This window comes from Dendropsophus ebraccatus, chromosome 10 (assembly GCF_027789765.1).
Source record: "Dendropsophus ebraccatus isolate aDenEbr1 chromosome 10, aDenEbr1.pat, whole genome shotgun sequence".
Lineage (NCBI taxonomy): Eukaryota > Metazoa > Chordata > Amphibia > Anura > Hylidae > Dendropsophus > Dendropsophus ebraccatus.
The window spans coordinates 85,562,169-85,634,257 of record NC_091463.1 but is presented as its reverse complement, the minus strand read 5'-3'; the positions used below and the strand labels follow the sequence as shown (position 1 = coordinate 85,634,257).

The 72,089-nt window shown below is 45.1% G+C and overlaps 3 protein-coding genes across 3 annotated transcripts; all 3 read right to left on the bottom strand.

The window, feature by feature from the left end:
• Window positions 1–11,415: 11,415 nt before the first annotated feature.
• TIMM50 (translocase of inner mitochondrial membrane 50) lies at window positions 11,416–23,839 on the bottom strand. The gene is made up of 11 exons (XM_069943709.1): window positions 23,651–23,839; window positions 22,343–22,487; window positions 22,219–22,250; window positions 17,027–17,048; window positions 15,535–15,593; window positions 15,328–15,447; window positions 15,029–15,133; window positions 14,550–14,648; window positions 13,252–13,408; window positions 12,929–13,035; window positions 11,416–11,672 (listed from the first exon to the last, which is right to left on the bottom strand). Exons 1-11 carry the CDS (start codon window positions 23,801–23,803, stop codon window positions 11,568–11,570), a joined length of 1,104 nt encoding a protein of 367 aa, XP_069799810.1. The 5' UTR covers window positions 23,804–23,839; the 3' UTR covers window positions 11,416–11,567.
• A 13,178-nt stretch (window positions 23,840–37,017) lies between these two features.
• On the bottom strand, window positions 37,018–48,879 carry LOC138765676 (ADP-ribosylation factor 6-like). The gene is made up of 2 exons (XM_069942644.1): window positions 48,750–48,879; window positions 37,018–39,022 (listed from the first exon to the last, which is right to left on the bottom strand). The coding sequence occupies exon 2, from the start codon at window positions 38,991–38,993 to the stop codon at window positions 38,466–38,468; it is 528 nt and encodes a 175-aa protein (XP_069798745.1). The 5' UTR covers window positions 38,994–39,022; window positions 48,750–48,879; the 3' UTR covers window positions 37,018–38,465.
• A 2,661-nt stretch (window positions 48,880–51,540) lies between these two features.
• Window positions 51,541–57,284, bottom strand: LOC138765675 (involucrin-like). Its single transcript, XM_069942643.1, has 3 exons — window positions 57,196–57,284; window positions 56,214–56,299; window positions 51,541–53,913 (listed from the first exon to the last, which is right to left on the bottom strand). Exon 3 carries the CDS (start codon window positions 53,882–53,884, stop codon window positions 52,094–52,096), a length of 1,791 nt encoding a protein of 596 aa, XP_069798744.1. The 5' UTR covers window positions 53,885–53,913; window positions 56,214–56,299; window positions 57,196–57,284; the 3' UTR covers window positions 51,541–52,093.
• Window positions 57,285–72,089: the final 14,805 nt, after the last annotated feature.

Below are 72,089 nucleotides of genomic sequence, written 5' to 3'. Positions count from 1 at the left end.
ATACACGTGTAATAACCGAGGGGGAGTGTTATATACATATAAAATATCCATCCATACACGTGTAATAACCGAGGGGAGGCTTATATACATGTATAATACCCATCCATACACGTGTAATAACCGAGGGGGAGTGTTATATACATGTATAATACCCATCCATACACGTGTAATAACCGAGGGGAGGGTTATATACATATATAATAACCATACATGTGTAATAACCGAGGGGGAGTGTTATATACATATATAATACCTATCCATACACGTGTAATAACCGAGGGGAGGGTTATATACATATATAATACCTATCCATACACGTGTAATAACCGAGGGGAGGGTTATATACATATATAATACCCATCCATACACGTGTAATAACCTAGGGGAGGGTTATATACATATATAATACCCATACACGTGTAATAACCGAGGGGGAGTGTTATATACATATAAAATATCCATCCATACACGTGTAATAACCGAGGGGAGGGTTATATACATATATAATAACCATCCATACATGTGTAATAACCGAGGGGAGGGTTATATACATATATAATACCTATCCATACACGTGTAATAACAGAGGGGAGGGTTATATACATATATAATACCCATCCATACACGTGTAATAACCGAGGGGAGGGTTATATACATATATAATACCCATCCATACACGTGTAATAACCGAGGGGGAGTGTTATATACATATATAATAACCATCCATACATGTGTAATAACCGAGGGGTAGGGTTATATACATACATATATAATACCTATCCATACACGTGTAATAACCGAGGGGAGGGTTATATACATATATAATACCCATCCATACACGTGTAATAACCGAGGGGAGGCTTATATACATGTATAATACCCATCCATACACGTGTAATAACCGAGGGGAGGGTTATATACATATATAATAACCATACACGTGTAATAACTGAGGGGAGGGTTATATACATATATAATAACCATCCATACACGTGTAATAACCTGAGGAGGGTTATATACATATATAATACCCATACACGTGTAATAACCGAGGGGGAGTGTTATATACATATATAATAACCATCCGTACACGTGTAATAACCGAGGGGAGGGTTATATACATATATAATACCCATCCATACACGTGTAATAACCGAGGGGAGGGTTATATACATATATAATACCCATCCATACACTTATAATAACGAGGGGAGGGTTATATACATATATAATAACCATCCATACACGTGTAATAACCTGAGGAGGGTTATATACATATATAATACCCATCCATACACTTATAATAACCGAGGGGAGGGTTATATACATATATAATACCCATCCATACACGTGTAATAACCGAGGGGGAGTGTTTTATATATATATATATATATATATATATATATATATATATATATATATATATATAATACCCATCCATACACTTATAATAACCGAGGGGAGGGTTATATACATATATAATACCCATCCATACATGTGTAATAACCAAGGGGAAGTGTTATATACATATATAATACCCATACACGTGTAATAACCGAGGGGAAGTGTTATATACATATAATAACCATCAATACACGTGTAATAACCGAGGGAGAGGGTTATATACATATAATAACCATCAATACACGTGTAATAACCGAGGGAGAGGGTTATATACATATAATAACCATCTATACACGTGTAATAGCCGAGGGAGAGGGTTATATACATATAATAACCCACGAACTGGAGAGAATGGAACGGCTGCACATCCCATCCATGGCTGATACTAATGCCGCTAGGCCTATATTAAAAATCAACACCAGAGTGTCTGTATATGAATTGATCAAGCCATATTGCCCCGTGTACCACTGCGCAGGTCCTCTGGTCCACACGGGTCCCTACGCTAACTCCACACCGTGTTGGTCAGCGACCGCCAACCCCGCAAAGCGTGCACGTGCAGGGAAGGGAGGCCATGGAACGGCCCTGCAACCTCAATGTCACAGGACCAGACCCAAAAAGCCCCACCAAAACCAGCCAGCACCACCGGCGGGGAAGGCTGCCCCCAAACGACACAAGTATGGATATGGTATTACACTTACCATTGCTGCTCTCACAGAATGGGGAAGACACAGGGTCCAGACATGTGAGCACAGGCACGTCCCATAGCCCCCGTTCCCCGGCTGTGCGTGCCTGCGGGGTTGGTGGCCACTGACTGGTACGGTGTGGACTTAGTGTAGGGACCCATGTGTATCAGATACCGGCACGAGGTACATGGGGCAGTATGGCTTGATCAATTCATACACAAAATTCTGATGTGTTTTTTATTTAGCCTAGCGGCACTAGTATCAGCCATAGGTGTGAGGTGCAGCGCTCTGTTTCTTCCCTGAACCGCATTTTGTTTCTCTCTTTTCTCCGTGTTTTGCACTCCTCCTGGTGAGACCCACATGACCGCAATTAGCAGGAGACACCTGAGTGCACATGGTTTTAATCCCTCCTGTTTTTTTCCCATTCTGTTTGCTGCAGCTATGGTGAGTGTAATTCCTTATCCAGACTTGTGCTGCTTGGGGGCGACCTTCTCCGCCGGCGGTGCTGGCCGGGTTCTGGTGTGGTGTTTGTGGGTCTGGTCCTGTGGCATGGGGGTCGCAGGGCCGTCCCATGGCCCCCGTTCCCCGGCTGTGCACGCCTGCGGGGTTGGTGGCCACTGACTGGCACGGTGTGGACTTAGTGTAGAGACCCATGTGTATCAGATACCTGCACGAGGTACATGGGGCAGTATGGCTTGATCAATTCATACACAAAATTCTGATGTGTTTTTTATTTAGCCTAGCGGCACTAGTATCAGCCATAGGTGTGAGGTGCAGCGCTCTGTTTCTTCCCTGAACCACATATAATAACCATCCATACATGTGTAATAACCAAGGGGGAGGTTTATAAACATATATATAATAACCATACACGTGTAATAACTGAGGGGGGAGTGTTATATGCATATATAATAACCATCCATACATGTGTAATAACCGAGGGGGAGGGTTATATACATATATATAATAACCGTACACATGTAATAACCGAGGGGAGTATTATATACACTTATAATAACCATCTATACACGTGTAATATCTATCATCTATCGATCTCCTATCTATCTATCTATCTATCTATCTATCTATCTATCTATCTCCTATCTATCTATCTATCTCCTATCTATCTATCTATCTATCTATCTATCTCCTATCTATCTATCTCCTATCTATCTCCTATCTATCTATCTATCTATCTATCTATCTATCTATCTATCTATCTATCTATCTCCTATCTATCATCTATCGATCTCCTATCTATCTATCTATCTATCTATCTATCTATCTATCTATCTATCTATCTATCTCCTATCTATCTATCTATCTATCTATCTATCTATCTATCTATCTATCTATCTATCTATCTCCTATCTATCTCCTATCTATCTATCTATCTCCTATCTATCTATCTATCTATCTATCTATCTATCTATTTCCTATCTATCTATCTATCTATCTATCTATCTATCTATCTATCTATCTATCTATCTCCTATCTATATCTATCTATCTATCTATCTACCTATCTATCTATTTATCTATCTATCTCCTATCTATCTATCTATCTATCTATCTATCTATCTATCTATCTATCTATCTATCTCCTATCTATCTATCTATCTATCTCTATCTATCTATCTATCTATCTATCTATCTATCTATCTCCTATCTATCTATCTCCTATCTATCTATCTATCTCCTATCTATCTATCTCCTATCTATCTATCTATCTATCTATCTATCTATCTATCTATCTATCTATCTATCTCCTATCTATCTATCTATCTATCTATCTATCTATCTATCTATCTCCTATCTATCTATCTCCTATCTATCTATCTATCTATCTCCTATCTATCTATCTATCTATCTATCTATCTCCTATCTATCTATCTATCTCCTATCTATCTATCTATCTATCTATCTATCTATCTATCTATCTATCTATCTCCTATCTATCTATCTCCTATCTATCTATCTATCTACCTATCTCCTATCTATCTATCTATCTATCTCCTATCTATCTATCTCCTATCTATCTATCTCCTATCTATCTATCTATCTATCTATCTATCTATCTATCTATCTATCTACCTATCTCCTATCTATCTATCTCCTATCTATCTATCTCTTATCTATCTATCTATCTCCTATCTATCTATCTATCTCCTATCTATCTATCTATCTATCTATCCGTATTCTCCATCTCCGCTCACGTCCCCATTTGCCGCTCCTGCTGGGGGTGACACTGCACATCCTGGGGGTGTGGGTTGTGGTGAGGTGTTGGATGTGACACTCTCCCTTACTGCTGAGTGCACACTTCACACCGGTGCACACACTTCACACCCGGACACACTGTTTCCCACCATGACACACTGCAGACTGCAAATGAATGGGGGACATTAGCCGTCACCCTCCTAACATTTTGTCTCACTGACAACATACTGACTGGGTTATGGGGGGGCTGCTGATGGGCGCTGAGGGGCTGTAGATTTGATTGTAAGGACATGGGCATTTTTGGTAAAAAAAAAAAAGGAATATTTTTTTGATGGAGAAGCTCCTAAATGAAGAAAAAGAGAATAAAGAGAGTAAGGGCCCTATTACACGGGACGATTAGAATAAAAAATCCTTAGATCATTCAGATTTGAATGATAATAATTTAATGTAGCAGACAACGATTAAACGACCAACAAGAAATCGTTGGTCGTTTGATAGAATTTGGACCTAATTTTTATCGTTGATCGTTCGCAAGTCGTTCCATTGTAATAGGACGTCGTTCGCAGTAGCGACTGTCGACAAGACGACCGCAAGAACGATCATAATTAATGATCATCGTTCTGTGTAATTGGGGGACAATTTCAGGTCGTTCGTCATAGCGGTCGTTTGAGATCGTTGAAAAATCGTTTTGTGTAATAGTACCCTAACAAGAAGAATATAAAAGGAGGGAAGTAGAAAACAAGGGGAAAAAGTGGTGATAAGGAAGAGAAAATCATACTGCGTCTTGTGGTTATCCAAGACTTGTGATAGATTTGATGTGCTGTGCATTTATCCTTATGTACACTGCTCACAAAATAAAGGGAACACCCAAATAACACATCTTAGATCTGAATGAATGAATGAAATTCTCTCATCGAATACTTTATTCTGTACAAAGTTGAATGCGCTGACAACAAAATCACACAAAAATAATCAATGGAAATCACATGTATTACCCAATGGAGGGCTGGATCTGGAGTCACACACAAAATTAAAGTGGAAAAACACACTCCAGGCTGATCCAACTTTGATGTAATGTCCTTATTAGAGTTGATCGAACCACGGGAAATCCTAAGGTTCGATCGAACTCGAACATTCCCGAAACTTCAGCGTTTAATTGCTGATGCCTGCCTGGTCTGTGGGGAAGGAGGAGAGTGCCCGGGTACCTCCTGAAATTCTGGGATTCAGCCTATTACCTAGACTATTACCTAGGCTGAATCACAGAATTCCAGGTGGTACCCGGGCACTCCCCTCCCTCTCCACAGACCAGGCAGGCATCAGCAATTAAACGCTGAAGGTTCGGGAATGTTCGAGTTTGATCGAACCTAGGATCTCCCGAGGTTTGATCGACTCTAGTCCTTATACCAAGCCACAATGAGGCTGAGTATTGTGTTGGCCTCCACATGCCAGTATGACCTCCCTACAACGCCAGGGCATGCTCCTGAAGAGGTGGCCGATGGTCTCCTGAGGGATCTCCTCCCAGACCTGGACTAAAGCATCCGCCCACTTCTGGACAGTCTGTGGTGCAACATGACGTTGGTGGATGGAGCGAGACATGATGTCCCAGATGTGCTCAATGTGATTTAGGTCTGGGGAACGGGCGGCCAGTCCATAGCTTCCATGCCTTCATCTTACAGGAACTGCTGACACACTCCAGCCACAGCATTGTCCTGCATTAGGAGGAACCCAGGGCCAACCACACCAGCATATGGTCTTACAAGGAGTCTGAGGATCTCGTCTTGGTACCTAATGGCAGTCAGGCTATCACTGGCGAGCACATGGAGGGCTGTGCGACCCTCCAAAGAAAAGCCACCCCACAACATTACTGACCCACTGCCAAACCTGTCATGCAAAAGGATGGCGCAGGCAGTAGATCGCTCTCTGCGGCATCTCCAGACTCTGTCACATGTGCTCAGTGCTTTCATCTGTGAAGAGCACAGGGCGCCAGTGGCAAATTTGCCAATCCTGGTCTTCTCTGGCAAATGCCAAGTGTCCTGGTCGGTTTTGGGATGTGAGCACAACCCCCATCTGTGGACGTTGTGCCCTTGTACCATCCTCATGGAGTCGGTTTCGAATGGTTTGTGCAGACACATGCACAGTTGTGGCCTGCTGGAGGTTATTTTGCAGGTCTCTGGCAGTGCTCCTCCTGTTCCTCCTTGCACAAAGGTGGAGGTATCGGTCCTGCTGCTGGGTTGTTGCCCTCCTACGGTCTCCTCCACATCTCCTGGTGTACTGGCCGGTCTCCGGGTAGCGCCTCCAGCCTCTGGTCACTACGCTGACAGACACAGCAAACCTTCTTGCCACAGCTCGCATTGATGTGCCATCCTGGATAACTTGCACTACCTGAGCCACTTGTGTGGGTTGTAGAGTCCGTCTCATGCTACCACGAGTGTGAAAGCACCACCAACATTTAAAAGTGACCAAAACATCAGCCAGAAAGCATAGGTACTGAGAAGTGGTCTGTGGTCCCCACCTGGAGAACCACTCCTTTATTGATTGTATCTTGCTAATTGCCAATAACTTCCACCTGTTGTCTATTCTATTTGCACAACAGCATGTGACATCGATTGTCAATCAGTGCTTCTTCCTATGCGGACAGTTTGATTTTGCAGAAGTTTGATTTACGAGGAGTTATATTGTGTCATTTAATGCTGCGTTTACACTAAACGATAATTGGCCCGATCGTATGATTAATGATGTCGGAGTAACGTTTTTTTTTCATAACGATCAGCGTTTAGACGGAACGATACATCGTACAGAAAATTCGTTTTGCGATCCCTTAAGCCTATCTCACACATTGGTTAAATCGGCGAACGACTGTTTACACGGAACGATCTGCGATTTTTTTGCGAATGACGATTTGAGAACATGTTGTAAGATCAAAATGAACGATTTCGTTTTATCGTTCGCTGCGTTTACACGTATGATTATCGTTCGAATTCGATCGTTATCGCGCAAATTCGCATGATAACCATTACTTGTAAACGTACCATAAGTGTTCCCTTTATTTTTTGAGCAGTGTAGATAGATTAAGGGTGGTATTACACGGGCCGAGCAGGGCCCGATAATACCTGTATACGAGCAGCGATCTGCTAGATCGTTGCTCGTTTACTGGGCCTATTACACGGCCCGATAATCGTTTGACAAGAGCTGCAAGGACATTGTTACCGATGTCCTTGCAGCCCTTGCTAAACTGGCATACATTACCCATCCACGTTCCAGGGCTGCTCCTGCAGTCCGCTTCTCCCGGGGTCCCGTGCGCGCTCTAGCTTCACAGCGGCCTCTCAGCTGGTAGGCCGCTCAACCAATCACAGGCCGGGACCGCCGCGGCCTGTGATTGGCTGAGCGGCCTATCAGCTGACAGGCCTCTGTGAAGCTAGAGCGCGCACGGGACCCCGGGAGAAGCGGACGGCAGGAGCAGCCCTGGAACGTGGATGGGTAATGTATATCGTTAGTCGCCGGCCACGCACCGCTATTACACGCAGTGGTGCGCGGTTGGCGCCCGACGAAAATAGGGTCTAACCTATATCAACGATCAGCCGATGATCGTTGTCATCGGCTGATCGTTGCATTTATTACACAAAGCGATAATCGGCCGAATCGGGCCAATTCGGCCGATTATCATTCCGTGTAATAGTACCCTAACAGTGTCTTCTCCTGAATGAAGCCTTTGGGGGCACAGGACAGGCAGGTTATGAGGGCTCCTAGAGGCGTTTCTTCCTGATAATTGAAAATGGCGTAAGGTACGCCGAAACGTGGTGCTTTTTTTCACTTGTTTGCTCTGGTCGTTTATTGGATGAATTGAATTTACCACACGTTTTTTGACTTATCTGGAGTGCTGAAGTACTTTTCCTATTTGCTAACTTGGTCCGTGGTCTGGGACCAGTCTGCAGGCACCCTCTTCGGCTATTATTTGGTGCTGCCTACATTGCTGAATATAGATAGATAGGAGATAGATAAAGCTGAAGAGGATGTAAGAATTGTAATAAAGTAATCATATATACACAGTTCCTATAGTGGCAGTGACTGACCCTCACGCCCCCATACATAACTGCCCTGCACACATCAGCCTCCTCCTGGGACCTGGCCTCTCTCTATGTCACGCCTGATACAGAGGGAGTTAGGTCCAGCTGTCAGCACTGACCCTCAGCCCCACATCAATAGAGGGACAGCTGTTACCACTGACTCCCAAATTTATTCTGACCACAGAGACCTATAAACCTGCCGGCTTCTCAGCGCTCACAGGCCACCACCGCTGCCGCTTCTTTTTCTTTTCTTTTACCTTTTTTTTTTTTTTTTTTTTCAACTAGTTCAATAAATGAAAGCGGAGCAGCTGGATACAGGAGGAGCCGCATAGGAGAAAGGGGGGAAAACAAGTACAGAGGAGGAAAATACAGGGTTACCCACATTTATCCTCAAGTCTTAGAGATTTTCTAAAATAAATTTGAGATTATGCATCACATCTGGGTTTTTATTATATTTGTTAATATACAATGGTCACTGTAAAGCCAGGATCACAATTGTTTCTGGGACTTTACCCCTAAGTTGTCTATGTTCTATCTCCTATCTATCTATAATCTATCTATCATCTATCTATGTTCTATTTTCTATCTATGTTCTATCTATCTATGTTCTATCTATCTATCTATCTCCTATCTATCTATGTTCTATTATCTATCTATCTATCTATCTATCTATCTATCTATCTATCTATCTATCTATCTATCTATCTATCTATCTATCTATCTATCTATCATAAAGCCAGAGGAATACATATTGGCCATAACACCAAAGGACTTTTAAAATTATTTTTTAATTGCTAGAAATTGGTGGATTCTGAGATTAATTCCATAGCTTTTCCATTTCCTGTGAATTCTGACTATTCTCCAGGCCAGGTGGGAATATGGCTGCTGGTCAGGCTCGCTCGTGCCCCATATAGATCACTTTATAGTCATATTTTAAGTATTCTGCTCAATCCCCAAGACACTGCGGAGAACAAAGCCACTTACTGCCCCGACCCAGCTATTAATCTTCACTGTCACCTCTGCCCCCCCAAACTACTTTTTCTTGTATTCTACATCCTAAAATTTCCTTTCATAAACTTCAGATTATTATGTGATAATAAAGCAGCAAAAGTATCAGTGAAGTATCAGAGGATGGAAGGTCCAGTTATCGGATGGGATTATGGCCGCTTAACGTCATTATGCAGACAGCACAGATGGTTTATAACCCGGAGCTATCAATCAATATATTTACATATGATAGGACCGTGCCGGGCCCGTCACCTACAGCACATGCTCTACCAACTTTTGTTGTTCCCAAAACAGGAAAATATTTGCCATGCTCGTTTTATATACACAGGTCAGAAATAAAGATATATACTACATACTGTGTGAGTGTAATATATATATATATATATATATATATATATATACTCACACACACACTTATTTTCATTTCCCATCATTGATCAATATTAAAACTTTTAAAAATATTCTAATAATTTTTTTGTGTGTTTGTTTCACTTACATAATACAGTGTACTGGTAGGCTCATGGACGTGACATTATATATATATATATATACACACATACACACACACACACACATTTGGGGTGTTGATTGGCTGATGGAGAGGAAATCTTCTCCCTCCCCTCTAAATAACTAGGTGCCATGATTGCAGTAGCTGGTAGATAAATGGAGGGATCAGAGCTTTCTCTAGCAGCGGCCTGGCTGTATAGTATAGGTGGAATTCACTGCAGATGGAAAAGTTACTGAGCGCTCTGCTCATCATCCAAACACATAATCCTCTGCGGATTTCACGCATTGCCACCCACTGGCTTCAGTGTGTACACAATCTGCACATCCTCCACTATAGCAGATTTGTAAGTCACTGGGTAGAAAAGCCACTGGAGCACTAACTGGTTTCTACTGGTATCTGGAGACATAAGCTGGAAACACACACAGCAGTTTTATTTTTAGAAAACGTACACTATAGTTTTTGTGCCAAAACTTGTTTTTTTCTGTTGGATCCACTTCTGGTTTTGGCACAAACAGCAGTGGCAGTTGTCGCAAAAAAAATTGTCTCCAGCCTAACACCATGGTCACATGGCGCAAGAGACCGGCCGTTCCGTGACCCGGCCAGGTCACCGAATGGCCGGTCTCTGAAAAGATCATCCCAGCCGCTACTGCAGTACCAGGCGGATGATCTTTCGGCCTGCAGAGTTTTGACGCGGGCGCATCTGTGCGCGCCCGCATCAGAGCTCCCCACAGCACACAATAGAGCAAGCGGCCGGAGTTGCTCACTCTATTGTGTGTCATGTCAGTTTTCTACGGCGCTGCATGGGATCCTGGCCGGAGTGTATACAAAGTGTATACACTCCGGCCGAGATTCCCTCAGACTGCAGCACCACGGAAGTGCCTTTGTTACAACGGCCGTGATTTCCGAGGCACTTACGTAGTGTGAACATAGTCAAAAGCAGTACTCCATTGAATTGTTTTTTCCCAGTACTTATCAGCTGCTGTATGTCCTGCAGGAAGTGTGTATTCTTTCCAGTCTGATGCACTGCTCTTTGCTGCCACCTCTGTCCATGTCAGGAACTGTCCAGAGCAGGACAGGTTTTCTATGGGGATTTGCTGCTGCTCTGGAAAGTTCCTGACATGGACAGAGGTGTCAGCGCTAACACAGGGGTCAGACTGGAAAGAATACACCACTTCCTGCAGGACATACAGCAGCTGATGAGTACTGGAAGACTGGAGATTTTCAAATAGAAGTGATTTACAAATCTGTATAACTTTCTTACTCCAGTTGATCTAAAATAATTATTTTCTCTGGAGTACCCCTTAAAATCCACTAGGTTGTGAGGTGTGGATTGGACAAGTTTGTCCTTTCTTGGACCATGTTTAGTAGGTACTGACCTTTACGTATAGGGTGAACCCCACTAGACAAAGCTGTAGTGCCAAATGCCAATAGCACCACAGGGGAGATACAGCCATGTGACTTCAGACAGCACATGCAGGCAACATTAGTGCTATGTACAATACAGATGGAAAGGAATAATGAACGTGACAGAGTAAGTCTACAAAAAAAGTTTATTCATATATTCACATGATGCAAACACACGTCCAATGGAAAGACATCTATGTCCCTTCTATATATACACAGGGATGGCGGGGCCGGCTCATACTTGTCAGTAGGGAAAGGGGGGGGGGGTCAGCTGGTGAGGTCATTGCTGTTTCGAACGAGGCCAGAACCGTCCGGCAATAGAACCTAATGACATTGATTGTCTTTTGCTGAGCTGGGAGAGTTCTGCTAATCTCTGCTGCTCCTCCTGTGGGGAAAAGAAAGAAGAGCTAAGGATGAGAAACCAAAAGATATCACGTAAGCGTACATTGATGTGCCACTGCACCAAAGGCCCCCACCATTCTGTAGGGGGCAGACATAATATATAGCTGGCAGTAACTTTCCTCAGCCATAATAGCTGATCAGTGAGGATTTAGAAGACTTTCATCTTCCAACAATCTAAATCCTTGCTGATCAGCTGTAAGAGACAACCATATATGAAGATATAATATGGCAGACATTAAAGACTACTGTCAGCATAAAGAACAGAGGAAAACAGCAAGCAGCCAACACCGGAAGTCGGCACTGCCCTGGATACGTCCCATGTCTGGCAGGTTCTGGGCACCAGCTCTAATACTTAGAATACAGCTTGTGGATGGAAATGGGCCGGCATGTGACCAAGAGTAGGGTGGGGGAGCAAGGTAAAGGTCCTACTACACGAGCCGATCTGGAGGAGCAAGTGCTGCCACTCCTATTACATGGAGTGACGGCCGGCAGACAGTCATTATTGTTGAAAGACAAGGATTACACGACATTGTGCATGTTAGCTGATCGTTGCCCCTTTTAACACTAGCTATTACAACAATCGATTATCGGCCATTTAAGCTGATAATTGGCCGGTAATCGCTTGGTGTAATGGTGCCTTAAAGTGGTACTCAGGGCTATGTGTATTTTCTGTGTACGGCCAGGGAGGGGTTGTATATAGACGCTGCGGTCATTTACCTCTCTGATTCCAGTGCCGGGCCCCGGATCACCCCTGCCTGTTCTCCCTTCCGGCTGCCGCTTCCTGGTCTGAGCTGCAGCTTGAGACGTGATGTCTCAAGGGAGCTCAGCCATTCAGCGGTCGTAGCGGGGTCCCGCCTCGGCCGCTGAATAGCTGAGCTGCCTTGAGACGTCACATCTCAAGCCGCAGCTCAGACCAGGCAGTGGGATGGAAGGACAGGGCACCGTGATCCGGGACCCAGGGCTGGAACCGGGGAGGTAAGTGACCAGCGGCCTCTATATCTACCCCCTCCCTGGCTGTACGCTGGAAATGCACCTAGCCCGGAGTACCTCTTTAAGTCATTAGTCCCTTGTCAGTGCTGGATTTTCTTCCTTTCAGCCAATTCAACAAAACTGCTGCAGCATCATGGAGTCAATACTGCACGTCATGGTTAAGTAACAGAAGTCCAGATGAGGACCCAACTATATTATCATAGGTTCCATTGTATTGGGTCAGTCCTTGTGATGACCCCCATCACGCACCTGCTCAAGCTGGGTTTGACGACGCTTGAATGCTTCTAAGGGATCTTCTTCCAGGGAGTAATTCTCCAGGACTGTGCGGACATCGCTTACACCACTGGTTGCAATGGCTGCAGGAGATTGTAAGAATCAATTCGATTGTAGCCAATCCCACTAACATGTACATGCAGGCGGCTGTAGGGTCCTTGCTAGAGAATAGCAACACCGATCCACAACAGCTGGACCCAGAACGAGACTACGGAGTGACAGTGATCTGTGATGTATATGATGGGGCCCTCCCTCACTGTCATCACTGTACAGAGGGATAAAGCTGCTGCGACACTTACTCTTTAGGAAGGCAGTGAGGTCATAGAGCGCCCGGTCCTCCGAATTTCCATCCCATGCCTTTAGGGCGAGGCCGTTGTACGGCTGTAGTTTGAACGCTTCTCTGTTACAGTCTACTATTACTACACGTGAGGGGTCCCTGTTCAGACACGAGATGTCCTGTGTACAGAAACAATACAGAACAGGTTAGCAACCACACAACTCTGCTCTACCAATGGGAAACTCTTCGTTCTAGCAGCACTTTGTGGGTAAAAGGGGTTGCCAGGATGCAGGCACGCTGTGTGCTATAGTGTCACACATCGCCCAGTAAGTATTGTACATGGCTCCCATTGTAACTGATGAGATTCATGCACAATACAGACCTCCTGATGTTCGCATACACATAGATGTTTAGAAAAAGGGTTTAAGCCACTGCCAGACAGCTCTGGCAATGGCTTATTTCTCCAAGAACAAAAATTGTTGATATCATATCCTTCTCTCCCCTGACATCATCTGTCAGGAGGTGTGTGTGTGTGTGTGTATGTGTATGTATATATAATATATATATTATTATATATATATATATATATATATTATTATATATATATATATATATATATATATATATATATATATATATATACATATACACACAAAATTTTTTATTATTTTTTTTTGCAGAAATCAATAGTCCAGGCTATTTTCAGAAACATAGTAATTGGGTTTATTAGGCAAATATGCCATTATCTGCATTCAAAAAGACTTTTCCCAGCCCCCTCCCTCCTCTCTCTCATCCACTGCTCATTATCAGGAAATCTCGACTCTTTTACATCTGTTGAGCCCTGTGTAACCTATGGAGAGGGGAGGAGGGAGATTAGTCGCCAGCAGAGAGCAGAGAACAATGGATTACACAGTGGGACCTGTGTGAAAGCTGCTATTCAGAGGTCAGCGCTGACTCCAGGGGAGAGAGCCGGTGATGTAGCTGTAAATTAACTCTTTGTTGTCCTGTTTTGGTGCCTCATCGCCCTCAACCGCTCCCCTCTCAATAAGAGAACCATGAAGACAGGGGGGAGAGCATCAAACTGCTTTTTCATGATAAAAATGCATTTTTCAGCAATAATAAACCCAATTACAAAATTTCTTAAAAATCACCTGTACTATTGATGTCTGCAAAAAAAATAAAAAAATTGAAACAACAGTGAGACTTTAAGGTTGGCAGTATACCTAGCCCTGGGTAGACTACAGGCCAAGGTGGAAGTAACTGGTGGACTGTGGCTGACTGCTGAAAAGTAATGTAATAACAATGGCTGGTTAGTTTTACCTTAACATGGTGTCCATCTGAATACCGCGTGGCGTCTCGGAAAAGTCTGTACGATACAAAGCCGTGAGGGTCTAAGCTGTCGATGAGGGGGAATGCCGTCTGGAGGGGAAAACACAAGGTTATAAGCAGGTTTTTGTGGAGACAGGTCAGAAGACAGTATGGGGGGCTAGGAAGAAGGGGTCACAGTGCTCATTCACATGGATGTGAGCATCATACAATGGCTCGGATACGTGAAAACTTGGATATTAGGGCATAAATAACGTCTTTATGTGTACAAAACCCCCAAGCCCTTTCCATCTACTGGGCGATACGGACATTATAGGCTCACACACTGCAGCCCCCTGTATACATAAGAGGAGATCTGTTATGTAAGAGCGAAGAGCGCCTCCTGCTCTGTCTGACCCGAACAGCCACCATGTAAACTGCAAGAAGCAGCCAATAGAAAGCGGACAGACAAACAGACGTCAGTGCACACCTACCATGCCGGTCTCAGAGGTAAATATAACAATCTCATACAGAGGTGCCAGCTGCTGGAACAGGTTGTCGATGCCGGCCCGCTTCTTGAATCTCCATCCTGTTTCTAACTGAGATCAGAAAACTTCATCAGAGCAGAGAAAGATGACAGACACATAATGCTTTTATAATGCACACCCAGATGATGATAGCGCCACCACTGTCTGTGGGCTGTGTCTGGTATTGCATCATATGACTCCTAGCTGTAATCCCATACAACTCCTGCTAAGGTCAATGGCTGCCGACCATGGAGGTGCAGACTTACCGACCACTCCGGATGCAGCAGGACGTTCTTCAGCTCCAGGACCAGTGTGTAGGGAGGCTGGTAATACGGCTCTTTTAGGGGATCTGGCAGCAGTTTGGGACTTGTGGGCTCTATGATCATCTATGAAACGGAAGGAAGAAAATTGATACAGTGGAAGAAGGGACACACAAGGGTCGGGGGGAGGGGGATACAGAAGAGGTGACTCACCTGACGATAGTCCTTAAAGTATTTGTAAGTCCTTCTAATCTGCTGTAATACTGGAGGATCTACGACACAGGCAAAAAATGGTTGTAAGGAATTAGAAAAACATGGCTGCTTTTCATCAAAAACAGTGCCACTCTTGCTATTGGTTGTATGTGGTATTACAACTCTGCTTCACTTGAAAACATATATGTCAGCAAAGTATATTATAAACCATTCTGGATAATGTTTGTGTGTTACAGCTAATTACAAGAGGCCTACCTGAGGGGAACCCCACCCCCTAAACCTGGAGCAGACATGACAATAAAGTGACTCTGTACCCACAATCTGATCCCCCCCCCCCAAAACCCCTTGTACCTTCGGATAGCTGCTTTTATTTTAAGATCTGTCCTGGGGTCCGTTCAGCAGGTGATGCAGTTATTGTCCTAAAAAACAACTTTTAAACTTGCAGCCCCGTGCCCAACTGGCGCGGCCTAGAGTATCTGTGCCCTAACTTTGCACCACCCCTCCGTCCCTCCTCCCCACACTCTTCATTATTAGGAATGCCCCTGGAACATTTTCTCCTGTCTGAACATTGCACAGGTGCCTTAACGATCCAGCCCATGTGCCGTGCTCACACAGGTGATGAATAGGAGACAATCTGCCTGGAAAATTCCTAATGATGAAGAGGACGGGGAGGAAGGACAGAGAGGTTGTGCCAGCCTAATGCATACACAATCTAGGCCACGGCAGTTTGACACAGGGCTGCAGGTATCAAAAGTAGTTTTTTAGGACAATAACTGCCGAACGGACCCCAGGACAGATCTTGGATTAAAAGCAGCTATCCGAAGGTACAAGTGGTTTTGGGGGGGGGGGGGGACACAGATTGTGGGTACAGAGTCGCTTTAATGGTGCATGATGAAGTCAATGCCCATTGCGGGTCCTGCACAGCAACCACCATTCAGCAGCATCTATTACTTCCATATGTAGGGTATATGGGGAAATTATCACATGACCGCACATGGACAGCATACCATCAGTATCCATCTTTGGTGAGAGCCCTGCTCATAGATACTAAAAAAGGTGCAGGGGCAGATAGAAGCACCATGTTACTGCTGCACAAACCACTACTGACTTCAGATAGCAGAATGATCATTTGTCTGACAGCCATCTCTCCCGATCCCAATACACATACACTCCCCGGGGCATTTATTCTAACAGGAGAGAGGTTGGGGGGGGGGGGGGGGGGGGGGAGAAAGATCAGGCAAGATGAAAGATGATGAAGGATCAGGCAAGTCCAACATGCCTGATCCTTCTCTCCCCTTCCATCCGTCATTGGGAGGCTTCTGCCCTTACACCTTATATTAATGTCAACCATACCCACACCCCTCTGCTGGGTGTGGCCGTTTCTCTAACATGGATCCACTGCGGATTTTGACTTCTCAATATCTGCAGTAAAAGTGGACGTGTGAACAAACCCTTTAAGTAAACCATGCAGATAAAGAAACCTGGCACTCACCATTGTCAAATTCATCAGGAATCTAAAAAAAGATGAGAGGCACATTAAAGAACAACCAGAAACAATGGATATATAATACCATCAGCCTATAGTAGACTATACAATCACATTTATGTGGCTGACTAGTGGTACAAGTAGGGTCCAGGGAACCCCCATTATGTATACTACTCCCAGGGATGGGATCACACCAGTGTCTATAAGCAGCTTGTGTTCTATGGACTCTCATCCCCCACAATATTGATTATCTACAGATTTGCACTTTACAGCTACAGCCTGGTATTTGTAGGCTAGTGCACATATGGCCCCTATACTCCAGCTGGACAGTGTGAACAGCTCTCTATTATGCAGATGATGTGTGAGAGCAGGAACAATGGAGAAGTGTGCTGATAAATACACAGTAAACATCAAAGCCGGGAGCCTGGTACACCTAGGAGTGTGCCCGAGCGGGTGACAAGTGTGGCAGTCACAGCAAGGTGATACTCCGTGCACATCAAAGGCCGGGAGAGGAAGCCGAGGTGTTAACAGGAAGCCGGAGATTAAAGCCGTACCTGCAGTATATGTCAAGGGCACAGGACTACTGTTCCCACACTCAGGGAGCCCACCATTCAGCCAAGTGGTCACCACTCCATCCAGCTGCTTCTATAGAATTATCTGAGAAAGCTGGGTGACAGCCAATCCCATAGACCACCATCAGAGTGGCCATACAGCCCTCTCTCTCTCCGTCAAGGCGCCTAATATAGCCGTCACTCAGCTATATCTTAGCTGCCAATACGACCAAAAAACAACATTTTTACCGACTTGACAGAAAGAAGCGTCTCACCGACGTGTCAGAAGATTGTATGAGTTTTCATGTGGGATAGGGGGATCCACCATCATGGCTACACCAGTGTTATCCCTTCCCTATAATACCTCTGTAAGGAGCAATCTTCAAAGCGTGGGAAAGATGCTCAGGGCTTCCTCTTCACATCTCCCTCCTAATAACAGTAAAAGGGGCTTTATACCTTCTGTCCAACATCCTCACACCGCTTCAAAGGGGAGCAGAAGGAAGCCAAAGCCGCTGGCACAAGTCCTCACGTCAGGGAGGGCCACACTTGTCACCTGACTGTGAAGTGGGCTTCAGTCTATTCCCACCGACAGCAGATTACAGCCCAGACAGCTCTGGGAACAAATCCTACACATGCCAAAGGGTTAATATCACTTTATGGTCAGCCTGATAGAAGGCTCACCGATTACTGTGCGGATGAACGGAATCTATGGTCTGATGACGGACTCTAGTAATGTTCTGTACAAATAGGGACTCCCACCTATGTATGCTGATCAGCCATGACTAATCTGGGCAATTATTGGTAAACATGCCGATATAATCCAGCCGTCAGCTGACTAAATGGTTTTTTACATGGGCCGATTATTGTCAAGGAGTGTTGCTAGAAATGCTCCTTCAGGGTGCATGCACAGTACGGAATCCGTGCTTACGATGCACCGCGGATTCCGTCGTCCGACTGTGTCATAAACACCATTTTATGGCTGGGACGATTCCGCCGTCCGCCAAAAGAATTGAATCTGTCTGTGCCTAGAATGGAGTCTATGGCACAGGCGGAAATGCGCGCGCCCACGAGCAGGGGCCAGTGACGGAATCTGCAGCGGCCTTTCCACACGTATTCTTTAGTGTGCATGCACCCTCAGCCTCTAATCGAATAAAAAAGACAGTGATCACCTGAAGACAAGGCAAGCGCCCCATCCTCAGCTGAACGCATCTTTTGCACATATTTATGTGTAAACAGGAGATGTGCGGCCGATAGCAAAGGGAAACTGACAACACGGATATGTACATATCTGTGCTGTCAGTTTTCAGATCACACAAGCAATGTGCGTAGTGCGTTGCTGTGAAATCCGGCACTGTCAGCTCCTAGACTACAGGCGGCACAGTGGCAACAAGACAGCAACCAACAGTGCCGGATCACACAACAGCGCTGACAGTAAGTATATGATGTATGTGCAATCTGGAGACTGACAGCATGGACATATGTGCTGTCAGTTTTCCGATCACACAAGCAATGCATACTTACCTAGTACGCTGCTGTGTAATCCAGCAGTGTCAGCTCCCAGACGATGCTGTAACTATAGGTGACAGGATGGGAGACGACAGTGCTGGATCACACAACAGCGCTGACGATAAGGATACGCTGTATGTTTGATCTGGAGACTTACAGCATGGACATATACGTATTTCTGCTGTCAGTTTCCATGTCCGCACGAATGATACAATGATACATCACTCGAATGGTGCTGTGTGAAGGCTCCGCAAACCAGCTCCGATTTAGCTAACTGGCGCTTGTTTGCAGCCACAGATGCCCGAAGATCTTCTAATGTAAAAGGACCCTAACGCACAGCTGTTCAATCATTAGCTGATCGCATTATTTTGACAGATCAAAACGTCCACACGTCCCCTGTATAACAAGGAATAGGCAGAGCAAAGAGACACAAACTGGCCAGCAATTGTCTGTACCACCCGGACAGCACAAGAGTAATAGGTCCCTAAACAAGCACCAATCTACCAGGGAGCATAGAGTGCAGGAAACATGTCATCATGGGGAGACACTACTATTTTACTGTTTTTGTACACAGTATTTTTCATGAAGCTGTAATATGTAGGGGTAACACTATGTAGAGGAGCAGGGACTCCTGTCACAGGTAACAAGGTTGCTGCACATACGGCTACTACCGTTATCAGGTGATGGGGTAGTAAGCAGTGATGCTAAGCATGTATATGGGCGCAGGGCAAGAAATTGACGTCAGCCATAGATACAGGGAATTTCCAAACCTACATCTATAGGGGTCAGCTCAGCTGTAAGGGTACTATTACATGGCCTGATAATAACTGTAAACGATGCCGATCTGCTAGACTTACTGGGCCTATTACATGGCCCGATAATCGTTTAACAAGGGCTGCAAGGACATCATTACCGATGTCCTTGCAGCCCTTGCTTGCATACATTACCTATCCATGGTCCAGGGCTCCTCCTGCTCTCTGCTTCTCCCTGGGTCCCACGCACTGCAGCTTCAGAGCGGCCTGTCTTCTAAGAAAGGCCGCTCTGAAGCTGCAGTGTGCAGGACCCAGGAAGAAGCAGGGCGTAGCAGGAGCCCTGGACCATGGATAGGTAATGTATGCAGTTTGCAAATCGTCAGCTGCCACCCACCCACCGCTGTCCGTGCCCGACAATTATAGGTCCAAACCTATATCAATATACCTATGATCGTTTTCATCGGCTGATCGCTGTGTTTATTACACGGAGTGATAATCGGCCGCATAGGGCCAATTCGGCCGATTATGGTTCAGTGTAATAGAACCCTAAATCTCCTGACACCGTGAAGATGCAGTCACATGCAGTATGGACAAGATGCTGGACTGCCTACAAGATCCAAATCAGCCTCTTCTAGGTATGAGATAACATAAATCAGATATCAGATGGATGATAACCAATCAACCAGAGCATAATAGGGTGAGAGGAATAAGAGGATATCACGGAAGTTGGTGCCTCCATGGTCAATACAAGCCTGTAATAGTCTGAGCAAGACAATGACTGCCCCTAGAGGTACACCAGAGAAGTAAGGTCCATGACGGCTATAGCTGGAGATGACGAGGACGTGTATCTGTGCATGGCCTTGAATAGCTACAAATTACTTTTGGGTCTCACCCTGCATGTGTGTCTGACCCTGCATGTGTGTCTGACCCTGCAAGTGTATATGTGTATGACTCTGTATATGTCCCTTATAAAGTGTGACCATGTGCTGGAAAAGAGAAAAGTAAATGTAAAACCTGCTAGTAAATCTGGGACGTCATTGAAGGTGGAATAAATAAGCCCATAGTGGAACAGTATCTGCCTAACATTGGCTTTCCAGCTGTTGTAAAACCACAAGTCTCAGCATGCTCTAGCGGCCAGGAGGCTTGTAGTTTTGTAGTAGCTGGAGAACCGCTCAAAAGAGAAGGCAGGGACTGTGTACAATGACCAGAGGGACACTGCCACCTGGTGGTGGATAACAAGTACTGTACTTAAATAATTCTCACCCAGCTCTGTAACATCAAAATTTTTATTCAGCATGCTGAGAGTTGTGGTTCTGCCATCACACATGCTGCTTTGATTCAAGACGTCTTCTTTTTATTTTGGGAGAAAACTATAAATATTCTGCATTTAACTCTCATTGCATTGTCCATAAGTCAATAGAAAAGTTTCCCTCCACCTTCTTACAGTATGAATGAATGAACTGTAGTCGGGTATCATTGGGGCTACCTAATTGTAGGAGTTGTCCTGTATGCTATGTGCACTGTCATGGCTGCCAGCAGTGGTTATCACTCTATGGGATGAGTGTCAGTATCACTGTATTCTTAGGGCCCTATTACATGGGACGATGATTGTGCGAAAAATCGTTAAGATTTTAAACGATAATCGTTCTGCATAATTGCTGGCAACGAGCATGTCGTTGATCGTTTATTTAGATCTGAACCTAAAATGATCGTTAATCATTCGCTGTAATTCCATGTTCGTTCGCTCAAGTTCCACGTTTTTTCACTAATCGTTCAGTGTAATTGCCCATTGTTCATTGTTTTTCTGGAATCAGAAGGAATAAACGATCATAGTAACGATCGTAACTAACGATTATCGTTCTGTGTAATATGGTGAACGATTTCAGGTTAACGATATGCAATCTCGTTTGCGATTGTTTATCGTTAGTCGTTAAAAAAAAATCGCTCAGTGTAATAGGACCCTTAGGGCCCTATTCTACCAGACAATTATCGTTCGCATAATCGTTAACGATTAACGATCTCAAACGACCGCTATTGCGGAAGATCTGAAAACGCTCACTCATTTCCATGGAACGATAATCGTTACTTATGATAGTATTTGCGATCGTTTTTTCTTTGCTATTGCGTTTGTATCTACTGCGAACGACCGAACGACGTCTTATTCAATGCGAACGATTTGCGAAGGAGCAATGATAAAAATAAGTCCAGGTCCAGCGATCAACGATTTCATGTTCGGTCGTTAATCGTTAACTGCATTTCAACCGAACGATTATCGTTTAGATTCAAACGATTTAACAACAATCTGAACGATAATCGTTTGGTGGAATAGGGCCCTTAGTGCGTGTACAGACAGCAGGTTCAGACCCCTCAGGGTTTGTTTGTTTTTTACCTTATTTCCCTCCTCGTCCAGGGAGCTGCTACCTGCATGTAGAACAGAGGAGATGTCAGACAGACAAAGACAGAGAGAGCCCCCCCCCCCCCCCAATACCCAACATAGAGTACAGGGGCTTTACCAAATGTATAGACAATAAAGCCGCTCCCCACCACGCCCAGGACCCCCGTTGCCCGCAGGAGGAACTTTTTGGCTCTGGCTTTGTTCTCCTTTTGCTTTTTCTGCTGTTCTTCTGATTCAGAATTACTCTGAGGGTCCTCAGTAGCCTGCGGGATGGAGAGGAGGAAGAAGTCAGCTGGAGGACCAGGATGGAGGGGGGCATATAAGTATAAGGGGGGGCACATGCGGACAGGGAGGCGTCAGTGGTAGCAGTAGGTAGAGGGGGCACATCAGGCTGTATAAATGTAAATGTCAACAGGGGGTGGGGGAAAAGATGTCAGTATGGTGGAGTCTACAGGGAAGCACTGGGGGTCCGAGTGTTTGTGGGGGTGGAGGAGAAAGGCAGGGGTATCCGGAGGTAGATGGGTAATATCATGCTGCAGGGGGGGGGGGGCAAATAAGGGCAAAGTGATATGGGGGGGGGGCACATGTGGGAACAGGTAGAAAGGTATCAATAGGTGCAGGGGGCAGACGAGAAGAGGGAGGGGTCAGGGGTATTAGTAAGTGGAGGGGCAGACAAGAACAGGAAAGAGTCAGGGGTATTAGTAAGTGGAGGGGCAGACGAGAAGAGGGAGGAGTCAGGGGGTATTAGTAAGTGGAGGGGCAGATGGAACAGGGAGGAGTCAGGGGTATTAGTAAGTGGAGGGGCAGACAAGAGGGAGGAGTCAGGGGGTATTAGTAAGTGGAGGGGCAGATGAGAAGAGGGAGGAGTCAGGGGTATTAGTAAGTGGAGGGGCAGATGAGAAGAGGGAGGAGTCAGGGGTATTAGTAAGTGGAGGGGCAGATAAGAAGAGGGAGGAGTCAGGGGTATTAGTAAGTGGAGGGGCAGATGAGAAGAGGGAGGAGTCAGGGGTATTAGTAAGTGGAGGGGCAGATGAGAAGAGGGAGGAGTCAGGGGTATTAGTAAGTGGAGGGGCAGATGAGAAGGAGGAGGAGTCAGGGGTATTAGTAAGTGGAGGGGCAGATGAGAAGAGGGAGGAGTCAGGGGTATTAGTAAGTGGAGGGGCAGATGAGAAGAGGGAGGAGTCAGGGGATCAGACGAGGAGTGTGTGGGGGGGGGGGGGGGGGGGGTAACAGAGGGTAGATGATGGGGCATGTAGAGGCGGAAGAAGTCACGGACAGGGGGTGGTAGGACACCGGGTGTGGTCACGGGGTGACAGGTCATGGACAGGGGGTTGTAGGTCACGGGGTGACAGGTCACTGACAGGGGGTTGTAGGTCACGGGGTGACAGGTCACTGACAGGGGGCTCTCCCCCTCTTTACCTCTCACCTCTTTCTGCTGGCTCCGCAGCTTGTCGCTCAGCACGGCTCCGGTCAGGCTCTCCCCGGGCCCGGTACTCAGTTGCCGGCATCCCAGCAGCGCCCGGCTTGACAGCAGTAACCGCACCGACCTCCCGCACGCAGGCACCAGCGAGGCCGCCATCTTCCTCGCACTGCGCAACGGCAGCCAATCCGTGGGAAGCCGGGAGCAGAGACAGCCAATCAAAGCCGCGATAGAGAACGGCCAATCAAGTGCCGACAAAGAACAGCCAATAGGAGGGAGAATATAGTTCAACCTGCAGTCAACGTCACGGTCACGGCTCGGCGGCCATATTGTGGATGGCGGGATGGAGGGCTGTCTCTGGGTGCCACACGTGGTCACAGGCAGAAACGTCACACGGTTGTAGTTATACAATAAAACTACTTTACCTCAGCGCTCAGTCGTTCGGAAATCCTGGTGATCTGGAATGGGAAAAGTACCTGATGGCACCGCAGAGTTATTGCGTCCATACAGTGCCTGAATAATAATAATACCACCATACAGTGCCTGAATAATAATAATACCACCATACAGTGCCTGAATAATAATAATAATAATACCACCATACAGTGCCTGAATAATAATAATACCACCACCATACAGTGCCTGAATAATAATAATAATAACACCATACAGTGCCTGAATAATAATAATACCACCACCATACAGTGCCTGAATAATAATAATAATAACACCATACAGTGCCTGAATAATAATAATACCACCATACAGTGCCTGAATAATACCACCACCATATAGTGCCTGAATAATAATAATAATAACACCATACAGTGCCTGAATAATAATAACAATACCACCACCATACAGTGCCTGAATAATAATACCACCATACAGTGCCTGAATAATAATAATAATAACACCATACAGTGCCTGAATAATAATAATACCACCACCATATAGTGCCTGAATAATAATAATACCACCATACAGTGCCTGAATAATAATAATACCACCACCATATAGTGCCTGAATAATAATAATACCACCATACAGTGCCTGAATAATAATAATACCACCATACAGTGCCTGAATAATAATAATACCACCATACAGTGCCTGAATAATAATAATAATAATAATAATAATAATACCATACAGTGCCTGAATAATAATAATACCACCATATAGTGCCTGAATAATAATACCACCATATAGTGCCTGAATAATAATAATAATAATAATAATAATAATAATAATACCATACAGTGCCTGAATAATAATAATACCACCATACAGTGCCTGAATAATAATAATACCACCATATAGTGCCTGAATAATAATACCACCATATAGTGCCTGAATAATAATAATAATACCACCATATAGTGCCCGAATAATAATAATACCATCGCCATACAGTGCCTGAATAATAATAATAATAATAATACCATACAGTGCCTGAATAATAATAATACCACCATATAGTGCCCGAATAATAATAATACCATCGCCATACAGTGCCTGAATAATAATAATAATAATAATACCATACAGTGCCTGAATAATAATAATACCACCATATAGTGCCTGAATAATAATACCACCATATAGTGCCTGAATAATAATAATACCACCATATAGTGCCTGAATAATAATACCACCATATAGTGCCTGAATAATAATAATAATAATAATAATAATAATAATAATAATAATACCATACAGTGCCTGAATAATAATAATACCACCATACAGTGCCTGAATAATAATAATACCACCATATAGTGCCTGAATAATAATACCACCATATAGTGCCTGAATAATAATAATAATACCACCATACAGTGCCTGAATAATAATAATAATACCACCATATAGTGCCTGAATAATAATAATAATAATAATACCATACAGTGCCTGAATAATAATAATAATAATACCATACAGTGCCTGAATAACAATAACTAGATTTGCATTTCCAGGAAAATACATAGTGCTTGAAAAGAGCGCCCCTTTACCAGTGACTTCCCTTTAAGAGAAACTTGGATCTCATTCCTTTAAGAGCGACATGGCTCCCGTCCCTATAAGAGTGACTTGGGTCCCATACCTTTAAGAGCGACTTGGGTCCCTTTAAGAGTGACTTGGGTCCCATACCTTTAAGAGCGACTTGGGTCCCTTTAAGAGTGACTTGGGTCCCGTCCCTTTAAGAGCTACATGGATCCCTTTAAGAGCTACATGGATCCCTTTAAGAGCGACTTGGATCCCTTTAAGAGCGACCTGGGGAATCCCTTTAAGAGCTACATGGATCCCTTTAAGAGCTACATGGATCCCTTTAAGAGCGACTTGGATCCCTTTAAGAGCGACCTTTAAAGGGAATCATTTCGCTCTTAAAGGGACCCATTTAGCTCTTAAAGGGACCTATTTCGCTCTTAAAGGGACCCAGGTCGCTCTTAAAGGGACCCATTTAGCTCTTAAAGGGACATATTTCGCTCTTAAAGGGATATATTTCGCTCTTAAAGGGACACATTTTGCTCTTAAAGGGACATATTTAGCTCTTAAAGGGACCCAGGTCGCTCTTAAAGGGACCGATTTTGCTCTTAAAGGGACATATTTTGCTCTAAAAGGGACCCATTTTGCTCTTAAAGGGACCCATTTTGCTCTTAAATGGACATTTCGCTCTTAAAGGGACCCAGGTTGCTCTTAAAGGGACACATTTTGCTCTTAAAGGGACCCATTTTGCTTTTAAAGGGACATATTTCGCTCTTAAAGGGACCCAGGTCGCTCTTAAAGGGACCGATTTTGCTCTTAAAGGGACATTATTTCGCTCTTAAAGGGACCCATTTTGCTCTTAAAGAGACCCAGGTCGCTCTTAAAGGGACATATTTTGCTCTTACAGGGACCCAGGTTGCTCTTAAAGGGACCCATTTTGCTCTTAAAGGGACATATTTCGCTCTTAAAGAGACATATTTTGCTCTTACAGGGACCCAGGTTGCTCTTAAAGGGACCCATTTTGCCCTTAAAGGGACATATTTCGCTCTTAAAGGGACCAAGGTTGCTCTTAAAGGGACCGATTTTGCTCTTAAAGGGACATATTTCGCTTTAAAAGGGACATATTTCGCTCTTAAAGGGACCCAGGTTGCACTTAAAGGGACCCATTTTGCTCTTAAAGGGACATATTTCGCTCTTAAAGGGACCCAGGTTGCTCTTAAAGGGACCCAGGTTGCTCTTAAAGGGACCAAGGTCGCTCTTAAAGGGACCGATTTTGCTCTTAAAGGGACATATTTCGCTCTTAAAGGGACCCATTTTGCTCTTAAAGGGGCCCAGGTAACTCTTATAGGGGCCCAGGTCGCTCCTAAACGGACCCATTTCGCTCTTAAAGGGGCCCAGGTCGCTCTTAAAGGGACATATTTCGCTCTTAAAGGGACATATTTCGCTCTTAAAGGGACCGATTTATCTCTTAAAGGGACATATTTTGCTCTTAAAGGGACACATTTAGCTCTTAAAGGGACATATTTCGCTCTTTAAGAGCAAAATGGGTCCCTTTAAGAGCGACTCTGGTCCCTTTAAGAGCGAAATATGTCCCTTTAAGAGCAAAATCTGTCCCTTTAAGAGCGAAATATGTCCCTTTAAGAGCAAAATCTGTCCCTTTAAGAGCAAAATATGTATCTTTAAGAGCAAAATGGGTCCCTTTAAGAGCGACCCTGGTCCCTTTAAGATACATATTTTGCTCTTAAAGGGACATATTTCGCTCTTAAAGGGACCAAGGTCGCTCTTAAAGGGACCGATTTTTGCTCTTAAAGGGACATATTTCTCTCTTAAAGGGACCCATTTTGTCCTTAAAGGGACATATTTCGCTCTTAAAGGGACCAAGGTCGCTCTTAAAGGGACATATTTTGCTCTTAAAGGGACCAAGGTCGCTCTTAAAGGGACATATTTCGCTCTTATAGGGACCCAGGTCGCTCTTAAAGGGACCCAGGTTGCTCTTAAAGGGACATATTTCATTTTTAAAGGGACCCAGGTCGCTCTTAAAGGGACCCAGGTCGCTCTTAAAGGGACATATTTCACTCTTAAAGGGACCCAGGTCACTCTTTAAGAGCGAAATGGGTCTCTTTAACAGTGAAATATTTCCTTTAAAGGGACCCAGATCACTCTTAAAGGGACCCATTTCGCTCTTAAAGGGACCCAGGTCGCTCTTAACCCTTAGGGGACACAGCCAGTTTTCATTTTTGCGTTTTTGTTTTTCCCTCCTCGTGTATATAAGGCCATAGCACCTACATTTTTCCACCTAGAGACCCAAATGAGCCCTTATTTTTTGCGCAACTAATTGTACTTTGCTATGGCAGATGTAATTTTTGCCTAAAATGTGCCGGGAAACCAGAAAAAAATTATATGTGTGGTGAAATTGAAAAAAAAAATGTTTTTTTTTTATTTGGGGGGGGGGGGGTTGTTTTTACTCCGTTCGCCCTGGGGTAAAACTGACTCGTTATATATGTTCCTTAAGTTGTTACAATTACAACGATATGTAACATGTATAACTTTTATTTGATTTGATGGCTTGTAAAAAATTAAAACCTTTTAAAGAAAATATATGTTCCTTAAAATCGCTCCATTCCCAGGCTTATAGCGCTTTTATCCTTTGGTCTATGGGTCTGTGTGAGGTGTCATTTTTTGCGCCATGATGTGATCTTTCTATCGGTACCTTGATTGCGCATATATGACTTTTTGATCGCTTTTTATTACAATTATTCTGGATTTGATGCGACCAAAAATGCGCAATTTTGCACTTTGGGATTTTTTTGCGCTGACGCCGTTTACCGTGCGAGATCAGGAAGGAATGTGATTAATTAATAGTTTGGGCGATTACGCACACGGCGATAGCAAACATGTTTGTTTATTAATTTATTTATTTATTTTTATTTATAAAATGGGGAAAGGGGGGGTGATTCAGACTTTTATTAGGGGAGGGGATTTTGTGTTATTAAAAATACATTTTTCTTTTACTTTACACATATACTAGAAGCCCCCCTGGGGTTAGGGTTATTCCCCCTGGGGTTAGGGTTATTCCCCCTGGGGTTAGGGTTATATACCCTGGGGGACTTCTAGTATATGTACTCTGATCTCTCATAGAGATCCATGCAGTATAGTTATACTGCATGAATCCATGAGATCGGTGTTCTATTACTTTTGGCTGCTGCAGCCAAAAGCAATAGAATGCCGAGCCGGGATCAGCGCCATTACGGAGCAGACCCCGGCCCGGGATGGATGCAGGGATCGCCCCCCCGCAATCGCGCCGCAGGGGGGCGATCCCCCCACTAGACCACCAGGGATGCATATCAGCAAGTATTTAGAAGCAGCTGTCAACTTTGACAGCTGCTTCTAAGTACTTAATTAGCGGGCACGGCGATCGGACCGTGCCCGCTAATAGCCGCGATCCCGAGCTACATGCGGCACCCGGGATCACAGCAGTTCAGAGGGGGGTCGCCGCGCGACCCCCCTCTGAACTCCCATAGCGGCACGAGGACGTTCAATAACGTCCTGGTGCAGCTATGGGTTAAAGGGACAAATTTCGCTCTTAAAGGGACCCATTTCCCCCCTCAAGGGACCCAGGTTGCTCTTAAAGGGACCAATTTATCTCTTAAAAGGACATATTTTGCTCTTAAATGGACCCATTTTGCTCTTAAAGGGACCAAGGTCGCTCTTAAAGGAACATATTTCGCTCTTAAAGGGACCCAGGTCGCTCTTAAAGGGACATATTTCACTCTTAAAGGGACCCAGTTTGAGCGAAACGGGTCTCTTTAAGAGCGAAATATTTCCTTTAAAGGGACCCAGATCACTCTTAAAGGGACCCATTTCGCTCTTAAAGGGACCCAGGTTGCTCTTAAAGGGACATATTTCGCTCTTAAAGGGACCCATTTACCCCCTCAAGGGACCCAGGTCGCTCTTACAGGTACTTAGTTCGCTCTTAAAGGGACCCATTTAGAGAGGCTTGGGTCCCTTTAAGAGCGACTTGGGTACCGTACCTTTAAGTGCGGCTTGGGTACCGTCCCTTTAAGAGCAGCTTGGATCCCGTACCTGCTACATGGCTGCCTCAGCTCTGCTATTTTACTGACTGACCTCTGCTACTTATAATGGTAAAGACCATTGCTCGGTTACCATGACAATCTTACTTATGTCAGGGAGACAAGATGGTTAAGGACCTTCCATATATTACATCTTCTATTGGCCAATAGTGGACATGTGACTGTGGATGGTGTGATACAATGCATGACGAGACCTTAGAGTTCCTATTGGCTGCTATATTTCAGCTATTTGCATATGTGCTGTGATTGGCTGTCAGCAGAGTGTGGCCATTATTTGCAATGGGCCATTATTTTCTATGGGAAATTCGGGGTCTTTAAACGTAATTTTCTTAAAAACGACAAATCCGATCGAAACGAAAAATAGATAGCACACCACACACCGCCGAGGGCTTCGAAACGCAGTTTGAACGGAGTGTGTGCGCAAAGCGGTTCGGGCTGTATTACGCGCAGAAAAATGGCTGGAAGAAGAAACGGAAGAAGAAGAAGAAGAAGAAGAAGAAGAAGAAGAATACGGATTACAATATAGTGCTTTTCAAGCACTATAATAATAATAATACCATATAGTGCCTGAATAATAATAATAATACCACCATATAGTGCCTGAATAATAATAATAATAATAATAATAATAATAATACCACCATACAGTGCCTGAATAATAATAATAATAATAATAATAATAATAATAATAATAATAATAATACCACCATGCAGTGCCTGAATAATAATAATAATACCACCATATAGTGCCTGAATAATAATAGTAATAATAATAATAATAATAATAATACCACCATACAGTGCCTGAATAATAATACCACCATATAGTGCCTGAATAATAAGACCACCATACAGTGCCTGAATAATAATAATAATACCATACAGTGCCTGAATAATAATAATAATACCACCATACAGTGCCTGAATAATAATAATACTACCACCATACAGTGCCTGAATAATAATAATACCACCATATAGTGCCTGAATAATAATAATAATAATACCATACAGTGCCTGAATAATAATAATAATACCACCATATAGTGCCTGAATAATAATAATAATAATAATAATAATAATAATAATAATAATAATAATAATACCACCATACAGTGCCTGAATAATAATACCACCATATAGTGCCTGAATAATAAGACCACCATACAGTGCCTGAATAATAATAATAATAATAATAATACCACCATACAGTGCCTGAATAATAATAATAATAATAATAATAATAATACCACCATACAGTGCCTGAATAATAATAGCACCATGCAGTGCCTGAATAATAATAATACCACCACCATATAGTGCCTGAATAATAATAATAATACCACCATACAGTGCCTGAATAATAATAATAATACCACCATGCAGTGCCTGAATAATAATAATACCACCACCATATAGTGCCTGAATAATAATAATAATACCACCATACAGTGCCTGAATAATAATAATAATACCACCATACAGTGCCTGAATAATAATAATACTACCACCATACAGTGCCTGAATAATAATAATACCACCATATAGTGCCTGAATAATAATAATAATACCATACAGTGCCTGAATAATAATAATAATAATAATAATACCACCATATAGTGCCTGTATAATAAGACCACCATACAGTGCCTGAATAATAATAATAATAATAATACCACCATACAGTGCCTGAATAATAATAGCACCATGCAGTGCCTGAATAATAATAATAATAATACCACCACCATATAGTGCCTGAATAATAATAATAATACCACCATACAGTGCCTGAATAATAATAGCACCATGCAGTGCCTGAATAATAATAATACCACCATACAGTGCCTGAATAATAATAATAATAATACCACCATGCAGTGCCTGAATAATAATAATAATAATACCACCATACAGTGCCTGAATAATAATAATAATACCACCATGCAGTGCCTGAATAATAATAATACCACCATATGTTGCCTGAATAATTCCGCCATATAGTGCCTAAATAATACCGCCATATAGTGCCTGAATAATACTATTATAGAAGATTGTCAGCTGTAAAAGTTCCTGTGGTCCATCTAGTAAACCCTTGTATTTTCTTAGGATAGATATATGTGAATACCAGCCAGGTTTAAATTCACTTAGGATTCCCCGGCCTCTGCTCCAGCCTCTCTCCCGTGCAAACAAGTGACATGTCAATTCTTTGTGCGGAGAGCGTCAGGAGCGGAGGCGCGCGAGCCTTCCTATAGACAAACTATGGGACACTGAGACAGGCGTAATTCCGCCACATTTACTGTGTGAACATACCCTTACTGTTGAGTGGTGGTTGTAATCAATGTGAGCCTGTCCAAAAGCTGCCTGCAGATGGCGCTAGTGTTGCCATGATCAGGTTTATGTGTCACTCTTTTCATCAGATACCTTGACGCATCAAAGGATATACTGGGTTTTGACATGTACTTTCTATATTAGGCCACCAGAGGGCGCATGGAACTATTTTACACTATACTGTACAGTATTACTGGTTGGGGAAGACAATGCTGCAGGCACTACTTCTCCCAGCCCTGAGGTCTTCTTGCCTACACTTCTATAGCTGTAAATAGCTTTCCTAGACGCCATACCTGATGTTAGAGACAGGGCACTAGTTATAACATCCAGGAAATCTATTACCCTATAGAAGAGCAGAGAGGAAGAGCACAGGACAGGGAGAAGAGGTGTCTACAGTGTCTACAATACAGTACACATCTTCTTTATGAGCGATGATCACCCGCTGATACTGCGATCTATAACATGCTGGGGGCCTGATACTGGGGTCTGTAATATACTGGTGGCCGATACTGGGGTGTATAATATACTGGTCGCTGATACTGGGGTCTGTAATATACTGGGGGCCAATACTGGAGTCTATATTATGCTGGGGGCCTGATACTGGGGTCTGTAATACGCTGGTGGCTGATACTGGGATCTATAACATGCTGGGGGCCTGATACTCGGGTCTGTAATATGCTGGAGGAAAGATACTGGGGTCTATAATATGCTGGTGGTCGATACTGGGATCTATAATATGGTGGTAGCTGATACTGAGGTCTATAATATGCTGGTGGTCGATACTGGGGTCTATAATATGCTGGTAGCTGATACTGTGGTCTATAATATGCTGGCGGCCGAGACTGGGATCTATAATATGCTGGTAGCTGATACTGTGGTCTATAATATGCTGGTGGTCGATACTGGGGTCTATAATATGCTGGTAGCTGATACTGTGGTCTATAATATGCTGGTAGCTGATACTGGGATCTATAATATGCTGGTAGCTGATATACTTAAATCTGGTACTGGGATCATGTGAAACTGAGCACAGGAGAACTGCAGGATGACGACCACACAGCTGACAGTCTGGGCTTCCACAATCATATAGAAATGCTGGCTGTGCCGGCTGTACATGCACTGCTCCTTTCTGGTTTATAAAGGTCTATCTCCGCTTATTATCCCCTATCAATAGGATAGTGGGGCTATGAAGCCGAACGATTGAGGTCAGACTGCAGGGACCCCTATCATCCTAAGAATGGGAAAGTAATCACCCTGCGATGAATGGAGACGTCACCAGTGTTTATGGGGTCGCCAAATGCTTCCAAGGGCTGAACTCAGAAGCATTTCGTAGCCCTATAATGAATGAGCAGGGCTTAGGCTTGGTCAGCAGGGCTGTGGAGTCAGAGTTGGAAAAAAATGTACAAAGTTGTCGGTCACTATTTGGCAGTTTGTTTCTGAGCTGGAAGAGTCCATTGTGTGGGGGGAGATCTGTGCTGGTCTCTTCCTGGATGCTGGATGACTGTATATGAGCAGCAGTTTAATATGAAGATATCCTGTGTAATATAGAGGAGAAGGAGAAGACATAAGTAGTGTAGCAGTAACCTCTGTCCTCAGTGTGGTGTTTTCTCTCTGGGAGAAGATTGTGTGTTTTTCTTCACTGTTCTATGGCTGCAGGTGTGTGTGTGTGTGTGTGTGTGTGTGTGTGTGTGTGTGTGTGTGTGCGCGCGCTATGGCTGCAGCAGGCTGTGTGTGTGTGTGCTATGACTGCAGCAAGCGCTGTGTGTGTGTGTGTGTGTGTGTGTGTGTGTGTGTGTGTGTGTGTGTGTGTGTGTGTGCGCACTATGACTGCAGCAGACTGTGTGTGTGCGTGCGTGCGTGCTATTGCATGCTATTGTGTGTGTGACCCCCTGTATATCACTATGGCTGACCTCTATATGACAGGTATCTGGCATTGTTAGCAGTGTTTCTGTGTGTGTGGTGAATATTTAGTTAGAAACACAGCAGACTGTCAGCAGGAAAAGACTACCTGCTCCATCTAGTCTAGTTGTGAGTAGTTCAGGACATGGAGGCTGGAGACTGGCTGCATCCACTGCACACACAGGAGAAGCTGCTTTATATACAGTATTCCTTTATTCCCTCAGAAGTCGCCCCAGGATCATGTAGGACATTAGGGAGAAGCTGCTGAGTGTGATAAATAACTCCCCTGGTATATGACCAGCCATTTATGAAGGAGCAGGAGTCTGAGTCGGTCCTGATAAAATTCAAGGAGTCGGAGCTGCGGCTTACCGACTCCACAGCCCTGTTGGTGAGTGCTCATGGTTGGTGAGTATTCATTGCCCGTTTTCTGGATGGGTGGGGGTCCCGGCTGGAGCCCAGGTGATCAGCTTATTCTGCCCTCCTTGTTGGCATAGACTTATTTATTAATGCTCCTGTGTCCTTACCAGTGTATAAAGCCATGAGGCGTCTCTCACTGCAGTCCTGCCATCTGCTACCCTCCTGATGTACTACCAGAGCTGCCCCTAGGGGTACACACAGCCTAAAGGGCCCCCAGACCCTCCCATATATATGTATGCTTAGTGTCTCCTATATGAGGCCCATACACCATCATCCTTTGCCTCTATTAGTGAGGTTGTTTTTTATCCAATCGCTTAAAGTGACTGTACCACCAGGCCCAGGCTGAAGCAATGGAGGCGGGCTGACCCACCCTTAGTGGGAAGAAACCCCAGCCCCTCCATCACGTGACTCCATTAGAATCAATGGAACCCTATCATAGAGGGGTGGGGGGTTTCCTCCCACTAAGGGTGGGTCAGCCCGCCTCCAGTGCTTCAGCCTGGGCCTAGTGGTACAATCACTTTAAAGCGACTCTGTACCCACAATCTGACCCCCCCAAACCACTTGTACCTTCGGATAGCTGCGTTTAATCCAAGATCTGTCCTGGTGTCCCTTCAGCAGGTGATGCAGTTATTATCCTAAAGAAACAACTTTTAAACTTGCAGCCCTGTGCCAAACGGCCGGGGCTTAGAATGTCTATGCATTAGGCTGGCACAACCTCTGTCCCTCCTCCTCATTAGGAATGCTCCAGGCAGATTATCTCCTATTCATCACCTGTGTCAGCACGGCACATGGGCTGGATCGTTAGGGCACCTGTGCAGTGTTCAGGCAGGAGAAAATGTTCCAGTGGCATTCCTAATGATGAAGAGGGTGAGGAGGAGGGACGGTAGCAGCCTAATGCATAGACATTCTAAGCCCCGGCCGTTGGGCACAGGGCTGCAAGTTTAAAAGTTGTTTCTTTAGGACAATAACTGCATCACCTGCCAAACGGACCCCAGGACAGATCTTGGATTAAAAGCAGCTATCTGAAGGTACAAGTGGTTTGGGGGGGGTCAAATTGTGGGTACGGAGTCGCTTTAAGCAGGGTTTTTTTTTTTACTCAAAGAGCAGTTTTGTTAGGTGAGCAACCTATGCAAGGGGTTAAAGCTACTACTCCAGATGGCTCCAGCTCAGCCTGAAGTTCTATGGATGTCATACATGGTTTTCTTTCCACATTTCAAACAAGTTTTTATAGGGTTTTCCCATTCATCTTCCTCTTTCCACCACCATGCTTCCTGACTTTTGAAAGAAGCAAACTTTTTGAATTGTTAAAGCCATAATTTCAAGGTCATCGGAGATGCCAATGGGAAGAAGAAAAAACCTGACCTTTTAAAGGGGTGATATAGTGCTGGGGCTGCAGAGAAAATAATAAACATCCTATATTTGCCTAACCACACTGCCCCGGGGTCCTCCGGTCACCTCTTTACTCTCTTCTTCAGCCAATCACTGGCCGGGGCGCAGTCCATGCTCAGTCAGTGATTGGCTGCCCAATGAGTCCATCTCGAAAGTAGAGACCAGAACATCCAGGGGTGAATCTGAAAATGTGAAAGGAGGACCCCTACTGGTACTGGCACATGGTTAGGTAAGTATATTTATTATTTTCTATGCACCCCCAACACTGTACAAAAAAACAAGAACATTGTGGCCATAGTACCCCTTTAGGCATCACAACCACTGTTCATACTGTAGGCTGATGAAAGCCACATGGGCACAGACAAGTTTGGGACAGAGGAGTCTAGTTTCTCCTCACAGGTTAGTCTGATTTGTCCTTGGTTTCCAAGTGCGCACAGGAGCTATTTGTCATGCCCTGCCATTGTTTTTAATTTGCTTTATTTTTCTCTTCTTTTTTGTATCACATTCTATGTAAATATATACTCGCATATCCATAATGGATGTATATCTATATCCAAGCATTTTCCTTAAAGGGGTACTCCAACGGGGGGGCTGGGACTGGGGAGGAGGTGGCCGAGGGAAAAGACGTCCATTCACCTCCCCGTGACGTCTTAGGTCCGCTCAGCCACCTGAGCGTGATCTGAGTGGACTTGAAACGGATCCCGCCTCATTCACTGAGTGGCTGAGCGGACCTGAGATGTCACGTCTCGAGCCCGCGTCAGACACCCGGAAGCGGCCGGGAACCGGGCACCGGAACACCACGATGCAGAACCCGCCGCTGGAATCGGGGAGGTGAGTGGACGTCTTTTCCCTCGGCCACCTCCTCCCCTGTCCCAGCAAAAAAGTGCCCCCCCCCCTACCCCTTTAAAAACACTAACTTCAGGAAATATTTTACATTGTGTATTATTCAGGGATTCTAAACGGTATATAAAACACACAAAAACAACACACAGCACTCAACAGCTACAGAGCCCCACACTCACGGGACCAGGGTAAGGGCTTATTCCCACCTTCCGTGAACCAGGGAACCCACAGATGGAGAAGCCCCGTAGTGTATCAATATGATGCCGGGAGCGGGGAAAGTGTTTGAATCATGACTCACCTATCTGTGGTTCTGTGTTTCACAGAACGTGGGAATAAGACCTTAGGCCTACTGTTGTGGAGAGCTGAACGGGACCAAGTCCCTATAGGAGAAAGACATATTCCCCACACACAGAGCCCAGGTTTGGATGCATTATTAAGCTTTTATTGTTCAGTTGAAGTTAAGCAGTACAACATGGAACAAGTCCTATTGAAAAGTAAAACATTTTGGAGCAAGAACAGCATTAGTGCACCAGATAGGAGAGCAGAAATAAGGAGGGAGGCTGCATAGCTCAGCATTGGGTTTCTGTCAGTAAATATTCAACCATCACCAGTGTGTTGGTGGGGGCGGGCAGGGCTAATGTCGGACACGAGTGCCCGGGGGGGCTGGAAGACTGAGCCAGACAAAATAAGTGGGGAAAAAAAAAAGGTGTAAGTTGGCCTCATGATCAACAGTGAACACTGCATTATAACAACTTGGCTAAAAACTCTAGTAACACCATTAAAGGACACAGGTCCATACAGTCAAGTGCAACCATGTCGGTCAACATGCCTGTCAACAAGAGGAGGGGGTTAGTGCTAAGAAGTTTAACGATAAAGGCATGGTGTACAAATCGATGGGGTGACTGTGTAAAGTTGGGCACTATTCTGGGGTCGAAAAAAAAAAAAAAAAAAATCAAACAGACCAGAAACCTCACCTACGTAACACGTCATGGTCCAAACTTCTTTGTAACAGGTGAAGGTGAGTTCACGGACATGTAAAGACCCAAACTATCTACAGGCTGACCGTACGTCATTCTGAACAGTGACCTTTAAATAGTACGTAACAGTAAGAACAACGGGAATGTATTGGACTAGAAAAAGGAATGATGGTCTGGTCAACTGTACTATACGTACTGTATGGAAAGAACCGGAAAAAGAAACGGCGCAGGGAAATGCCAGCTATTCATATGGACGGGCCAAGTCCTAGGAGGAGGTTCTGGTTTGGGAAACCCTCTCTATGACGCCCATAGACCTCAAAAAGGGCACACGGACTGAGACGGTTTTCATGGAACAACCTCTTAAGGAGTCGACCGAGACACAATCAATCGCTTTTAAGTACAGGCACCAATATGGTATGGGAAGTAACAAGAGGCTGCGGCACCCATGGTAATGTAACACTGGGACATTTACCCCGCAAAGACTTTGCTGTCTGGCCATGTTTGTTGGAAATGGTTTAGTATCGGGCTGCTGTGATTTATGCTGCTGAGCAAGAGGTAACCAGCCCTTTCCGATAACAAGATCAGGGAGACAGACAGAGCGTTGGTTGCTGAGGTCTGAAGGAAGAGCGAACGCTCAACCATGTTAGTCGCTTCATACTACTTATTAAGGCAGATATCGCAGGGGGCTGTCCCATATCAAGCAAGTCCCTCGCAGCCCTGCAACTTCAAAATCTCCCTTTAAACTTCCATTACATAACAAAATGGGTCACCCACATTTGGTTGATGAGGATTACGCCTTCAAAAGCTCCTCTACTGAACCGATAAAATAAAAAGGAAAAAAAAAAAAAAAATCATATATATTAAAAAAATAACCACCATAAAAAGAGGAATTTAAGATTTGTAGTTTGACGTAAGCCACATGAGGCCCTCGTACAGTCCCTCTCCAGTGTTGGCACAAGATGGCTGGACGTACCAGTTCCTGTCCCTGATGCGGGTTAGTCCCAGCTTTTCCTGGATTTCGTGAGGCTTCATTGCATCCACCAGGTCCTGTTTATTGGCGAAAATCAGAATGATGGCATCCCTCATTTCACGATCATTGATGATGCGGTGGAGTTCTTGCCTCGCCTCATCGATGCGATCTCGGTCAGCACAGTCTACCACAAAGATGAGGCCCTGGGTGCCTGTGTAATAGTGCCGCCAGAGAGGACGGATCTTGTCCTGGCCGCCAACGTCCCACACGTTGAACTTAACATTCTTATAGGTTACCGTTTCCACATTGAAACCCACGGTGGGAATGGTTGTAACAGACTGGCCCAACTTTAGCTTGTAGAGGATGGTCGTCTTTCCAGCTGCGTCTAGGCCCAACATCAATATTCGCATTTCTTTGTTCCCGAACACCCTGGATAGCATATGCCCCATGATGAAGGCTTAGAGTCCATACAGCTGGGCTAGAGAGAGACAAAGAGACAGAGCACATAAATACCATGACAATGTAAAAGTATAAAAATATCAACGAGAAAGATTTAGAACAATGACTATAGTGCAGGCCCGAGCATGAGAAGCGCTAACGTCATGGTTCTGAAATGCTGCAGTTATGCTTTTAAGAGGTAAACCCATCTGGAACTCTTATGGCATGGCCACAGGTTTCGGCTTCCCGACCACCTCCGCAAACAGGCTGGAGCGAAGCCCTTGGTCTAAAGACAGGTGCGGGTCCCAGAGGCAAGTCCTATGGATATGCCACAAGTGTCCCAGATGAGCATATCCTTTTTTGTCCATTTCACGTCCGTCTTCTTGGACCAATATTTTGGCCCGAAAGAAGGCCGTTTTATGCTAAACACAGCCACAACTTGCACAACACTGCCACATTTTGGCGACAAAATGACGGCCATCCCAAACTACAAAAAAACAAACAAAAAAAAAAACAACAACAAAAAACAGTGTGGTAACAGTCTTTACAGTGACTCTGTACCAGCACCTTTCCACCCCTGAACCACCAGAACCGTGCTGTACAGTTACTCACAACATTTACGGTTCAGAGGTAAGCCTATCTCCCGTATTTAGAAGAAAAATTCCACAGGACGATTATGGTTCAGATTATCGTTAAAATCTAAACAATCGTTCGGTAGAAATTCAGTTAACGATTAACAACCGAACAAGAAATCGTTGATCGCTTTATAAGACCTGGACCTATTTTTATTGTTGCTCGTTTGCAAAATGTTCGCAAATCGTTCACATTGAATAAGACGTCGATCGGTCCTTCACAGTAGATACGAACGCAATAGCGAAGAAAAAACAATCACAAATACGATCATAAGTAACGATTATCGTTCCATGGAAATGAGTGAATGTTTTCAGGTCTTTTGCAATAGCGGGAGTTTGAGATCGTTAACGATTATGCGAACGATAATCGTCTGGTGGAATAGGGCCCTTATCAATACAGCGGGGCGGGCAGTCGAACTACCATGGCCTAGAACCTCAGTGCCCTAGGCCTGCAGCGCCTCTCTTCCCGCCTCCATACAGCCCAGGGGCGTTATGAAAGTGAAGGGAGGCTGGAAGATAGGCGTCACAGGCCTAGGGCACTGATGCTCTAGGCCACGCCAGTTTGACTACCCACCTCATTGATAAAAGTCAGTTTTCTTCTAAAAACCGACACCGGGAGACAGGCCGACCCCCAAACTGGGCACATCATGAGAAGCTTCATAACGCTGTACCAATGGTTCAGGGGTAACAAGTTGCCGGTACAGAGTCGCTTTAAGTGCATTTCTCCTACAATATCCTGGACCAGCCAACCACCTAATGTATATGGGGCCTCTTAACACTACTACCTGATGATGCATGTATATCGGGAGATCGGAAGAGACTGCTATCTTAGGTTAAGGTCAGCCTAAATCTGTACGGTCCTGTCCAACAACTTGTAACATCTCGTGGTGAAACAACTAGAACTAACTGGAAAAGGTGTGATCTCCCAAGACAGACTCCTATACTCTTTTACATGGAGTAACTAGCTGAGCACCGATCACCGAGATTGGCGCTCATCTGCAGATCCTTTACCAGGCTCAATCAGTTAAAGGGGTACTCCAGAAAAAAATCTTTTCACTCTGACACAGTGCTCTCTGCTGCTACCTCTGTCCATGTCAGGAACTGTCCAGAGCAGCAGCAAATCCCCATAGAAAACCTCTCCTGCTCTGGACAGTTCCTGACATGGACAGAGGTGGCAGCATAGAGCACTGTGTCAGACTGGAAAGAGTACACCACTTCATGCAGGACATACAGCAGCTGATAAGTATAGGAAGACTTGAGATTTTCAAACAGAAGTAACTTTCTGAAACCAGTTGATTTGAAGAAAAAAAAAAAAAAAGATTTTTGCCAGAGTACCCCTTTAATTCCATGATACTCACCTTCACACTTCAGTTTACTTAGGATGATGTGCCGGCATTAACATTCTAGGTAGTCGCCCCTCACATCTTCCCATGTAAACTAGAGTGATCGCAATACTACAACTCCCATCATGGCACAGGTTAGGGCATCATTTTTCCCCCAAAGTGTTTTGAAGCAATCTGTATGGCGTTCCATGCAATTCTCTAACACAGAAGGTGGCCAGAAACCGCAAAGTAAATGACCTACGACCTTTCAACTGACTATAAAACCTACCGCGATTCGCTGCCGTACAAAAACGAGACGGTAAGACACCAGAGCTGAATGCTGTGCGTAAGGGATGCCAATACACAGTGTGCAACAAATGGAGTGGGAAGAGGGGCAGACAATGGGCTCACTGTATGCAAAGGTCAGAGGGGACATTTCTGGTGGAGACACAAAGGAGGCTGAGCGATCCCGGACAAGCCACGGCTCTTCCTCTGCACAACACTCCATACAAGAGGAGGGGCAGAAAAAGGGCTCCGACATCTCTATAATACACTGCTACAGGGAGAACCTCTCCTGCCCTGTGTATAGGAGATCCTAAGGGCCCTATTCCACCGGCCGATCAAGAATGTAAGCGAGCGCCAATCTGCTAGATAGGCGCTCGTTTACTGGCCCTATTCCACGGCCTGATGATCGTTTAGCGAGGGCTGCAGGGACATCATTACCGATGTCCTTGCAACATAAATTACCTAGCAGGGCTTCTCCTTTGCTCCGTCTTCCTCCCCAGGTCCCGCTTGCAGCATCAACTCCGGAGCGGCCTGACTGAGCCGTCAGACCGCTCAGCCAATCACTGGCCGCGGCGTTCCTGGCCAGTGATTGGCTGAGCGGTCTGAAAGCTCAGTCAGGCCGCTCCGGAGCTGATGCTGCGCCACGGGACCCGGGGAGGAAGACGGAGCGCAGGAGAAGCCCTGCTAGGTAATGTATGCTGCTTCTCAAATCGTTGGTCGCCGCCGCGCATCGCTGCGTGGAATAGCGATGCGCGGCGGCGACCAACGATTTGAGAAGGGTGGGTGACCGATTATTTTAGGTTTGGGCCTAAATAAACGATCAGCCGATGACACGATCGGCTGATCGTTTTCTCTATTTCACTGAGTGATAATTGGCCGAATTGAGCTGATCCGGACGATTATCGCTAGACAACCCCTGTCACAAAGTGTCCCCCCCTCTACTGGCACCTCCAGCAATCAGTAGAGAATCTTCCCTACAGCGCCACCACAGGAGAAACAAGGCATTACACACTATTTACTCCAGGGATGGGGAAATCTTCAGCCCTCCAGCTGTTGCAAAACTACAATTCCCATCATGCCTGGACAGCCAAAGGCTACAGCTACAGCTGGAGGGCCGAAGGTTCCGCATCCCTGGAGTAAATGGTGTGTAATGCCTTGTTTCTCCTGTGGTGGCGCTGTAGGGAAGTTTCTCTACTGATTGCTGGAGGTGCCAGTAGAGGGGGGGACACTTTGTGACAGGGGTTGTGGGGTTTTCTATGTGGGTTTGCTACTGCTCTGGACAGTTCCTGACATGGACAGAGGTGGCAGCAGAGAGCACTGTGTCAGCCTGGAAAGAATACACCACTTCCTGCAGGACATACAGCAGCTGATAAGTAGCGGGAGACTGGAGATTTTTTAAATAGAAGTAAATTACAAAATCTGTATAATTTTCTGAAACCGGTTGATCTGAAAGAAAGAGATTTTCGCTGGAATACCCCTTTAAAAAGAGGACTTACTCTAAACTGGAATGATAAGGCGTGGATCACACTACGTTTTTCATGTGTGTGCATCCGTTTTTTCCATTGAATCATTATTAAAAAAAAAGGATCAAAACGGATCAGTTTTTTTCTAACGGACACAAAAATTAGGTCGACCACGTTTTTTATGTACGTTAAGAAAAAAACTGATCTGTTCTGATCCTTTTTTTTTTGTAATGGAATTCAATGGAAAAGGGATTGCAAAAACGTGGTGTGAACCCAGCCTAAGCATCTGTTCACATCTCCGCTGCAGAAATTCTCATCTATGATAGACAGCGTTACATCCTTCTTTCCATATGGCCACAAAAACAGAACCATACAGGCCCCGATATAATAGAATAGTCCGTGCTGTTGGGTGATTGATCTTACTTTTTTTTTTTTTAAATGACAAAACACATGAACAAAGTCTAAAAATAAAGCAGAACGCCATAACAAAGTAAAGGAACAGGAAATCCCTGTAAGAAGATGGGTGGAGACTTCCGATAGTGATACTGATATGGGGGGTGCGCTAGTGATTGCGCAGACGCTCAGGTCACACTTGTGAGTACAGGATGGAGAAGCGATGGAATCCGAGGCGAGTTATCAGCGCAATTTCCACAGTGTGGACACACCCTAAGGGCCCTATTACACGGGACGATTATCGTGTGAAAAATCGTTATATTGTTCGAATTTAAACGATAATCGTTTGGTGTAATTGCAGGAAACGATCGAAAAAAAAAAATCGCTCGTATGTCGTTAATTTAGATCTGAATCTAAAATTATCGTTAATCGTTCGCTGTAGTTCCGCATATTATACTAATCGTTCAGTGTAATTGCACATTGTCCATTGTTTTGCTGGGATCAGAAGGAGTAAAAGATCATAGTATCGATCGTAACTAACGACCATCGTTCTGTGTAATTTGGTGAACGATTTCTGGTTAACGATAAACAATCTTGTTTGCGATCGTTAGTCGTTAAAAATCGCTCCGTGTAGGACCCTAAGGCTGGGGCTAAACTAAAGGACGTATTACATATAGCGAATCTTTGAACGATAATTGCTACAACGATCGATAACTAGCGATTTTTTTTAGAGAACAATTCTGCGGTTATTACAGTCACCGATTACTATTATGAACTATCGTTTTAGGCAGTTATTTGGTCGCTAATCGTTCCTCAGGACGGCCCATGTAATGTGCTTTATTGCCGAACGACTTGTTACACGGACAAATATGCGAACGATCGGCGAACTAACGACAATAATTTTTCAACGTGTTGAAAGTCCAAAATGAATGATTGGGTGGCGGTCGGAGGCCATGTGACCCCTTCGCCCGGGCACAGCATGATTACTCACGTGGCCAAATCAGTACATAACCCGAGGAGAACAGTTATTGCCATCACTTTATGAGTCTGACTGCCGGGATCCCCACCAATCAAGGTGATCAGGATGCCAGTGTGGCACAGTGCCCGACCCTCAGGACACCCGCTCTACCACGCTGTGTCAGGCAGCCGCCATAACCTCTTCATTTAGCACTGTGCATTTTCCAGACCTCCGCTTGCTGTCACATCTAGATGCAGGATTCATGGACTCATCACAGCTTGGGGGGGGGGGGGGTTGTTATAGTTGCATCTACTCTCTCCAAAGTATCAGATGGGGAAGTCACCATTGTTAGAGCGTTTCTGTTCACTGACAGCAAGCACATGCATATAGTATATAAGGAGGATGCATGGTGCCCCCTGGTATATACTATACATAGTATATATGGAGGATGTGCCCCCTGGTATATACTACACCAGGACTACACATAGTATATATGGAGGATGTGCCCCCTGGTATACTACACACAGTATATATGGAGGATGAGCCCCCTGGTATATACTACACACAGTATATATGCAGGATGCACACCCCCTGGTATACACTACACCAGGACTACACATAGTATATATGGAGGATGCACACCCCCTGGTATATACTACACCAGGACTACACATAGGGAGGCATTTATTAAGTCCGGCGTTTTTTACGCCGGACGTAAAAATGCCCCCGCAGCTCCGGCGCTACGGAGATTTATGTAGAGGCGGACTGCCTCTACATAAATCCCATGCGCGCCGTTGCACACCGCCGAAAACCTACGCCAGCTGAGGACTGGAGTAGGTTTTCGGCATACATTTTGGCGGAACGGATGATAAATTGCGTGGACTCTGAGTCCGCGCCCTCCGTTCCGCCCACTCTCCACCCCTTTTCCGCCCCCTGGCGTACTCGGCGGAAAGTGCCGATTTGCGAATATTTTATTCGCAAATCCGCCATTTTTGCTTAAAAAAAGACGCAAATCGTCACTTTCCGCCGAAAATCATCCATTCGCCGGATGATACATGTGGCCCATAGTATATATGGAGGATGCACACCCCCTGGTATATACTACACCAGGACTACACATAGTATATATGGAGGATGTGCCTCCTGGTATATACTACACACAGTATATATGGAGGATGCATGGTGCCCCCTGGTATATACTACACCAGGACTACACATAGTATATATGGAGGATGTGCCTCCTGGTATATACTACACATAGTATATATGGAGGATGCACACCCCCTGGTATATACTACACCTGGACTACACATAGTATATATGGAGGATGCACATCCCCTGGTATATATTACACATAGTATATATGGAGGATGTGCCCCCTGGTATATACTACACCTGGACTACACATAGTATATATGGAGGATGTGCCCCCTGGTATATATTATAATTACACATAGTATATATGGAGGATGCGCCCCCTGGTATATATTACACATTGTATATATGGAGGATGTGCCCCCTGGTATATACTACACCAGGACTACACATAGTATATATGGAGGATGTGCCCCCTGGTATATACTACACACAGTATACATGGAGGATGTGCCCCCTGGTATATACTACACACAGTATACATGGAGGATGTGCCCCCTGGTATATACTACACCAGGACTACACATAGTATATATGGAGGATGCATGGTGCCCCCTGGTATATACTACACATAGTATATATGGAGGATGTGCCCCCTGGTATATACTACACCAGGACTACACACAGTATATGGTGGATGTGCCCCCTGGTATATACTACACACAGTATACATGGAGGATGTGCCCCCTGGTATATACTACACACAGTATACATGGAGGATGTGCCCCCTGGTATATACTACACATAGTATACATGGAGGATGTGCCCCCTGGTATATACTACACATAGTATACATGGAGGATGTGCCCCCTGGTATATACTACACCAGGACTACACATAGTATATATGGAGGATGCATGGTGCCCCCTGGTATATACTACACACAGTATACATGGAGGATGTGCCCCCTGGTATATACTACACACAGTATATGGTGGATGTGCCCCCTGGTATATACTACACACAGTATACATGGAGGATGTGCCCCCTGGTATATACTACACACAGTATACATGGAGGATGTGCCCCCTGGTATATACTACACATAGTATACATGGAGGATGTGCCCCCTGGTATATACTACACATAGTATACATGGAGGATGTGCCCCCTGGTATATACTACACCAGGACTACACATAGTATATATGGAGGATGCATGGTGCCCCCTGGTATATACTACACACAGTATACATGGAGGATGTGCCCCCTGGTATATACTACACACAGTATATGGTGGATGTGCCCCCTGGTATATACTACACACAGTATACATGGAGGATGTGCCCCCTGGTATATACTACACACAGTATACATGGAGGATGTGCCCCCTGGTATATACTACACATAGTATACATGGAGGATGTGCCCCCTGGTATATACTACACATAGTATACATGGAGGATGTCCCCCCTGGTATATACTACACACAGTATACATGGAGGATGTGCCCCCTGGTATATACTACACACAGTATACATGGAGGATGTGCCCCCTGGTATACACTACACACAGTATACATGGAGGATGTGCCCCCTGGTATACACTACACACAGTATACATGGAGGATGTGCCCCCTGGTATACACTACACACAGTATACATGGAGGATGTGCCCCCTGGTATACACTACACACAGTATACATGGAGGATGTGCCCCCTGGTATACACTACACACAGTATACATGGAGGATGTGCCCCCTGGTATACACTACACACAGTATACATGGAGGATGTGCCCCCTGGTATACACTACACACAGTATACATGGAGGATGTGCCCCCTGGTATATACTACACACAGTATACATGGAGGATGTGCCCCCTGGTATATACTACACACAGTATACATGGAGGATGTGCCCCCTGGTATATACTACACACAGTATACATGGAGGATGTGCCCCCTGGTATATACTACACACAGTATACATGGAGGATGTGCCCCCTGGTATATACTACACACAGTATACATGGAGGATGTGCCCCCTGGTATATACTACACACAGTATACATGGAGGATGTGCCCCCTGGTATATACTACACACAGTATACATGGAGGATGTGCCCCCTGGTATATACTACACACAGTATACATGGAGGATGTGCCCCCTGGTATATACTACACACAGTATACATGGAGGATGTGCCCCCTGGTATATACTACACACAGTATACATGGAGGATGTGCCCCCTGGTATATACTACACACAGTATACATGGAGGATGTGCCCCCTGGTATATACTACACACAGTATACATGGAGGATGTGCCCCCTGGTATATACTACACACAGTATACATGGAGGATGTGCCCCCTGGTATATACTACACACAGTATACATGGAGGATGTGCCCCCTGGTATATACTACACACAGTATACATGGAGGATGTGCCCCCTGGTATATACTACACACAGTATACATGGAGGATGTGCCCCCTGGTATATACTACACACAGTATACATGGAGGATGTGCCCCCTGGTATATACTACACACAGTATACATGGAGGATGTGCCCCCTGGTATATACTACACACAGTATACATGGAGGATGTGCCCCCTGGTATATACTACACACAGTATACATGGAGGATGTGCCCCCTGGTATATACTACACACAGTATACATGGAGGATGTGCCCCCTGGTATATACTACACACAGTATACATGGAGGATGTGCCCCCTGGTATATACTACACACAGTATACATGGAGGATGTGCCCCCTGGTATATACTACACACAGTATACATGGAGGATGTGCCCCCTGGTATATACTACACACAGTATACATGGAGGATGTGCCCCCTGGTATATACTACACACAGTATACATGGAGGATGTGCCCCCTGGTATATACTACACACAGTATACATGGAGGATGTGCCCCCTGGTATATACTACACACAGTATACATGGAGGATGTGCCCCCTGGTATACACTACACACAGTATACATGGAGGATGTGCCCCCTGGTATATACTACACACAGTATACATGGAGGATGTGCCCCCTGGTATATACTACACACAGTATACATGGAGGATGTGCCCCCTGGTATACACTACACACAGTATACATGGAGGATGTGCCCACTGGTATATACTACACACAGTATACATGGAGGATGTGCCCCCTGGTATATACTACACATAGTATACATGGAGGATGTGCCCCCTGGTATATACTACACACAGTATACATGGAGGATGTGCCCCCTGGTATACACTACACAACCTCAGGGGGGCGCTGCAGCACATAGCATAGGGCAATGCTGCAGCCATGTAAAGTTGGCAATGTATTGTTGCCCCATACATGTCAATGGATTTACCATCTGCCCCATAGAGGAGGGGACTATCACCCCCATCATCCATCACGAGCTCCCCTCACCCCACCCACACATCACAAACAATGGCCAATTACTACCCCCCCCCCCCCCCCAATGCCCCCAGCCGGTGCCCGTGCCCAGCTGCTCCATATGACAGCCTGCCCCACCACCCCCACCTGCTCCAGCCCGGCATACACCCCTCTCCACACCCCGTTACTACATGGAGCACATACATTGCCCCCGGTGTCACAGCTGATGCTGGATCTCCACGGTCCCGGCGGCTCCTGATCCGGAATCGGAAGGGCGGCGGGCAGCGGCAGCAGCAGAACCACACCGAAACCAGCCGCGCATGCGCAACAGTCCGCCCACCCAGCGCACTGCCATCACACTGCTATAACGTGCTGTCTGCGCATGTCCGATGCCCTCGCCCTGGTTCAGCCGGCGTAACGCGCAGGCGCAGTCATAACCTTTCACGCCCACCGTCTCACCGGCACAATGTCCATTCAAAAGAAGGCTTTAGGAGCGCGTCTGCGCATGCGCGCTCTCTGTTAGTTCTAGTAGTGATTCACCTCTGTGTGGAGTAGACAGGCATTTTGTCATACTATAAATGTTCACTCCCTGTACTCATGTGTATACTCTTATAGAGAACTTATACCAATAACTTGGAGAAGGGGAAATATAGTGATGTATAGTGTCTATAGCGCCAACATTTTCTGTAGCGGTGTACAACAACAGCAGGGAGGGGTAATACAATAGGAATGAGGGTGCAAGTTGCACTAGTGCAGGGATTAGGAACCTTCGGCTGTCCAGGCATGATGGGAATTGTAGTTTTGCAACAGCTGGAGGGCGGAAGGTTCCCCATTCCTGTACCAGTGCACCATCAGGTCACGTCTGCTCCGGAGCTCCATTTGTGGTGCTCTGGTGCAGGTTCTAGATCCTTCTAAACAGTGGCGTAGCAACCATAGAGGCAGGGTAGGCAGTTGCTATGGGGCCCGTGCAGGAGGGGGGCCCGTCCTATGTCCTTCTGCTTAACCCCTTATGTACTGCAGTGTGTAAGTGACCCAATGTTTACTTACATGCTGCAACACAAAAAAAAGGGTTAACAAGCAGAAGACAGAGATCTATGCTTTATTGCACTGACAACCCCTGACCTCTGTTATCCAGCTGGCAATCAAGTAGGAAAATAAAAACTTTTTGCTCTGGGGCCCCGTGAATCCTAGCTACGCCCTTGCTTCTAAATCAATTAAATCCTCCAGTCCGCTGTGGTACCAGGACACTGAATCTGTAGCTGTAGCCCTGGCATCCTGACCCATCACTGCACCACGCTCTATAATCCTCTTTTCTGTCTATCTGTGCCTCCTGTCCAGCATGACAAGTGAATACAAGCTCAGGTTGACTCCATACATGAAGTCTGCTATGGAGTTGGACACCAAAGAAGGCTGAATGAGGGATTGAGCAAATCCAGGGAGCAGCACAGGAGAAATCATGGCCAAAAGAATTGGAAGTGGACCCGACGTTGCTCACTGCTTTCCTCCTCTGTAAATGTTAGTGTTGACTGGACTTGCCGAACTGTTTGAGGTTGTAAAACGTTTGCAGATCCCGAACACTTGGCATTTGACTCCCGGCGGCTGGAGAAGTTTAATGCCGCCCTAGGAAGTCCTAAAAGGATACAGCCATAGGCTAGGGCGTGATCCAAGTTCTCCAGCGGAGTCAAATGTTGAGTGTTCCGGTTCCAAGAGCTATGTCAACCCCAAACAGTTAGGGTCCTATTAGATGGCCTGATCACAAACTGTAAGCAATCGCCGATCTGCTAGATCGGCGCTTGTTTACTGAGCGATTAGTCCAGACAGCCAGCATAGGAGACTAATTCTTCCCTTTCTATGTAGTCAGGTCAGACAGCTGCCCCCAGTGACCGGGCTGTCCGTCACTGAGCTAGGGAGAGGGGGCCTGAGGAGGAGGCAGAGGGGCCTGAGGAGGCAGGGGTGCCTGGTGCTGTGCCTGCAGACCGGATGCAAGTGGAAAGATAACCTCTTGCCTGTTGCAGAGGGAAAGTAAGGGATTGTGTTGCCCTCTAGTGGAGCAAAAAATCTGCCTCCTGAGGCAGAAAGCTCATTCTGCCTCATGGCAGAAGCGGCCTTGAGTAGGAGCTGTGTGAAAGCTGCTATTCAGAGGTCAGAGAGGTCAGTGCTGACTTCAGAGGAGATAGCCCAGTGATGTAGCTGTAAATTAACTCTTTGTTGTCCTGTTTTGGTGCCTCGTCTCCCTCCACCCCTCCCCTCTCCATAGAGAACCATGAAGACAGGGGGGGAGAGCTTCAAACTGCTTTCTTATGATAAAAATGCATTTTTTGGCCAATAAACTAATAAACCCAATTACAAAGTTTCTTAAAATCGCCTGTACTATTGATTCCTGCGACAAAAAAATTAAACGAGAGGTACACTTTAAGGATATGAGGTAAAGATAGTTAAAAAACGGAAACATGGCTTAACAACTGGAAAAACAGGTAAAAAATTGGCTCTAGAAATCAGTTAAGACTTTAACACCCAGAAACGTGCCTGTGTGACACCTCAAAAGTTTTAACTGGTGCGAGGGTCTCCCACCAATCAGAAGAACGGACATGAACAAACTGCGCTGTAATTTGTCTGGCACTCTCTACATAAAACATGGCAGAAAATGGAGACAAAGCTATAATAATAACCACACATAGGAGATGTAAAGACATTCAAGAATATTTAATGTAATGATATCCTAAAGAGCGCTGGTGCTGAGTAGAAATACACTAATATATATTATGAAGATGTGAAGCAACATTTACGGTAAGGGGCAGGTACCCCGCCACGTGGAATGCTTTGGTGACAGACTTCAGGACGGCATCACTGAGAATGGATGCATTAAAGGGGTTATCCAGTGCTACAAAAACATGGCCACTTTCTTTCAGAGACAGCACGACTCTTGTCTCCAGTTCAGGTGCGGTTTGCAATTAAGCTCCATTCACTTTAATGGAACTGAGCAGCAAAAACCCGCCTAAGCTGGAGACAAGAGTGGGGCTGTCTCTGGAGGAAAGTTGCCATGTTTTTGTATAACCCCTTTAAATGGCTTTTATACCTAATTGTGATACACCACTTATCCCATAGTCCATCATACATATATATATTGCAGACATCCTATAGTGATATGGCTATGCTCAATAAACTCCTATAGGTCACAAATCTGTGGTTCGGCTATCCTCTCCAGTGCGGCATGCAAAATGTCCTTACGGCAGTCAGAGCTGAGTCAGTATATGTAGTGAGTCTTCTAGTAACTTCTTCATGGACATATGTTTCACACATAGTGAAGTGTAAACACGTCGGATCTTTCTGTCTGAGGAAGCTTCTTCTTTTTTTTTTTTTTTTTTAATCTTTTTACGTTTATTCTAAGACACATGCTTAAGTCAAAAACTGTAAATGTCTCCACAACTAGACACTCAGAATATGATTCTGCTACTTCTTCTAACACCGTAGAGCGCTAGGACTTGTCGCCTCCTATCAAAAGTGAGAATTACACTGGGCCAGGTATACCTAGAGAAGAAGTCTTGATTTTATCCAGTACCGTCTGATTCTTGTGTGTAATGGGATAGTCTGTCTGAGGCTTCCTGTACCAACCACTCAACCATGTCCTGCACCTCCACTCTTAGGGATCCCAATTCTGTGTTCTTGCACTTCATTCCGTCATCCTCACCATCATTACTGACACATGTGTGGAGGATATCTGCCTCCTGAAAGGTAATGTCCATTGTATTTGTTGATGTTTGAACCTGTTTCGGTAATTCCACAACTTGGGTGTGAACATCCTCAGAAGGTTCATTTTGCTCTACCTTAACATCTAAGGATACTTCTAAGACCTCCATGACCTTGTCTTCAGATTCTACTAAGCCTTCTGTTTTCTCGTCCTTCCCAGTACATTGACTGCCAGGTTGTGATATCTCATTGTTTATATGACTATCCTGATCTACCAAGTTGTCCTCTTGGCCACCATCTACGTCAGCATGGTTCTTCTCTCGGCTGACCTTTTCCAAAACATTATTTTCCAGTTTATCTTCTTGACTAACCTGCTCGGTCACATCTTTGTCCTCTAAGCCCTTCTCTTTCTTACCATCTTGTTCCATATCTTTCTCAAGACATTGTTGCTCCAACACATTATTTTCAGTATTTCCCACTTTTACTGTGAGACCTTCTTGTTCTGACACACAATTCCCAGAATCCCCCAACACATCTGTAGGACATTTGCTTTCTGGGTTACATTTTTGCACTGCACCCGTTGGCTCTTCTGTGTCCTTCTTGGGTGAATCTGTTCCCAATGCCTCCTCCTGTTTTTCCTGTCTCCCTGTCTCCTCGGCTTGGCTCACATTATCTGACAAAGCACAATCTGTGTCCTCCACCTGTGCTGCGTGATTCCTTTGTTCTGGCACGTCTTCCTCCTGCCTTCCGGCCAACACCTGTTCCTCCTGTTCTGCTTTATCTATTTGACTCTCCTGTTCTGCCACTTTTTTGACATCTAGAAGACTCCCCTTACTCTTCTCTTTTACAGTCACTACACAACTTTCCTGTTCCGCCAAGTCTTTACCCGTGCCCTCCAGACTTTCTGTCGGATCTTCTATTGTCAATGATTCTTCTTGTGGTAACTTTCCTGTGCAGCGTTCCTCTTTTCTTAGACTGTTCTCTTGTTCTTCTACATGCTTCACATTAACATCCTGTTCTTCCGTTGCTTCTCCTAAACCCGTGGCATGACATGCCTGTTCTGTTGTGTCTTTTCCTTTCTCTCCCACCGCTTCCTCATGGTTACTATCTTGAAGACCCTCCTCATTCTGTTCCAATACCTTCTCCTTGTGCTGTTTTCCCTCAGCATTCTCCCTATCATGCTTACGTTGTCCCATCTCTATCACCTTCTCCTTCTCGGTAGCATCCTTTTCCCGCATTAATCTGTAGCATCTAATTTTACGAAGAAATGACGCCTTAGAATACGGTTTTAGTTCTTCTTCTTGGACAACGTCATTACCTTGTTCCTCTGTCTTATCCTGAATGTCATTACCAGTGGTCTCTGCAGGTCGGAGGCATGGTAGTCGGAAGATGCCTCCAGTCACTCTCCGTTTTTTGCCTCTTACTCCCTCCTGGTCCTGGTCTGTATTTTGGTTGCTTGTGGAGTCTTCCTCTGTCCTATTGTTTGGTTCTGTTCTCTTCAGAAATATACGGATGAAAGCTCCTCTTAGGCAGGATGGTTGAGTTGCTTTTGGACTTTGACTGCTTTCTGTAGATGTCTTACGGGGCTTTTCTTGTCCTTTGGATATTGCAATTCCGGAAAGATCTGAGTCTGCCATTTGTGAGATCCCCATGTCTTCACAGTCCAAGGTCTTATGGCTACCTGAGTGGAATAAGAACAGGGGTTTACAATAGGGGAAACCATTCTGTAAACCATACTAATCTTACAAAATATCTATATTGGCCTCTTTGTGTATTATTATACATATCCTATGATATGTATAATAAGCTGAGTAAATTATATAGTCTTAGAAGACTGTACTAAAGCTGGTCATGCATTTGACATGTGTCAATTTTGTCAGGCCCTGCTTAACATTTAATAATGTGTATGGGCTTCCCGCTCTCCCCTGAGGATAGATGCCAGGGGCGAGAAGGATCAGGCATGTTAGATTTTAACCATCTGATCCCTTTGTTCTCAGGGAGAAAAGCTACTGCCAGAGGAATCTCGTAGCAGCTTTCTGTCATCTCCCCATGTAGAAGGTATTCATGCTCAGCCAAGCAGTCATGAGTATATGGGAATCAGGGAGATAGTTGCTGGCCACAAAAGCATTCAGCTGACAGCTATCTTGTGTGTATGGCAAGCTTAAATGACCTCTGGGATTTAAATTTTTATATAATGCTGGGACGGGTGTAAAAAATAAAAATTAAAAAATCGCACTATCCTACCCTGGATTCACGAGGTCCGGTTGTGGCCCATTTTGGTCTCCTGCTGCTCATCTTTTCTCCCTGTTTCTGAGATGACCCCTTGCAGGGACCTGCACAAACAGCCAATCACTGACCAGGATGGGACACTACTGTGGACAGTGAATGGCCGAGAGTGCAGGTCCTGCTCCGACATGTTGTTTTAGAAGTAAGGCAAAGAGAAGGGCAGCGGGGACTAGAAGGAAACCCAATGGGACCTGTAGTGTGGATAAGTATGACTTTTTTCTTTCTTAAAGCTGACACAGTATATATATATATATATATATATATATATATATATATACACCCTGGGGTACCCCTCCAAGAATAATCAGATGGCATATATTGAAGTATTACCAATGCTATAAACATCCACATAATTACATTACTTAGTAGGTCACATCACATTACAGCACAACAGCAGGTTAAATGATATGTACAATGGTTATTGATGTAGTCACAATGGTTCAGTAATAAGTCCCATATATGAGGACCTATAAGTTCTCCTCACATGTTGTTTCAGTAAATATCTGCAATCCCTATGAAACTAGAATAATGAAGAATTCTTTTTTGTGCTGCTCCTCTGTTATTATTCCTGGAACTATATCAATGAATTGGATATTATCATTCCCTTTCTCAATTAAGTGTGTCGCATCACAATCTGACCATATCAAACCAGTACTGACAGTGTCACACTGTGTAGGGACACACCCTATTGACCAGGTAACACCCAGTTGTGAGTATATTCATACATTTCCATGACTAAGACATACGGATGGCATGATACAGAATTCTTACAAGACGTGTTCTAGCACTGTTACTTTATGGGGAATACAAGCATTCCCTGAAACAGAGAGGATAGCGGACAGCATCACTTCACAGCCATATCATAGAATCTTGTTTTCCCAGTAATGTAGAGAAGACCCAGCACTCACCAATTCCTTTTATTATAGTGCAGTATGCATCAGGTTACAGTAAGGACATGTTTCGGCCAAGCATGGCCTTCATCATCTACGCTGCTTATCCAAAACGCGTCTGTACTGTAACCTGATGCATACAACACTATAATAAAAGAGCTTAACGAATTGGTGAGTGCCGGGTCTTCTCTACATTCTCCTGGATACTACTCTACCTCGAGCCCCACCGACCTCCCAAGTGGCGTCCCTCCTACATCTATCAAGTTTTCCCAGTAATGGCTTGTTTACATATATCTGACAACTGGGACCACTACAAATGGGAACACCAGAACTGGCCATCCCGTCATTCCTAGTCTACTAAGGGTTGCTACACTGAGCCTAAGAACACCAGACCAGACTAGAGATGAGTGTGACTCGAGCACGTTGGGATTGCTCAGCATTTAAATACCGGTGGCTGCAGAAGTTTGATGCTACCCTAGGGAGGATACAACCTATGGCCTATGGCTGTATCCATGTTTTCCAGGACAGCCATTACAACTGATAATCGCTTTGTGTAATACTCCTATTCCTATGTAATAGGAGTGGTGGCAACAGACCGCCGCTATCTTCTATGGGCTGCCCGGATGATGTAAAGATGCCTGGGCAGCCCCCCGCTTTTACCCGCTCACTGTCGGCGTGTGTAATAGCACCGGCAGCAAGGGGAATAAGGGGACCTGATGGGTCGGCGCTCACTTGCTCCTGCTGATCGCCCTGTGTAATAGGGGCTTTAGCCATTGACTTCTAGTAATGTTTAACTTGCTCATACCTGAATAGAATCCGTGGGCAGTCCAAGCACAGACAGCTAATGTTCCATGCACCTTGCCTCGAGAGGTCCTAGAGATAAAGAGTCCGCTGTAAAACAGAATGGCGCAATATACACTTTAGTAGATGCTACATGTCAGACAATCACATACCCCCAAAGACCATAGAGCGCTATACTATACTATCTTACCATTAGATTACATGTGACAATGGGCAATATATATATATATATATATATATATATATATATATATATATATGTATAGTATTCTGCCATAGCAGATAAAATATATTGTATATGGAGTCATTTTTAGCAAAAAATTTATTATTCTGCATCTTAAAGTGCATGTATGTAATGTGCAATAGGTGTGAGTATTTGTAGCCAGTCCTATGCTTTGCTCTGTCTTCGCTGTATAATAATACAGTATTCTTTGTTCGTGTTGACCTCCATTTCTATCCATTCCTGTAGAATATACACTACCCCCTACCATCATGTGCTTTATATTCCACTAGACATAATAGTGACCCTCTGTAGTCTTACCTAATACAGGAGTCTTCTACCTACTGTGTATAGTATGGGAAGTCTTCAATACCATGAATCATCAGTCTTCCAGAGCAGTATACATAGCCGTGTAGTGGTGCAGCAGAGCTGAGTGTGTATGTGATTCACCTTCCTGCTATGGTTGTGATATAAGGGCTTATTCTGGTATATGGTGGTATGGCAGGTCCCTACTGGTGCAGTGTCTGGTGGTCTGTAGCAATGGTGACGTGCCATCTGCTCTAGTTTCTTAGATTGAGTTCCTCTACCACAGTGACCGGTGGATCCTTTGTCTGCCGCTTCTCTATGTGATCTCACCCGTAATGTCTTATTACATAAGGTAAGAGCCCCCGGTCCCCTGATTGTGATGCTCCCTGCCATATTATATATGCATGTCCTAGCCGGTGCTATATTTGGGCTCCATTCCCCACCCCTTCCGTCATCTTACACAGCGTGCAGCCTTGGATCCTCTCTTCTGTGGGATGCAGACTGTGTTTCTGTGCAAACAGACCCCCCACCATCACACACACAGACGTCGTTCGCACTCCACTCCGGTTTCCATAGCAACTAAGCTGCAAAACCATTCAGAAGCCCCCGAGAGGATGCACTCGCAGACATGTGTATTATTTTTATATAGACTCCGTCTTCAGACGTGATCATGGCTTGCTGATCATTGATTTCCGCATGGACAAGTGCCTCAGCATCTCTCAAGAGGCGGCGGTGCACGATGTCATTGTTGGGGAGGATTTGTGAATGGATATGCAGAGTAGATAGTGCCCTGTCCGTGGTGACTGATCATGGCAGCCGCCCCTTAAGGCAAACTGCTCACAGGCATCCTTGCCAGGTTCCCCTCACATATCAGCTTCACAGGTGTATTGGCTGAATCCCCTGACCATGTGCACATAAAAGTGAAAGACTTGCATAGCACTCCATAACCACTAATGTAGAGATTTGCCTCATTCACAGTCGCTAACCACATGGCCACCATGCTGCCCATAGACGTACCATTGAGTCCTTGTATGAATGTGGTTGATGCTAACCACTGAGCCACCATACCGCCCATAGACTCTACACTAAGTACAGTGGTGCCTTGGATTACGAGCATAATTCGTTCCGGGAAGGCGCTTGTAATCCAAATCCACTCTTACACCAAAGCAAATTTTCCCATAAGAAATCATTGAAATGTAGACAATTGGTTCCACACCCCAAAAATCATTTTAGAATCATTATAGCAGCACTGTGTATAGCTGAGTGTGAGTGCAAGCACATTATAGCAGCAGTGTGTATAGCTGAGTGTGAGTGCAAGCACATTATAGCAGCAGTGTGTATAGCTGAGTGTGAGTGCAAGCACATTATAGCAGGAATGGACAGGATGGGAAACACAAGGACTGATAGAGACTGCAGGGAGCATGAAGGAATGAGCAGGGCAGATGTGAACACAGTATAGCAGCACTCTCTGTCCAGGGAGAGAGGGGTTAAAGCTATAAAGAGATTATCCCCACAGTCCTGTCCCCTGATGCAAGCCCCAGCCTGAAGTGGATCTGCTATAAATTGGAAGGTGAGAGAGACTTCCTGGGTCAGAGTACTGTGCTGCAGACCCCGCTATGCAGGCCATGCCCCTCCCCCACTCACACTCCCACCCAATACCAGGAGCTCTTAAACCAAAGCAATGCTCTTAAACCAAGTCACAATTTTGAAAAACTGTGAGCTCTTCTTGCAAAACGCTCTTAAACCAAGTTACTCTTAAACCAAGGTACCACTGTATTTGAATGTGGCCTATGCTAACCACTGAGCCACCATACCACCCATAGACTCTCCACTAAGTATTTGAATGTCACTTATGCAAACCACTAAGCCACCATAGTGCCCATAAACTCTCCACTAAGTCTTTATTTGAATGTCGCCTATGCTAACCACTGAGTCACCATACCGCCCTTAGACTCACCACTGAGTCCATAGTTGGATGTGGTTGATGCTAACCATTGTGCTGACAATGAAGTAGAACCAATGCTTGTAGAAGTAACAGGTGCTTTGTAGAGAGAGAAGAGGAAAGGAGTTGCATGAGGAGCCCTGCCCAAAGTAGGGAATGTGCTCTGCCGGAACAGGTGTAGATACAAAAGAGATAAGAGGATAGTCGTACTCAAGGATGCCAATAGTGACTTGCGAGGTAACCATCCTAGGTGGGTAATACGAGCCCCAGCCATCAGTTATCTGGTTGTAGCAGAATTCAGAGATTTCCCAGTCATCTTCTACTGCGCAGTAGGATACGTAGACCTTCCACAGTAGCTTTGTCCTTTTGTTTCTTGCTTCAGGAGACTTCCCTGCACTTTTTAGAGAGGTTCCTGGCATGGGCAAAGGTTATTCCTTGGTGGCTTCTCTTCTGTAAGTAGAGTTTAGCACTGCATAATGATCTTAGGATCTAATAGGAAAGACTTTGTAAGGGAGCAGTGTCTCACACATCCGTCCTCTTGTACCTCCAACTACTAACTCCTCACTTCCTCCCACCAGGAACTAACTCCTCCTACAGGGGCCAAACTAAACCCTCCTGTGAGTGGTGTGTGAGAGAGAGAGAAGAAAAGAGATAGGATAAGTGAGAACAAGCACCTCTGATTGGTCAGCATATAAACATGTGGTACAAAACAAATAACCCCTGGTACTTCAGCTGTGCAACAGGTTAAGAGGAAACAGAAGTGACACCTAGTGGAGAAATACAATACTACATCTCCTACTCTTGTGAACCTGAGGGAGTGACTTACTAAGGTGCCATAGACAGCACCAGTGGTGGGACAATACATAGCGCCACCTGACAATGCGCCAGGTTGTGCTCTGGCTGGATGGCTTCTTCATCCAAACATGGTGTCCTATAGAGGAGCATGTCATATATAAGTCACTTTGCCTCCTCCATAGCATTACACTGCACTCAAACAAGAAGTGTAGGCCCAGGGGAGAGGGGAGAGGAATAATTTTTAATTTTAGGGCACCCCCTTGTACCGGTGCACTGGTCAGCTATAAGGAACAGTCCACAGAATAAAGAGATTCCAAGCTCTGTTCACTGGATCGGTTTTCATTACATATATAACTAGTAACCTTGTCTAAAACTACAATTCCTGATAATGGATGTTACCTAGAAAATCGAAAAGCCTTGGCCACTGCGGCGGACCTGGCACCATTCCCATGAGCTTCCCAGATCATCCATGGGTGAATACATATTCCAGCTCACCGGACTGTAAGCATCGTACTGCCGGAGCTCACTGAGGCGTCATGGGCTCAAGAGAATGGGGTTCTGCTATACACAGCTGGACGCCCTGGTACCTCATATCAGTTAGGGGAAGATTCTCCATCATAGAGGATATTAACCATTTACTGCTAAAATCCTTTAATCCAAAATCAAAGAGACTTGTTTGCTGGATTATCAAGCATTCTGGATTTTAGACATTTAGTCATAGAAAAATATATAATCAGGTAAATGGCTCTAGGGGCTGCAGAGGTAGTACACACAGGTATAGTATCTGACAGGGTGAGGCTGAGGTTCTATCACATAATGGCACAGATGGGGCCCCTTGTCTTGCAGATTTTCCTAGTGGGCTGGAGCTCTATAGTTACACCTTTGTACCTGTTAGTTTCATGTTTTCCCGCACCATGGTTTTACAAACTGCAGATTCTTTTCCATTGCAGCAAACTTCACATTGCAAAAATAAAAGTTAAAAAAGTATATATATATGTATGTATATAATTTTAACCCTTTGAGGACCAGGCCCAAAATGACCCAGTGGACCGCGCAAATTTTGATCTTAGTGTTTCCGTTTTTCCCTCCTCCCCTTCTAAGAGCTCCAGCACTCTCAGTTTTCTATCTACAGGCCATGTAAGTGCTTGTTTGTTACAGAAATAGTTGTACTGTGTAATGGCGTCTTTCATTTTACCATAACATGTATGACGGAATCCCAAATATATTATTTATGAAGATATAAATTGGTGAAATCGTAAAAAAGAATGCAATATGGTAACGTTTGGGGGGGGTCCTGTGTCTACGTAATGCACTATATGGTAACAGCGACATGATACTATTATTCTATAGGTCAGCCCGAACACAACCATATGCAGGTTACACAGATTCTCTAATGTTATATATATTTTTTTTAATGAAATCCTTTTTTATGGCAATTAAATATTAATAAAATGGGCCTATTGTGACGCTTATACAGGGCTCCAGATGGCGACCAAAATGGTCGCCAATGCGACTGACATCTTGCAAATGGTGCCCAGATTTATTAATCTGAGCGCCATTTGCGACTGGTCCCGGCGGCGAGCTGTCTCTTTAAGGACTTCCGCCTTCCGCACGCTGCGCCGAATCCAATGAATGACGGACGTGCTGGATGACGTGTGCGGGGACACGCTTCTCCAGTGACGTCATCCAGCACGTCCGTCATTCATTGGACGGACGCCCGCAGAGGCGCCACACTCCTCCAGCGCCTCTCTCCCGCCTCTCCTCACCCGGCGCCGCGGTTCTTCAAGTTCACCCCAGCGGCACCAAGCTTAGATAGTGGGTGAGTACAACCGGAGGGACGGCAGGGGTGGCGGCCGGCCAGTAATGTGTGTGGGGGGACCGCGGCCTGGGCGGGGGATTGGTAGTGTCTGTTGTGATGGCGGCCAGGTGCGGTAGTCAGTGCGTGTGGTGTGCGAGGGGGGGGGGGGTATGTATAGACTGCACAGTACCACTTCCCTCAGTGTCTGTATATATAGACTGCACAGTACCACTTCCCTCAGTGTGTATGTATAGACTGCACAGTACCACTTCCCTCAGTGTCTGTATGTGTATACACTGCACAGTACCACTTCCCTCAGTGTCTGTATGTGTATACACTGCACAGTACCACTTCCCTCAGTGTCTGTATGTATAGACTGTACAGTACCAATTCCCTCAGTGTGTGTGTGTGTATACACTGCACAGTACCTCTTCCCTCAGTGTCTGTATGTATATACACTGCACAGTACCACTTCCCTCAGTGTCTGTATGTATAGACTGCACAGTACCACTTCCCTCAGTGTCTGTATGTATAGACTGCACAGTACCACTTCCCTCAGTGTCTGTATGTATATAGACTGCACAGTACCACTTCTCTCAGTGTCTATATGTATATACACTGCACAGTACCACTTCCCTCAGTGTCTGTATGTATATACACTGCACAGTACCACTTCCCTCAGTGTCTGTATGTATATACACTGCACAGTATCACTTCCCTCAGTGTCTGTATGTATAGACTGCACAGTACCACTTCCCTCAGTGTCTGTATGTATAGACTGCACAGTACCACTTCCCTCAGTGTCTGTATGTATAGACTGCACAGTACCACTTCCCTCAGTGTGTATGTATAGACTGCACAGTACCACTTCCCTCAGTGTCTGTATGTATAGACTGCACAGTACCACTTCCCTCAGTGTCTGTATGTATATACACTGCACAGTACCACTTCCCTCAGTGTCTGTATGTGTATACACTGCACAGTACCACTTCCCTCAGTGTCTGTATGTATACACTGCACAGTACCACTTCCCTCAGTGTCTGTATGTATATATAGACTGCACAGTACCACTTCCCTCAGTGTCTGTATGTATAGACTGCACAGTACCACTTCCCTCAGTGTCTGTATGTATAGACTGCACAGTACCACTTCACTCAGTGTCTGTATGTATATAGACTGCACAGTACCACTTCCCTCAGTGTCTGTATGTATATACACTGCACAGTACCACTTCCCTCAGTGTGTGTGTGTGTGTGTGTATACACTGCACAGTACCACTTCCCTCAGTGTCTGTATGTATATACACTGCACAGTACCACTTCCCTCAGTGTCTGTATGTATAGACTGCACAGTACCACTTCCCTCAGTGTCTGTATGTATAGACTGCACAGTACCACTTCCCTCAGTGTCTGTATGTATATACACTGCACAGTACCACTTCCCTCAGTGTCTGTATGTATATACACTGCACAGTACCACTTCCCTCAGTGTCTGTATGTATATACACTGCACAGTACCACTTCCCTCAGTGTCTGTATGTATAGACTGCACAGTACCACTTCCCTCAGTGTCTGTATATATAGACTGCACAGTACCACTTCCCTCAGTGTCTGTATGTATAGACTGCACAGTACCACTTCCCTCAGTGTCTGTATGTATATACACTGCACAGTACCACTTCCCTCAGTGTCTGTATGTATATAGACTGCACAGTACCACTTCCCTCAGTGTCTGTATGTATATACACTGCACAGTACCACTTCCCTCAGTGTCTGTATGTATAGACTGCACAGTACCACTTCCCTCAGTGTCTGTATGTATAGACTGCACAGTACCACTTCCCTCAGTGTCTGTATATATAGACTGCACAGTACCACTTCCCTCAGTGTGTATGTATAGACTGCACAGTACCACTTCCCTCAGTGTCTGTATGTATATATACTGCACAGTACCACTTCCCTCAGTGTCTGTATGTATATAGACTGCCCAGTACCACTTCCCTCAGTGTCTGTATGTATATACACTGCACAGTACCACTTCCCTCAGTGTCTGTATGTATATACACTGCAGAGTACCACTTCCCTCAGTGTCTGTATGTATAGACTGCACAGTACCACTTCCCTCAGTGTGTATGTATAGACTGCACAGTACCACTTCCCTCAGTGTCTGTATGTATATAGACTGCACAGTACCACTTCCCTCAGTGTCTGTATGTATAGACTGCACAGTACCACTTCCCTCGGTGTCTGTATGTATAGACTGCACAGTACCACTTCCCTCAGTGTCTGTATATATAGACTGCACAGTACCACTTCCCTCAGTGTGTATGTATAGACTGCACAGTACCACTTCCCTCAGTGTCTGTATGTATATATACTGCACAGTACCACTTCCCTCAGTGTCTGTATGTATATAGACTGCCCAGTACCACTTCCCTCAGTGTCTGTATGTATATACACTGCACAGTACCACTTCCCTCAGTGTCTGTATGTATATACACTGCACAGTACCACTTCCCTCAGTGTCTGTATGTATAGACTGCACAGTACCACTTCCCTCAGTGTCTGTATGTATAGACTGCACAGTACCACTTCCCTCAGTGTGTATGTATAGACTGCACAGTACCACTTCCCTCAGTGTCTGTATGTATATAGACTGCACAGTACCACTTCCCTCAGTGTGTATGTATAGACTGCACAGTACCACTTCCCTCAGTGTCTGTATGTATATAGACTGCACAGTACCACTTCCCTCAGTGTGTGTGTATGTATACACTGCACAGTAGCACTTCCCATATACATTGCCACAGGGGCTATATGTCATCGGCTGCCGGGGGCTATATATATATATATATATATATATATATATATATATATATATATATATAGTAGATCATTGCCGGTAAGATGGCAGCTTGCTGAGGGAGCACACCGGCAGCAGGGGGGTATATGGTTGTCAAGTTGCAAGTTTCGATGTTGAATGTTTTCAAACTAAGAAAAGAAAGAATCTAAAGGAGGAGGAGGCTGCCGTGGCCTCTGCACACAGTAGGTCCCATTTAACATAACATTAATTTTACATGTTTTAAAATGTTGGCGACCAAATATTCTATTTGGCGCCTAAATTTTTCAGGTTAGGAGCCAATGGCTCCTAGGTAAATTTTTTAGTCTGGAGCCCTGTTATAACGGTTTTAGTTTTTGACCTACGGGGCTGTATGGGGTGTCATTTTTTCCGCCATGATCTCTAGTTTTTATTAATACCATATTTGTGAAGATCGGACGTTTTGATCACTTTTTATAATTTTTTTTTTTATATATAATGTAACATAAAATCGGTTATCCGCTGTTTTTTCCCCCCTCTTTTCGTGTACGCCGTTCACCGTTCTCAATGACGCTTGTTATATTTTAATAGATCGGACAATTACGCCTGCTACTGTATGTTATATGTTTATTTATTTATTTTTATAAGTTTTATTTATATAATGGGAAATGGGGGTGATTTAGACTTTTATTGGGGGAGGGGCTTTGGGGTAGTGTGTTGGTTTTTTTAACTTTTTTTTTTTTTTTTACACATTTGAAGTCCCTTTGGATTTTTACATGCCATAGGCATAGCATTGATCAGTGTTATCGGCGCTCTGCTCATTGAGCCTGTGCAGGCTCAGAGAACAGAGCGCCGATCGGACCGCGCAGAGGCAGGTGAGAGACCTCTGGCGGTCCATTTTACCGATCGGGACCCCCGCAGTCACTCCCACAGTTCAGTTGGGTTCTTAGAAGTCTTGCTCATGCTTTTGCAAGCGATGTCAGATATTAGTAGCCATGTCACATGTCGCATTGTTCCCATCCACCCCAGGGGAGACAATCAGCATGGATGGGTATACGTAATCTGGATTCACAATCGGATCAGCTGACAGCAGAGTAACTCAGAGAACGCCACAAGAACATTCCGCGAACATAACACGGCCACCACCATCTTGTGTTGCTCCAGCAGTAGTTGTTATACACCAACACACATCCGCTTAGTGAATCAGAAAATGGGACTCTTTGCAGAAGACAACCCCTTTACCAATTGGCAGAGGTCCAATTCCAGGACTACCCCCAAGACACCTTTGTGAGCTTCTCGCTGGTAACATGGAAAGTAGGAAGTGGTTATAATAATGGGACTCCACTTTGTTTTAGCAGGTAACCGTGGTCATAGACTAGAGACAGATAAATGTTCCAATGATTTTACAACGTTGCCATCCTTAAAGTGTCACTGTCGTTTTTTTTTTTTTTTTTTTGCAGAAATCAAATCGAGCCCTGTGTATTCTATGGAGAGGGGAGGGGGGAGGAGGGAGGAGGGAGATTAGGCGCCAGCAGAAAACAAAGGATTACACAGCAGGACCTGTGTGAAAGCCGGCATTCAGAGGTCAGAGAGGTCAGTGCTGACTTCAGAGGAGATAGCAGGTGATATAGTTGTAAATTAACTCTTTGTTGTCCTGTTTTGGTGCCTCATCTCCCTCCACCCCTCCCCTCTCCATAAGAGAACCATAAAGACAGGAGGGAGAGCTTCAAACTGCTTTTTTATGATAAAAATGCATTTTCATCTAATAATAATATATAAAATATATAATATATAATTTTTCGTCTAATAATAATCGCCTGTACTATTGATTTCTGCTATGTGTTTGCTTTGATGGGAATGTGGTGACAATATATTGCAGTTCTGTGCCGCATTATGGAACTTTCCAGATTATCAAATGCTAAAAATTCTCTCCAGGATCTATTGGTGGATAAATAAGAGGCAAAGACCAGGACTGGATTCAGCTAAATCAGATGGATCTTCCCATATTGTCACAGCGCTGGAATGTTTGCATCAGGGCTGCGGAGTGTTCGCTATGATGGAAATGTGATTGCAGGAAAGATGATTGAATGTCTACACTGCCCCACACGGATAATCCTCGGCTTATTGTAGTCCAACATCACAGTCATACTGGCGACCCAGAAACAATGTGACGCAGGGCTGAGAGGCTTTAGAGAGGGAAAATGAGAGTGCGCTGCAGTGGATAAGTGGAAGTAATCAAACACTTGTACTGGTCCTCTGGAGGGAATAAAAATGTATAGAAAAAAGTTAAAAAAAAAAAAAAAGTGTTCCAAAGAAAAGTAAGACCCTGATAGTGGCGACAAAATCAGACAGGGGTTGATGAAAGTCAGAGCTTATGTGGTCAATGAAAGATGGAGGGAAACCTACTTAAGAATAATCCACCGGGCCATATACGGTTTCAATTTCCCAGCATCTCCACACTTCCCGGAACGCATGTCCGAAATGCAATGAGAGCGCCACTGATCTATGGCATGGCCTGTGGTCCTGCCCAAAATTCCAAGAGTATTGGTGGCACATCATAATATATATTAACCCTTTGAGGACCAAGCCCAAAATGACCCAGTGGACCGCGCAAAGTTTCATTTTTGTGTTATGAAGGTGAGGGGAAAATGAATAAAAAATAAATAAATTGCTTCGCTGGAAGGGTTAAAATTAATAGTGAATTATAAGGTGCTGTTTTTTTAAACAATGCCAGGAGCCATGTAAAAGAGGAGGGTACAAAAGAAACATTGATACATCCTCTCTGTTTACTCAAAATGTTGTATCTAAAACTATGTGTAAAGTTGTCACACTACAGACAGGGGACTGTTATATATCGCCATCTAGTGGCAGGAAAGGAAATAACACATCAGCTTCTTGCACCTGTATACTGTCCATATTTTCTTTCCATATTAAAACCATTTGTAATGAACAACCATTTCATCAAATAGAATGTACCAACTCACCACATTAAGGTGACCCCCAGAGAGATGGACCCAATATTAACTTATAGCCTCTCTCGGACTATAAGTCTACAAAACTGGGCAAATAGGATCAACTAAATTCTGTGTAAAACACTCACAGGAGATGGGTGGAGTGCACAGCTAAAAGGAGGTAACCCCACACCACAGACGACACAAAAAGCAAACCAATAGCCAGCACTCCACACACACTTATTCATAGCCATGGCAACGTGCAAACCGCATAGTGTGAACAAGTGTTAGTGGAGTGATGGCTATTCATTTGCTTTTTGTGTTACCTGTGGGGGTTGTGGTTACCTCCTTTTAGCTATGCACTTCACACATCTCCTGTGGGTGATTTACACAGAGTTTAGTTGATCCTATATGCCCAGATTTACTCAGAGTTCAGTTGATCCTATATGCCCAGTTTTGTACACTTAGTCCAAGAGAAGCTATTAGTTAGTATAGGGTCCATCCCTCTGGGGTTCACCTTAACGTGGTGAGTTGGTACATTCTATTTGATCAAATGGTTTGCTAGGAACCTTATTTTATTCAAAAACTTTTGGGTGGTATTGGTAAGGGTGATTGTTTAGAATATTGTTTTTGTTACCCGGATAACCCCTTTAAACAGGAGCTGAGCTATAGTTACGTGATGTCACTGCTACATAGTGGATAGAGACAATGGCCCCAACACCATTTTAGTTGGGGCACTAAACAAGTGTGTTGCTCAAGGATCAGTGACCTGTAGACAACTCATCTGTATATTCTCCCTGTAAAACCCCTTTAAGAGTATGTTCACACCTCCTATATATCCTGTAAATCTGCTGCTAACTCACCGATAAAATCTACACCAGAAAATCCTCAGCATGTAAAGGTGTATTATAGAAATGTTCTTTATATTTCTGCATTTTATTTTCTATATTTCTTTCTCCAGCTATTTTATATAACTTAGGTACTCAGGTGCACTGTGTTGTGTCTGTAAGGCTGTACAGTTTGGCACTCAAAAACAATGGGTGCTGTAGTGAGTGTCAAACAACGGCCGTTGTTGCACTGAAAAGTGCATTGATTTTAATGCACAACGCACGGAGATGATTGACATGTCGTACCAAAGAACGATTGTTGTTCAATACATTGTGCGAAAAATGGCCATTGTTTGCACTGATTTCAGACAATTTAATTGCAAACAACGGACTTTCTTGTCATAAAATATTTGTTTGAACATAGACGAAAGCCTGGGACACCAGGCTTGTCACCAGGGCAGACCCTCCCAAGCCTGGGACAGCTTTCTAACAGTAACTGGTGCCTAGTATGTTAGCTGACATCACCTATCCCTATACCTACTTCTGTGGCACTGTAGTTTTTTTATGGTGTCCAAGAAGCAATTCTATAGTCCTGCTTGGGGAATCACATGAAAAGAACGCTCAATTGCCATATAGTACCCAGAATGTGAGTTGGGAAAGTAGACTACAGGTAGCCACTTACATGAATCGTTTATCGGCCGATTAGCGGCCTGCCAAGGTTCTCTACCCCTGCTCTAATAGATGCAGTGCTTTCATGCATTACGTGGACAACTATTCACAGGGCCGGCGTTAGCTCAGGGCTTATCTGGGGAAGTGCCAGGGCCCACCAGAGTTCTAATGTTCAGCCCCCTCATTGTAGTGCAGGGTGAGCTCTGAACATCAGAAGACACAGGAGATGGGCAGGACCTGCATAGAGAGAGAAAAGGACATGTGAAGAACCTGATCACATAACCCAAAGGTCCTCAACCTTACATTGTGAAGAGCAGGTCGTGTCTAAATCCAAGTGAATCTACGTACCCTGTCCATCCCCTCACTTGGGAATAGCTTACTCAGTGTGAGGATGCTAAATCCAAGTGGATCTATGTACCTGGTACATCTGCTTTCTTGGAAAGTGGATGTATGTACCTGGTACATTTAATCACTTGGATTTATCATCCTCACACTGAATAAGCTATTTCTTAGTGAACAGATGTACCAGGTACATAGATCCACGTTATAAAGGAGCAGGTGTACCAGGTACATAGATTGACTTTCCAAGAGAGCAGATATACCAGGTACATAGATCCACTTGGAAATAACTTATTCACTCTGAGAATGATAAATCCAAGTGGATCTATTTACCTGGTACTTCTTTATAACGTGGATCTATGTACCTGGTTCATTAAATCACTTGGAAATAGCTTATTCAGTGTTAGAAAGGAGGGCCGGAGCGGAGCCGCAGGCTTACGTGCAGGCCCGCATGACAGGGTTTGTAGGCGGTCCTGCACGTAAGCCGTGGGGGGAGTAGCTAAGGTGAGCGTCGTATGTGCGGGCTGGAGGCATTCGGTGCCAGACCCCCGAGTTGTTCAGTCAGGCCGCCTTAGTCTCCTCACCTAAAGATGTCTGGTGTAGACCTTCTCCTGAAGCAGCTGCACAGTGCTGCCAGCTCCTCCGACGCTGCCTGGATGGAGGTGAGGCTGCGGGAGCTGCTTAATGCTACTCCCATGGCGAAGGACCCCTCTCCGTCGGGCCCACAGGTGGACTCGTCCCCCTGTACGATTGAGCCCGGAGCCACCGAGCAGTAGTGCTGGGCGTCGCCCACGGAGCCCCTCCAGGGACCCTCCAAGCTGAGTCCCGCGGCCCTCTGCTTTCACCAGACGGGCTCGGCCTGTGAGGAATCCGTACAGTGCAGCGGCGCGGGCCCTCACCAAGCCATGAGGTGAGGCCTGGACGTGCTTCCTCCGCGCCATCATCCAGCCCCACGGCAGGGGTGCACGGCGATGCTCCAGTCCGGCCGCTGGCCTCCCCAACTGATGAGCCCTCATTTGGGCCTTCCAAGTCCAGGCCCTCCAACAGATCCTCGGTGGGGTACGTCCCTCCCTCGTTTGCGGGGGTGGGGCCTGCCCGCTCCCCCCCTCCTCACAGTAGCGGTAATGCGGCGGCGTGGCCTGGCGATCCCCCAGTCAGCCCGCTTGCCCTGTCCCAGGCAACTCGACCCAGGTCTGCGGTCATTAGGCCGCCCAGAGTGTCCAGCGGGGTGCAGGATAGTGCAGTCCCGAGCCTTCTTGAGATGGGAGCACGTGGCTCTTTGGATCCCGCGGAGGTTGCTAGCAGCAACCGCCTCCTCAGCAATACATCTTTTGACGCTGGCTTGGTCACCAGGAGCCGTGAAAATGCAGAGGCCTCGGAGTTCCAGGATCGCCGAGGGGAGTCAGTGTGGCGTGGGTGCAGCAACAGTCGGGTTCGGTGGGTACCCGTATAGAGAGTACTATTGTGAGTATGGCCTCAGCTTGATCTGGGGGGGGGTGACAGTGTCAGTGCAGACGGAGAAGGAGGCGGACCAGGTTAGGATAGACGATAGGGCCCGGGGCGAAGTGTACGTGTTCTTCGAGGGTCCCTTGGGTTCTCATTTAAAAAAGGAAGTGAGGGAAAAAATATGGAAGGACGAGTACGTAGAGATTTTTTCGCTCCTTCCATTGGAGAAATTTAATTTAGATAAAGCTAAGAAAGATGACAATAAAAAAGAAGACGAGGAAAAGAGGTGACGGTTGATCCCGCAAACGTTTAATAACTGGCTCCAAGCGTTTGCCATTTTGGCGAGCGTTTTTGGGGAAAAGGCAACGGACAACTGTTCGGCTCTTGTCAGGGAGGACAATCAGGTGGTCAAAAAACGGGAGTGTGCTGGCAGTTTAACGAGGGCCAGTGCAGATGGGTTTACAGCTGCCGTTTTAAGCACACCTGCTCCATCTGCAATGGAACCACTCATGGGGCATTAAAATGTTACCTAAAGGGGAAGGGTAGAGGACAGGGCCCCAGTGGTTCCCATGGGGGTGACACCAGTGAGACTGCTGGCGATGCTGCCGCATCTAAATAGGTTCCTCAATAGACAGAGGGCGGAGTTGCTTGAGGTGGGATTCAGGGATGGATTTGTCATCCCTGCTTCTTCGCACCAGGTACCACCGTCCTTGCGTAACCTGAAGTCTGCTTACCTGCATCCCAAATTAGTGTATGAAAAACTGATGAAGGAGGTAGGTTTGGGCAGGATGGCGGGGCCATTTGAGTCGCCACCCTTCCCAAATTTAGTGATCTCGCACCTGGGGTTGGTCCCCAAAAAGGAGCCAAATAAGTTTCGGCTCATACACCATCTGTCTCATCCGCGGGGGTTGTCTGTCAATGATGATATAGACCCTGAACTATGTTCAGTAGTTTATACGTCATTTGATGCAGCGATTCGTTGGGTTAGATCCTATGGGAGGGGGGCGTTATTGGCAAAGGCGGATGTGGAGGCGGCATTCAGGTTACTGCCAGTACATGCGGATAGCGTGCGGCTGTTGGGGTGCTATTGGGATGGTGCATATTTCATAGATTGATGTTTGCCCATGGGATGTCATGTGCTTACTTATTGCTTACTCATGTGCTTACTTCGAAGCATTTAGCTCTTTTTTGGAGTGGGTGGTAAGGGACGTGACGGGTGTTCGGTCCCTCATCCACTATTTAGATGATTTCTTATGCATCGGCCCACCTGGTTCCCCCATATGCCGCACGTTGCTATGTACCTTGGAAGGAGTGGCAGAGTCTTTCGGGGTTCCCCTAGCTCCAGAAAAAAATGGAAGGTCCCGTGATGGAGTTGAGTTTTTTAGGCATTACGATAGATACCGTCGCCATGGAGTGTAGGCTGCCGGAGGACAAACTCCTGTCCTTGAGGCATGAGGTGGAGAGGGCCAGGCACCTAAAGAAGATTCAATTGCCTGAGTTACAGTTGTTGTTGGGGAAGCTCAACTTCGCCTGCCGGATCATCCCGATGGGGCGGGTGTTTTGTGTTTGGCCGCTGCAAAGGCAGGGATTCGGGACCCTCATCACTTTGTTCGTTTGACCCGCGACCACCGGGATGATCTGGAGGTGTGGGGGAGTTTTTTGGAACAATATAACGGCAGGTCATTGGTGTTGGCAGAGGTGATGGAAAATGCAGATTTCAATCTTTTCATGGACGCAGCAGGGAGTGGAGGTTTTGGGGCTTATTGCCAA

Coding starts and splice junctions, on each gene's coding strand:
- TIMM50 (XM_069943709.1), bottom strand. CDS start 23,803: ATGGCGGCCTCGCTGGTGCCTGCGTGCGGGAGGTCGGTGCGGTTACTG. Junction 15,594..17,026: donor TCCTGATGAATTTGACAATG/GTGAGTGCCAGG, acceptor CCTGTGTCGTAG/ATCCTCCAGTATTACAGCAG. Junction 14,649..15,028: donor TTACCTCTGAGACCGGCATG/GTAGGTGTGCAC, acceptor TTTCCCCTCCAG/ACGGCATTCCCCCTCATCGA.
- LOC138765676 (XM_069942644.1), bottom strand. CDS start 38,993: ATGGGGCATATGCTATCCAGGGTGTTCGGGAACAAAGAAATGCGAATA.
- LOC138765675 (XM_069942643.1), bottom strand. CDS start 53,884: ATGGGGATCTCACAAATGGCAGACTCAGATCTTTCCGGAATTGCAATA.